The sequence below is a fragment of the Chanodichthys erythropterus genome, chromosome 11 (assembly GCF_024489055.1).
Source record: "Chanodichthys erythropterus isolate Z2021 chromosome 11, ASM2448905v1, whole genome shotgun sequence".
NCBI classification, from domain to species: domain Eukaryota; kingdom Metazoa; phylum Chordata; class Actinopteri; order Cypriniformes; family Xenocyprididae; genus Chanodichthys; species Chanodichthys erythropterus.
The window spans coordinates 55,152,911-55,224,999 of NC_090231.1; the positions used below are offsets into that span (position 1 = coordinate 55,152,911).

Consider the following 72,089-nt stretch of genomic DNA (forward strand, 5'->3'; position numbering starts at 1 on the left):
ATTAGATCATGCAGGGATCATGTTTGTGACCGATCTTATTACTAATATCACTGACACAGCACAGAAATGCCATAGTGCCAGAAATGGAAGTAATCACTACATTAACTACATTAACATATTTGGTAACTGGAAAAATGTAACTATGCAGCAGTGATGATATGGGTCTGTCACAACCTTCCATAGGCCACAGTTCTTCTGGATTTAGTTTATGCTCTATTTTCTTTGTGAAACCGGCCACAGGTGTTTCTGTTTCATTGTCCAACCCCTGTATGTCTAATAATAACACACTGTCCTAATAACTATATGCCAAATAAGATTTAAACTCTAAGTGCACAAGTTCTATTCCATTTCTAGGAAATGTTAGAATTTCCAAATGGTGAGAAACAACGAAAAGCTTATATCACAAATGGTTATATCATTCTATTTATCAACAGTCCAATTCAATGCACCCAAAGGGCCACTGAGTATTAACATGTAAAAGGTTTATATGTCACTATCAGTGACAGCTTGATGCTACTGGATCTGACAGTATGCAAACTTATCTTGCACTATGACCAAGCCAAAAAAACATGATTTTGTTTTTGTCTACAAGTGATGCTATATTTAAACTTCTAATCCTGTTCTCACAGTAAATGACAAACATTTGTGGTCTGAATCTCTGCTGCATGATGCAGAATTAGATAAAGCCGGGAAGCTGACGATGTTTTAGGGAAAAAAAACTTTCCATTGGGAATTCAGCAGCAACAGGGTCGCTAAGCTCCACCACCATTTCCCGTTTGTCAGAAACTTTGTCCTGACCTTTGACCCCAGGCCCTCCGTGGTTGTGCTGACCTACCCTTGACAATCTAACCCCATGTTTATTTCCGCCCTTTACAACACAGTCTTGAACATTTGGCTTTGCATATTTGTGCCCAGAATAACTGGACAACTAAATATATCTTTTATATTTATATTTAACCAAAATGTAAATTTTGAGGGATGCTTGCCCATTCAAAACTTGCACAATGCTAGGGTGTTCTAGGTGATTGCTTACTGTCCCGACTCAAATCTCTAATGTTCTATAGTCTCTGGAACACATTCTAATGTATTTTTGCATAAATCATGAGTCTGATTCACCAGAACAGCAATAGCCTAAACCAAAATCTTTATCTATTTTAAACTCCTCAGGTCACTTACCTGTTGTTCATTTTCATGCTTTTTAACAGGACAGGAGACTCCCGAGCTTCTAAAAATCTACTGAAAGTTTTATGTTCACCATAAAAGAACTGAAGCCCTCAGAGGCACTCTTTACAGTCAAGATCAGTTATGTATGAAAAGAGAGAAACTGAGTGATACAGGAGACATGAAAGTACAAATACGTAGGAGATTGGCTTCCCAAATGAGCGGTTATGATTTCGAATTTTATATCACGGCTCTCAGGAATAGTACTTGATTCTGATTGGTCAATATCACGATCTAGCGGTCAGATTAGGCTTGTTCGACTTGGAGCAGCGCTGCACAGAATCGGTGTAATTTTAAAAGCATACTAAGCTGTCCGCTCACGGATCATTGGTCTGCGCAGCGCCGATGCATCTCAAACTATTCCGTATATGGCATTAAAATACCGCGAGAGCCATTGGAAAGCATATACGACTCCTTGCGCTTTTGAATTGCTCTCACGGTACTTTGATGTCACACACCGATCGGTCTGTGCAGTATTGCTTCAAGTCAAACAACCCTAATTATAATAGTCACCTGACAATGATGTCATGAAGAATTGGGTCTGCTCTTAGTGTTGACAAGTCTGTGGTTTTTGGGCTACTTAAACACTGTTGCCACGGCTTGTTTTTCATGTCCACAGGTTGAAGGGGCCCACAAATAACATGATATTTAGCCCCTGGAATTCAAATTTTACCGGGTGGGGGCCCCACCAAAAAGCGGATTTTACCCCCTCCGGAACACGATTTTTACTTGGAGACCCCTCTGAAATGCAATTGGGCTAATTTTGGGCTAGTTTTTGAGTAGCAATTGAGTGGGTTTTGTTGTGAAACCTGCAAATCAAATCCACAAAGGCCCAGTCACACCAAACTGACATCAAAGAACTAGCAGTGATAAAGGATGACTGTTGTATCGCCAAAATGTTACACTTAAACACACGGCAAAGATCATCCAATGGCCAACGTGTATGTTCTATGTCTGTTTATAGCTGTTAAAATTGTTAACTGTGAAAATAACCTCAGGGGGCTTAAAGCGGAACTCGGTAAGATTTGCGAAGCTCCCCCTACAGGTTCCTTCAGTGAATCACACTGTCGTAAATACTCCAAGCGCAGCTCTGGACTACAACGACTACAACGCTCACCAGCGCAGTAGTTTTGCAAATACAGTACAAGAACCCATCTCGATGGAGGTGGGTAATTTTCGAAATTGTCTTATAAAGTCATAATATGGGGCCAGTTGTTCAAAAAGTTTAATCTGGATCAGAATGATCTGGATTTGGAAATCCCATGTTTTGCTATCCAGGATCAGGTAATCCATCTTACTTTTGTACTGGTTTTTCAAAGGAAAAATTTGAAAAATTGGATCCAGATACATGTAGTATTAGGTTCTATACGGTAACATAATATTGCATTAACCAGGTGTGGAACTGATATTGAGTGTGTTACGGTATTGTGGGAAGTTGAATAAAGAAGTGATCAGAAGTTATGGCTGGCTGTCGCATCGTCCTCCATTAAAAGGTTGTCGTTGTACCTATTAAACAACAAAACAATACACACTTTTCCAGATTACCAAATCTGGATTTCCAGTGCTCTACGGAGCCCCTAAAGGGACATGATGATAGAGAGAATATGGGTTTTGAATTAAATATAATATTTTTGTTGGATATTTACAGCTGTTTGGGGATGGTTTTATGGCACCAAAATCTTTTTAACTATACAGTAGCTTACCGAAAGGCTAAATATGTAGGTTAATGTCTACTTCTAATTTATTTACCAGTTAAACTAATCAAGAGCAAAAAAAAAAAAAAAAAAGTATGTATATTACATGATATAAATGTTGTATTTTTGACCAGTTTTAAAGTTACTACATTTTCCTCCTGGAATCCACCTTGAAATCCTACCCCCTGTTGGGTTCAGGATTATCCTGTTTTTTTTTTTTTTTTCTACTGACAAGTTTTGAACAACACAAACTGAAGGTTTGATCCAGATTAAAACTAGGATTCCGTGATCTAATCTGATTTCAGAATCCCTTTTTCCTTTTGAACAACCCATTTTCAAGACATGATCCAATCCAATGGCCGAAATCCGATCAGATTGCTTTTGAACAACTGGCCCATATAGATTGGCTGCGTCCGAAAACCTAGCTGTCTTGCTGCCACGCTATCTTATAAGAGAATGACTTGTACGGCAGCATTTGTGCATGAAGGTACCTCACGAAATTGATTTCGAACAGACTTCTGAGGCAGTGTAACAGTTTAATGATCTACAGCAATATAGCGCGAGCTTTGGTAAGAACTAAACAAATATTTAATTACTACAGTAGTAATTTCTCGATAGAAATGATATTAAAATTGAAATATGTTGATCAAAATCGTACATTTATACATAAACTGAGCAGCAAACGCAACCTTCGGATGCCATCTTTATTTTTCTAGCTCAACTGTCACAAAATGGAAAGCACAGGATTGTGGGATATCAAAGGCAGCTAAGGATACATCTATGCTTCCTTCAAAAATCGATCTGAGGAAGGTATCTCATGAGAGAGGAAGTGAAGCTAACATTGGATTCGGACGTGCCTTGATGCCTTCTTACCTTGAAATGTGTCCTCGGAAGGCAGCATTTTTCAGTTTTCGGACGCAGCCTTTGTTTTTGAATTACCGTAAAGCATTTTGTCACTCTCGCGTGAACGTGAACATGAGGCGAGATTGTGTCGGGTCGACGCAGCTCAACTTGCAAGTGCTGTATTCTGGCATAGACGTACCTGAGGGGGTTAGTGCTCGCATCAAACACACCACTACCAGTCAATTAACCATTGTAAGGACATAAAAACTATTTATGAAGGTAAAAAAATTTACTTAGTTCTGCTTTAATGTAGAGGCCAAAAGTGATGTCCGTATCACAGCAAGTGGTTTATTAGGCTGTTGTGACTTTAAGAGCTGCCGCTGCAGGACATGACGCGTAATTCTGTGTGTTTATCGTTTGTTCAAGCGCGAAAGAGAACTCTGCTGGCGTGCGTCTTTCTGTGAATATGAGTTGTGCGCGTGCACCGGCACCAGCTCAGGTGGAAGATTGGTCTCAATGTGCATTCTATCCATACTAAATAGTATGTGACATTAGTAATATTCAATACTATTTAGAGCGGATAGGGTGTACATTGGAATACAGCTGGTAAGCTAACAGAAACTACATTCACAGAAAGCGTATTCACGTTAGTCTTGTGGCGCTTGAATGGTTTAAAAGATCATATAATGTAACACTAGCTAAAAACGGATGCTGCTTTAATTTCGCTAAATATATTTTTTAGTTGTTACATTAAACTGAAAAATAAAATAATTAATTGCATGCGTTAACGCATTAATTTTGGCAGCTCTAATTACTATACATATAAGATCAGATACCGTGTTTGCTGAGAATGAGATCTCAGTTGACCACCAATTAATTATGGACTATAAACATTGTGATTCACTCTCCATGGGAAATATGTCCATTCCTCTCCTCACCCCACTCTGAAACAGTTCCTTTAACAAGTTCCCATACACTGACCACTTCCTCTTATCCCATATTTCCTGTCACAATTTTCAGCCTAAATTGAAACAGGCTGGTGGATCAGCTTGCAATCCATCCCAAACAGTCAAAGTAAAAAGCTTGTCACGCAGCCTAGTTGTTCTTAGCATGGTCTGAATATTTTCTCACAGGCTCAGTCAAGTCAAGTAAACTGAGGGTCATTTGGAGACTGCAGATCATTTGAAGATGAAGGGTCTATACCAAGAACAAAGGGAAACATCCTTTCCATTAACTGTCCAGAACTTCCCCTCCCATAAATCTCAGGGACTGTGAAGGCCAGCAGCATCGTTTCTAACTTGTTTTGGCTCGAGGCAGTGTGTGCGTGTGTGTGATGGTAACAGTTATGGTTATGATAATGCTGAGGACTGGCCGTCGTGGGACTGCTAAGTTTGGAATTTTGGAGGGAGAGCTTGTACATCCTGTGTGTGCTGGGGAGGATGTTTTTCTCTTAGTGGGGTCACAGAAAAAAAATCTCCAATAATGGGCATCATTGATCTTACTGCCCTCTTAGTCAATAAATCTTTTCTTTTTATGTTCTAATCTTGTATCATAGATTTATTTATTTTTCACAGCCCATAAATAATAATTGAAAAATGTAAAAAATAAAATGGCTGACATTTGTTAATTGTTTTCTGAAATTAAAAGGGGTCATGTGATGCTTGTGCAGATAAGATCTGCAAAGTAGCAAAGCTCAGAGTCTTCCACTAAGGGATTTATTCTGTCAGAAGGCCTGTTCACACCAAGGATGATAACTATTAAAATAACAAAGATATAGTACTAAAAATCGTTCTAAATGCAAAAGTATAGCACAGTCCACACCACAACTATAACGATACAGAGGAACAATATCATTGGGATTACTTTCAGAACGATTTTATCCAGCTAATTAATGATAAAAGTTTTTTTCCAGAAAAGTTTTGAGCTATTATAGGTGTGTCTCTGAGGCTCTGCCTTCTTTGACAGAGAAATCTTCTCCGGTCCTTTTTTTCATGTTTAAAGGTGCCGTAGAACGTCTTTTCAAAAGATGTAATATAAGTCTAAGATGTCCCCTGAATGCGTCTGTGAAGTTTCAGCTCAAAATACCCCATAGATTTTTTTTAACGTTGATTAATTTTTTTAACTGCCTATTTTGGGGCATCATTAACTATGCACCGATTCAGGCTGCGCGGCCCCTTTAAATCTCTCGCTCCTTGTTATACAGTGCATAAACAAAGTTCACAAAGCTAATATAACCCTCAAATTGATCTTTACAAGATGTTCGTCATGCATACTGCATGCATGCATCAATTCCTGTGAGTATGGTATTTATTTGGATGTTTACATTTGATTCTGAATGAGTTTGATAGTGCTCCGTGGCTGATGGGCTAATGCTACACTGTTGGAGAGATTTATAAAGAATGAAGATGTGTTTATGAATTATACAGACTGCAAGTGTTTAAAAATGAAAATAGCGACGGCTCTTGTCTCCGTGAATACAGTAAGAAACGATGGTAACTTTAACAGCATTTAACAGTACATTAGCAACATGCTAACAAAACATTTAGAAAGACAATTTACAAATATCACTAAAAGTATCATGTGATCATGGATCATGTCAGTTATTATTGCTCCATCTGCCATTTTTCGCTGTTGTTCTTGCTTGCTTACCTAGTCTGATGATTCAGCTGTGCACAGATCCAGACGTTAATACTGGCTGCCCTTGTGTAATGCCTTGAACATGGGCTGGCATATGCAAATATTGGGGGCGTACATATTAATGATCCCGACTGTTACGTAACAGTCTGTGTTATGTTGAGATTCGCCTGTTCTTCGGAGGTCTTTTAAACAAATGAGATTTATATAAGAAGGAGGAAGCAATGGAGTTTGAGACTCAATGTATGTCATTTCCATGTACTGAACTCTTGTTATTCAACTATGCTGAGGTAAATTTCAATTTGTGATTCTAGGGCACCTTTAAAACTGTAAAGCTGCTGCATTAAACAATCTATTGAATAAAGCCATCCTAGGTATCCTATCTTCTTTCAGACTAACACAATAAGATATATATTTAAAGAGGATATTATATGTATGGATATTCTTATAAAATAATATCCATACAGCTCCAGGCAGAGGTGTAAAGAGTAGGACCATACTTAAATAAAAGTACAGATACCTTACATCGAAAATTACTCCATTACAAGTTACAAGTCACCAATTCCAATTCGACTTGATTTTAACAGTACTTAAGTATCTTACTCATGCTGAATGGAGGCTCAAAGATGCACTAGTCCTCGACACAGAGAGACATGCCAGTGAAAATAAGAAACAGTTGATTTATAAGATGAGAAATCAAGTTTATTTTCTAAAATCAAAATAAAACAGAACACCTCAATATTGCATTAAATCAAGGTCGACAATCTCAGTTAAGCTCAAGTGCTCAAAAAGGTCATAAATAAACCAATATCCATCAAAAAGATCTTGTCAATATAGTGGATAAATAAAATAATGTTAAGTAAAATTAAGTCTACTTGCACTGGATGTGCTGGTTTGAGTCTCATCACCGGCATGACCTCATCTAATAAATCAAACACCTGCGATTCTCAACTATCTACTAATGCACTCACATTCACGTAAAGTAGCCTTGTTGACAAGTGGGTGAAACACACAAGACATAGTACTTTAAACGACCTTAGATGCCGACATCACTTCTTAATAGCAGAAATAAACTGCTGCAGAAAAAGTTAGGTGCCATGCAAAATATAATGTGTAATTGCATTATTCATCACAAATGTAGTGGAGTAAAAAGTACATTTACTTGCTCAAAAATGTAGTCGAGTAAAAGTTGCCAATATCTTTGATACTCAGTACAACTGCAAAGTAGCCAAAAAGATACTTAAGTACAGTAACTACTGTAAATACTTTACACCTCTGGCTCCAGGGGGTTAATAAAGGCCTTTTGAAGCTCAGCGATGCAGTTAAGAAAAATATCCATATTTAAAACTTTAAAACTTAAAATAACTAGCTTCCAGCAGACGACCGTACGCATATTGTGCAAGTCGACTTGCGCCACAAGAGTAACCTTGAGATGTATTATGCAGGATGTAGGAGTCCTCTCGCGGTTCAAACAAATAGGGCTGCGCAACAAACTCAAGCTCCTCTTCACTTATATTGATATCCTCCGACATTTCTCTTTAAAAATTCTCATTTTAGACGATTTTAAAATCAAGTGTAATTTTGCAGTCATCTGCTGTTTCTCCGAGCACCCGTGTTTCATCCCTAAATGAATCAGTGTTTTTGATTAAATTGTTTGGATGAATGTCAATGAAAAAGTGCAAACAATGTGATTTCCAGAAAGAGTCTGACATATCCCCAGCACTAAGCCTAAAGTATGCGGTTTTTACGTGTACTCTACTTGCATCAAAACGGAAGTATAAGTGGGCTTAATGTACAGACAGTCTTCCTGGAACACGAACAACTGGAGTGATAAAAACAGTGAAAGGTCTCATGTTGCACTGTAATAAGTCTATAAAATAAAAATCAATATCAATAAAACATATTAGGAATTTTTTAAATCATATTAGCAAGTTACCACCTTCTTTAATAATTATAACTAAATTATGTTGTGAAATTGTCTTTGTCAAGCTTAACGACTCAACCCTGTTACATCAATTAAAGATAGAAAACTATTACTTGTGAAAATTATCTTTGTTATTTCAACATTATTCATGATTTCTTAATATCATGCATGCCATGTGCTCTTAATTTATTCACTAGATTTAGAGCAGTGGCCAATTTGGGCCAAAAAATCACAATCCCGTCACACCTACATTTTCATTATTATTATTTTTTTGTTGTTAAGTTTATGAAAAAGTAATTTAAAGTTAGTTGAACTCTGTCTGAAATGTTCAGAGCAATCATAAGAATACTGATTTTAGTTCAAATTCTGAAGTTAAGCCTTTGATCAAAAATGATGAGGTTGCTGTCACAAAATGTGCCCATTTCAGGCTTTAGTATAGCAAAAGTGTGAGATTTTATGTAACTTTTATATTTGCAATTACTGAATTAATAGGAAAATGTTGATTTTATCACAAATACTTTTTATAATAATATTCAGAGAGCTTCCATAGTGTCCATAACTTAAAATAATGACCAATAATAATAGGGATTTGATGCCTGAGATGGGAAAATATGTTTTTCTGTAAGTTAAATATGACATTAATGTTGTGGGGTGTTCAGAAAAGTGATACATTTTGGTAAAAAATCTAAAAATGTGTAAGTCTAAATCATATTGGTTTCGTGGAATGACTCATGAATGGTGTATTTCAATGTAATCACTTTCAGGTTTGGGAGTCAAAAAAGTAGGTGCAGACATCTGACATTTACAGGTCACTACAGTGTCTGCACTAAACCCATATTTTACATGATTGCCATATAACTAGACTAGAATAAGGACATTACAAATAAAAAAACATGAGATATATAATTGCATTTGGCAAGGCGATGCTCACTGAGAAACAGCAGGTACAAGTTGTGGGAAGGCTGGGTTCTTTTCAGCAGTATCATCTTTCTTTTGTGTGGTAATCTAGCGGTTAGACACACCTATCCAGGCCTCTACTTTAAGCTGAGTGCATTGGCTAATTCTTCAACCTATCTGCTAATGAATCTAATCTAGTGGGCCGGGCTGGGCTGGTTTTGTTCAGAAAGGAGCTGAAAGTTTATTATATGAGAAAGCTGGTCCTGTTGAGGTGAGGAAGACTTTGTAATGATGACATAAGGTGAATTATGCCAAAGTGGAAAGCTTCTGTCTCACTTTCTGTAATGTAAGTGAGAACTGGCTCTCACAAATAAACACATGCAATCTGGTAACTGTTACAGATCCCTTGTTTCCCTGGACTCCATTTCCCAGAATCCTCCTGTTCTCCTCACCTGCACACACTTCCCTCGTCAGCTCCTCATCGTCACTCATCACCTGCACCTGGACTCTATTGTCAGCACTCCCCATATATTGCACTCACTCCCTTCACTCCTCGTCCGTTCTCTGTTTATGTTACCGTATGTTGGATGTACTCTGCCTTTGTGTTCATTAAAGTATTGTTTGATTGTGGAAATCCGTATCAGCCTCATCTCTACACCAGCATCCGTAACAGAAGAACGGACCAAAACTTGGGATTTCCACAGAGAAAAAAAATGGAGACTTTCCCCAGCTCCCTGGATCCAGCTCCTCCATCGCCTCTCACCCTAACAGCCAGTGAACGCATTATCGGGCTCCTGCAGGTAGGACGTTCGCTGGAGAGGTATGTGGAGGAGTTCGTTGAGCTTGCTTACTTGTCTAACTGGCCCGACGCTCAGTTGATCTCCCTGTTTTTGGATGGATTGGATGACGACACTATCCGTTTTGATGAACCTGTTTTTTGTTTCTCCTTAAGCGATACTATCAATTTAATTTTGTGGTTGAATGGCTCCAAATTCTTGGTAGAAGAGGTTCAGGATCAGTGTTGTCGTCCGGTCCATCCAGAAACACGGTTGGCCGGGCCAGTTAGTCAACCTCCGGCTTCCTCCGCACACCTTTCCAGCGAACTCCCTGCCTGCCCCACACGGGACCCACAATCCTCAACTGGGTCCCGTAAGCGGAGGAGGAGGAAGCAAGCCGCTTCAGTGTCTCCAGAGCCCATTCCAGTATCTCCAGAGCCCGCTCCAGTATCTCCAGAGCCCGCTCCAGTATCTCCAGAGCCCGCTCCAGTGTCTCCAGAGCCCGCTCCAGTGTCTCCAGAGCCCGCTCCAGTGTCTCCAGAGCCCGCTCCAGTGTCTCCAGAGCCCGCTCCAGTATCTCCAGAGCCAGCTCCAGTATCTCCAGAGCCGGCTCCAGTCCCCACAGAGCCAGCTCCAGTGCCTGTGGGGATTTTAATTGTATTTGAGGGGATGAAATGGCCCTCAACCCCAGTCTCCGCCGAGCCAAGTTCTCCAGTCTCCGCCGAGCCAAGTTCTCCAGTCTCCGCCGAGCCAAGTTCTCCAGTCTCCGCCGAGCCAAGTTCTCCAGTCTCCGCCGAGCCAAGTTCTCCAGTCTCCGCCGAGCCAAGTTCTCCAGTCTCCGCCGAGCCAAGTTCTCCAGTCTCCGCCGAGCCAAGTTCTCCAGTCTCCGCCGAGCCAAGTTCTCCAGTCTCCGCCGAGCCAAGTTCTCCAGTCTCCGCCGAGCCAAGTTCTCCAGTCTCCGCCGAGCCAAGTTCTCCAGTCTCCGCCGAGCCAAGTTCTCCAGTCTCCGCCGAGCCAAGTTCTCCAGTCTCCGCCGAGCCAAGTTCTCCAGTCTCCGCCGAGCCAAGTTCTCCAGTCTCCGCCGAGCCAAGTTCTCCAGTCTCCGCCGAGCCAAGTTCTCCAGTCTCCGCCGAGCCAAGTTCTCCAGTCTCCGCCGAGCCAAGTTCTCCAGTCTCCGCCGAGCCAAGTTCTCCAGTCTCCGCCGAGCCAAGTTCTCCAGTCTCCGCCGAGCCAAGTTCTCCAGTCTCCGCCGAGCCAAGTTCTCCAGTCTCCGCCGAGCCAAGTTCTCCAGTCTCCGCCGAGCCAAGTTCTCCAGTCTCCGCCGAGCCAAGTTCTCCAGTCTCCGCCGAGCCAAGTTCTCCAGTCTCCGCCGAGCCAAGTTCTCCAGTCTCCGCCGAGCCAAGTTCTCCAGTCTCCGCCGAGCCAAGTTCTCCAGTCTCCGCCGAGCCAAGTTCTCCAGTCTCCGCCGAGCCAAGTTCTCCAGTCTCCGCCGAGCCAAGTTCTCCAGTCTCCGCCGAGCCAAGTTCTCCAGTCTCCGCCGAGCCAAGTTCTCCAGTCTCCGCCGAGCCAAGTTCTCCAGTCTCCGCCGAGCCAAGTTCTCCAGTCTCCGCCGAGCCAAGTTCTCCAGTCTCCGCCGAGCCAAGTTCTCCAGTCTCCGCCGAGCCAAGTTCTCCAGTCTCCGCCGAGCCAAGTTCTCCAGTCTCCGCCGAGCCAAGTTCTCCAGTCTCCGCCGAGCCAAGTTCTCCAGTCTCCGCCGAGCCAAGTTCTCCAGTCTCCGCCGAGCCAAGTTCTCCAGTCTCCGCCGAGCCAAGTTCTCCAGTCTCCGCCGAGCCAAGTTCTCCAGTCTCCGCCGAGCCAAGTTCTCCAGTCTCCGCCGAGCCAAGTTCTCCAGTCTCCGCCGAGCCAAGTTCTCCAGTCTCCGCCGAGCCAAGTTCTCCAGTCTCCGCCGAGCCAAGTTCTCCAGTCTCCGCCGAGCCAAGTTCTCCAGTCTCCGCCGAGCCAAGTTCTCCAGTCTCCGCCGAGCCAAGTTCTCCAGTCTCCGCCGAGCCAAGTTCTCCAGTCTCCGCCGAGCCAAGTTCTCCAGTCTCCGCCGAGCCAAGTTCTCCAGTCTCCGCCGAGCCAAGTTCTCCAGTCTCCGCCGAGCCAAGTTCTCCAGTCTCCGCCGAGCCAAGTTCTCCAGTCTCCGCCGAGCCAAGTTCTCCAGTCTCCGCCGAGCCAAGTTCTCCAGTCTCCGCCGAGCCAAGTTCTCCAGTCTCCGCCGAGCCAAGTTCTCCAGTCTCCGCCGAGCCAAGTTCTCCAGTCTCCGCCGAGCCAAGTTCTCCAGTCTCCGCCGAGCCAAGTTCTCCAGTCTCCGCCGAGCCAAGTTCTCCAGTCTCCGCCGAGCCAAGTTCTCCAGTCTCCGCCGAGCCAAGTTCTCCAGTCTCCGCCGAGCCAAGTTCTCCAGTCTCCGCCGAGCCAAGTTCTCCAGTCTCCGCCGAGCCAAGTTCTCCAGTCTCCGCCGAGCCAAGTTCTCCAGTCTCCGCCGAGCCAAGTTCTCCAGTCTCCGCCGAGCCAAGTTCTCCAGTCTCCGCCGAGCCAAGTTCTCCAGTCTCCGCCGAGCCAAGTTCTCCAGTCTCCGCCGAGCCAAGTTCTCCAGTCTCCGCCGAGCCAAGTTCTCCAGTCTCCGCCGAGCCAAGTTCTCCAGTCTCCGCCGAGCCAAGTTCTCCAGTCTCCGCCGAGCCAAGTTCTCCAGTCTCCGCCGAGCCAAGTTCTCCAGTCTCCGCCGAGCCAAGTTCTCCAGTCTCCGCCGAGCCAAGTTCTCCAGTCTCCGCCGAGCCAAGTTCTCCAGTCTCCGCCGAGCCAAGTTCTCCAGTCTCCGCCGAGCCAAGTTCTCCAGTCTCCGCCGAGCCAAGTTCTCCAGTCTCCGCCGAGCCAAGTTCTCCAGTCTCCGCCGAGCCAAGTTCTCCAGTCTCCGCCGAGCCAAGTTCTCCAGTCTCCGCCGAGCCAAGTTCTCCAGTCTCCGCCGAGCCAAGTTCTCCAGTCTCCGCCGAGCCAAGTTCTCCAGTCTCCGCCGAGCCAAGTTCTCCAGTCTCCGCCGAGCCAAGTTCTCCAGTCTCCGCCGAGCCAAGTTCTCCAGTCTCCGCCGAGCCAAGTTCTCCAGTCTCCGCCGAGCCAAGTTCTCCAGTCTCCGCCGAGCCAAGTTCTCCAGTCTCCGCCGAGCCAAGTTCTCCAGTCTCCGCCGAGCCAAGTTCTCCAGTCTCCGCCGAGCCAAGTTCTCCAGTCTCCGCCGAGCCAAGTTCTCCAGTCTCCGCCGAGCCAAGTTCTCCAGTCTCCGCCGAGCCAAGTTCTCCAGTCTCCGCCGAGCCAAGTTCTCCAGTCTCCGCCGAGCCAAGTTCTCCAGTCTCCGCCGAGCCAAGTTCTCCAGTCTCCGCCGAGCCAAGTTCTCCAGTCTCCGCCGAGCCAAGTTCTCCAGTCTCCGCCGAGCCAAGTTCTCCAGTCTCCGCCGAGCCAAGTTCTCCAGTCTCCGCCGAGCCAAGTTCTCCAGTCTCCGCCGAGCCAAGTTCTCCAGTCTCCGCCGAGCCAAGTTCTCCAGTCTCCGCCGAGCCAAGTTCTCCAGTCTCCGCCGAGCCAAGTTCTCCAGTCTCCGCCGAGCCAAGTTCTCCAGTCTCCGCCGAGCCAAGTTCTCCAGTCTCCGCCGAGCCAAGTTCTCCAGTCTCCGCCGAGCCAAGTTCTCCCAAGTTCTCCCAAGTTCTCCAGTCTCCGCCGAGCCAAGTTCTCCCAAGTTCTCCCAAGTTCTCCAGTCTCCGCCGAGCCAAGTTCTCCCAAGTTCTCCCAAGTTCTCCAGTCTCCGCCGAGCCAAGTTCTCCCAAGTTCTCCCAAGTTCTCCAGTCTCCGCCGAGCCAAGTTCTCCCAAGTTCTCCCAAGTTCTCCAGTCTCCGCCGAGCCAAGTTCTCCCAAGTTCTCCAGTCTCCGCCGAGCCAAGTTCTCCCAAGTTCTCCAGTCTCCGCCGAGCCAAGTTCTCCCAAGTTCTCCAGTCTCCGCCGAGCCAAGTTCTCCCAAGTTCTCCAGTCTCCGCCGAGCCAAGTTCTCCCAAGTTCTCCAGTCTCCGCCGAGCCAAGTTCTCCCAAGTTCTCCAGTCTCCGCCGAGCCAAGTTCTCCCAAGTTCTCCAGTCTCCGCCGAGCCAAGTTCTCCCAAGTTCTCCAGTCTCCGCCGAGCCAAGTTCTCCCAAGTTCTCCAGTCTCCGCCGAGCCAAGTTCTCCCAAGTTCTCCAGTCTCCGCCGAGCCAAGTTCTCCCAAGTTCTCCAGTCTCCGCCGAGCCAAGTTCTCCCAAGTTCTCCAGTCTCCGCCGAGCCAAGTTCTCTCAAGTTCTCCAGTCTCCGCCGAGCCAAGTTCTCTCAAGTTCTCCAGTCTCCGCCGAGCCAAGTTCTCCCAAGTTCTCCCAAGTTCTCCAGTCTCCGCCGAGCCAAGTTCTCCCAAGTTCTCCCAAGTTCTCCAGTCTCCGCCGAGCCAAGTTCTCCCAAGTTCTCCAGTCTCCGCCGAGCCAAGTTCTCCCAAGTTCTCCAGTCTCCGCCGAGCCAAGTTCTCTCAAGTTCTCCAGTCTCCGCCGAGCCAAGTTCTCTCAAGTTCTCCAGTCTCCGCCGAGCCAAGTTCTCTCAAGTTCTCCAGTCTCCGCCGAGCCAAGTTCTCTCGTCTCCGCCGAGCCAAGTTCTCTCAAGTTCTCCAGTCTCCGCCGAGCCAAGTTCTCTCAAGTTCTCCAGTCTCCGCCGAGCCAAGTTCTCTCAAGTTCTCCAGTCTCCGCCGAGCCAAGTTCTCCCAAGTTCTCCAGTCTCCGCCGAGCCAAGTTCTCCCAAGTTCTCCAGTCTCCGCCGAGCCAAGTTCTCCCAAGTTCTCCAGTCTCCGCCGAGCCAAGTTCTCCCAAGTTCTCCAGTCTCCGCCGAGCCAAGTTCTCCCAAGTTCTCCAGTCTCCGCCGAGCCAAGTTCTCCCAAGTTCTCCAGTCTCCGCCGAGCCAAGTTCTCCCAAGTTCTCCAGTCTCCGCCGAGCCAAGTTCTCCCAAGTTCTCCAGTCTCCGCCGAGCCAAGTTCTCCCAAGTTCTCCAGTCTCCGCCGAGCCAAGTTCTCCCAAGTTCTCCAGTCTCCGCCGAGCCAAGTTCTCCCAAGTTCTCCAGTCTCCGCCGAGCCAAGTTCTCTCAAGTTCTCCAGTCTCCGCCGAGCCAAGTTCTCTCAAGTTCTCCAGTCTCCGCCGAGCCAAGTTCTCCCAAGTTCTCCCAAGTTCTCCAGTCTCCGCCGAGCCAAGTTCTCCCAAGTTCTCCCAAGTTCTCCAGTCTCCGCCGAGCCAAGTTCTCCCAAGTTCTCCAGTCTCCGCCGAGCCAAGTTCTCCCAAGTTCTCCAGTCTCCGCCGAGCCAAGTTCTCTCAAGTTCTCCAGTCTCCGCCGAGCCAAGTTCTCTCAAGTTCTCCAGTCTCCGCCGAGCCAAGTTCTCTCAAGTTCTCCAGTCTCCGCCGAGCCAAGTTCTCTCGTCTCCGCCGAGCCAAGTTCTCTCAAGTTCTCCAGTCTCCGCCGAGCCAAGTTCTCTCAAGTTCTCCAGTCTCCGCCGAGCCAAGTTCTCTCAAGTTCTCCAGTCTCCGCCGAGCCAAGTTCTCCCAAGTTCTCCAGTCTCCGCCGAGCCAAGTTCTCCCAAGTTCTCCAGTCTCCGCCGAGCCAAGTTCTCTCAAGTTCTCCAGTCTCCGCCGAGCCAAGTTCTCTCAAGTTCTCCAGTCTCCGCCGAGCCAAGTTCTCTCAAGTTCTCCAGTCTCCGCCGAGCCAAGTTCTCCCAAGTTCTCCAGTCTCCGCCGAGCCAAGTTCTCCCAAGTTCTCCAGTCTCCGCCGAGCCAAGTTCTCCCAAGTTCTCCAGTCTCCGCCGAGCCAAGTTCTCCCAAGTTCTCCAGTCTCCGCCGAGCCAAGTTCTCCCAAGTTCTCCAGTCTCCGCCGAGCCAAGTTCTCCCAAGTTCTCCAGTCTCCGCCGAGCCAAGTTCTCCCAAGTTCTCCAGTCTCCGCCGAGCCAAGTTCTCCCAAGTTCTCCAGTCTCCGCCGAGCCAAGTTCTCTCAAGTTCTCCAGTCTCCGCCGAGCCAAGTTCTCTCAAGTTCTCCAGTCTCCGCCGAGCCAAGTTCTCTCAAGTTCTCCAGTCTCCGCCGAGCCAAGTTCTCCCAAGTTCTCCCAAGTTCTCCAGTCTCCGCCGAGCCAAGTTCTCCCAAGTTCTCCAGTCTCCGCCGAGCCAAGTTCTCCCAAGTTCTCCAGTCTCCGCCGAGCCAAGTTCTCCCAAGTTCTCCAGTCTCCGCCGAGCCAAGTTCTCTCAAGTTCTCCAGTCTCCGCCGAGCCAAGTTCTCTCAAGTTCTCCAGTCTCCGCCGAGCCAAGTTCTCTCAAGTTCTCCAGTCTCCGCCGAGCCAAGTTCTCTCGTCTCCGCCGAGCCAAGTTCTCTCAAGTTCTCCAGTCTCCGCCGAGCCAAGTTCTCTCAAGTTCTCCAGTCTCCGCCGAGCCAAGTTCTCTCAAGTTCTCCAGTCTCCGCCGAGCCAAGTTCTCCCAAGTTCTCCAGTCTCCGCCGAGCCAAGTTCTCCCAAGTTCTCCAGTCTCCGCCGAGCCAAGTTCTCTCAAGTTCTCCAGTCTCCGCCGAGCCAAGTTCTCTCAAGTTCTCCAGTCTCCGCCGAGCCAAGTTCTCTCAAGTTCTCCAGTCTCCGCCGAGCCAAGTTCTCTCAAGTTCTCCAGTCTCCGCCGAGCCAAGTTCTCTCAAGTTCTCCAGTCTCCGCCGAGCCAAGTTCTCTCAAGTTCTCCAGTCTCCGCCGAGCCAAGTTCTCTCAAGTTCTCCAGTCTCCGCCGAGCCAAGTTCTCTCAAGTTCTCCAGTCTCCGCCGAGCCAAGTTCTCTCAAGTTCTCCAGTCTCCGCCGAGCCAAGTTCTCTCAAGTTCTCCAGTCTCCGCCGAGCCAAGTTCTCTCAAGTTCTCCAGTCTCCGCCGAGCCAAGTTCTCCCAAGTTCTCCAGTCTCCGCCGAGCCAAGTTCTCTCAAGTTCTCCAGTCTCCGCCGAGCCAAGTTCTCTCAAGTTCTCCAGTCTCCGCCGAGCCAAGTTCTCCAGTCTCCGCCGAGCCAAGTTCTCTCAAGTTCTCCAGTCTCCGCCGAGCCAAGTTCTCTCAAGTTCTCCAGTCTCCGCCGAGCCAAGTTCTCCCAAGTTCTCCAGTCTCCGCCGAGCCAAGTTCTCTCAAGTTCTCCAGTCTCCGCCGAGCCAAGTTCTCTCAAGTTCTCCAGTCTCCGCCGAGCCAAGTTCTCTCAAGTTCTCCAGTCTCCGCCGAGCCAAGTTCTCTCAAGTTCTCCAGTCTCCGCCGAGCCAAGTTCTCTCAAGTTCTCCAGTCTCCGCCGAGCCAAGTTCTCTCAAGTTCTCCAGTCTCCGCCGAGCCAAGTTCTCTCAAGTTCTCCAGTCTCCGCCGAGCCAAGTTCTCTCAAGTTCTCCAGTCTCCGCCGAGCCAAGTTCTCTCAAGTTCTCCAGTCTCCGCCGAGCCAAGTTCTCTCAAGTTCTCCAGTCTCCGCCGAGCCAAGTTCTCCAGTCTCCGCCGAGCCAAGTTCTCCCAAGTTCTCCAGTCTCCGCCGAGCCAAGTTCTCCCAAGTTCTCCAGTCTCCGCCGAGCCAAGTTCTCTCAAGTTCTCCAGTCTCCGCCGAGCCAAGTTCTCTCAAGTTCTCCAGTCTCCGCCGAGCCAAGTTCTCTCAAGTTCTCCAGTCTCCGCCGAGCCAAGTTCTCTCAAGTTCTCCAGTCTCCGCCGAGCCAAGTTCTCTCAAGTTCTCCAGTCTCCGCCGAGCCAAGTTCTCTCAAGTTCTCCAGTCTCCGCCGAGCCAAGTTCTCTCAAGTTCTCCAGTCTCCGCCGAGCCAAGTTCTCTCAAGTTCTCCAGTCTCCGCCGAGCCAAGTTCTCCAGTCTCCGCCGAGCCAAGTTCTCTCAAGTTCTCCAGTCTCCGCCGAGCCAAGTTCTCTCAAGTTCTCCAGTCTCCGCCGAGCCAAGTTCTCTCAAGTTCTCCAGTCTCCGCCGAGCCAAGTTCTCTCAAGTTCTCCAGTCTCCGCCGAGCCAAGTTCTCTCAAGTTCTCCAGTCTCCGCCGAGCCAAGTTCTCTCAAGTTCTCCAGTCTCCGCCGAGCCAAGTTCTCTCAAGTTCTCCAGTCTCCGCCGAGCCAAGTTCTCTCAAGTTCTCCAGTCTCCGCCGAGCCAAGTTCTCTCAAGTTCTCCAGTCTCCGCCGAGCCAAGTTCTCTCAAGTTCTCCAGTCTCCGCCGAGCCAAGTTCTCTCAAGTTCTCCAGTCTCCGCCGAGCCAAGTTCTCTCAAGTTCTCCAGTCTCCGCCGAGCCAAGTTCTCTCAAGTTCTCCAGTCTCCGCCGAGCCAAGTTCTCTCAAGTTCTCCAGTCTCCGCCGAGCCAAGTTCTCTCAAGTTCTCCAGTCTCCGCCGAGCCAAGTTCTCTCAAGTTCTCCAGTCTCCGCCGAGCCAAGTTCTCTCAAGTTCTCCAGTCTCCGCCGAGCCAAGTTCTCTCAAGTTCTCCAGTCTCCGCCGAGCCAAGTTCTCTCAAGTTCTCCAGTCTCCGCCGAGCCAAGTTCTCTCAAGTTCTCCAGTCTCCGCCGAGCCAAGTTCTCTCAAGTTCTCCAGTCTCCGCCGAGCCAAGTTCTCTCAAGTTCTCCAGTCTCCGCCGAGCCAAGTTCTCTCAAGTTCTCCAGTCCCCGCCGAGCCAAGTTCTCTCAAGTTCTCCAGTCCCCGCCGAGCCAAGTTCTCTCAAGTTCTCCAGTCTCCGCCGCCTGCCAGCCGCTCCAGCCGCCGAACCAACTGCTCCTATGAACTGTGTTTTTGAAACCTCCAGCCCAAAGACTGTTTCCCCTCCCTGCCTCCCTCTCCCGCCTCCGTCCATATGTCTCAGCACTGAACCTTCACCTCAAGCCCCCTCGCCCAGATCTCCACCTCGGACCTCTGGGCGATTACCTTCACCCCGGCTCCAACCTCCCTCTGCTCCACCGTTGTCCAGCAGTCCACCAGTGTCACCAGTCTCCATCCTGCCCCCGTTCACACCTTGTTCCTTCGTCGGCCTGCCCTCACTTCTGGACTGCACTCCTCCGTCTTCGCTCCGTCCCTCCATCCCTCGTTTCCAGTTGGCTTCCTCACTCCCCCTGGTGTTCACTTTGTTGTCTGTCGTCTGTGTTCAACTGCGGCCTTCTGGAGCACCGGCTGCGCTTCGGTCGGCGGAGCCGCTGGTTCCGCCATCTCCCGCCGGTCCTTCAGCGCCGCCTGGGCACTACGGCATGAAGCCTTCGGTCCCTGACCCGCCATGGCGGCCTGCTGCACCTGACCCGCCATGGCGGCCTGCTGCACCTGACCCGCCATGTCTGCCCGCTGCACCTGACCCGCCATGTCTGCCCGCTGCACCTGACCCGCCATGTCTTCCCGCTGCATGTCTGCCCGCTGCACCTGACCCGCCATGGCTGCCCGCTGCACCTGACCCGCCATGGCTGCCTTCAGCCCCTGACCCGCCATGGCTGCCCACGGCTCCTGACCCGCCATGGCTGCCCACGGCTCCTGACCCCCCATGGCCGCCTTCGGCTCCTGATCCACCATGGCTGCCTACGGCTCCTGACCCGCCATGGTTTTTGGACCTGCCCTGGAGACCTCCACTCCAGTCTACTCCTCCCCCTGCTCCGGTTTGAGGTCTCCAGGGCGCCCGCCCCCCTCCCGGTTGTTACATCTACGGCGCGAGGACGCGCCTACCGGGAGGGGGAGGTACTGTTACAGATCCCTTGTTTCCCTGGACTCCATTTCCCAGAATCCTCCTGTTCTCCTCACCTGCACACACTTCCCTCGTCAGCTCCTCATCGTCACTCATCACCTGCACCTGGACTCTATTGTCAGCACTCCCCATATATTGCACTCACTCCCTTCACTCCTCGTCCGTTCTCTGTTTATGTTACCGTATGTTGGATGTACTCTGCCTTTGTTCATTAAAGTATTGTTTGATTGTGGAAATCCGTATCAGCCTCATCTCTACACCAGCATCCGTAACAGTAACAATACATGTGTATATTTTTGTAATTGTCCATACATGATCTACAAAACTACCCCTTGCTCAGATTGCTAAATGGCATATTTTAGTAGCTAATCTGGGCCCGGTTTTTCAAAAGGTTTAATCCGGATAAAATTGATCCGGATTTAGTAACCCTTTTTTGCGATCAGTGATCACGTAATCCAGCTTACTTTTGGAGCCAGTTTTTTAAAGCAACATCGGATTGGATCAATCTGATCCGGATAGGAACTTTTCAGGATCACCAAATCTGGATTTCCAGTGCTCTACGGAGGCCCTAAAGGGACATGTTGATAGAAAGAATATGGGTTTTGAATTAAATATATTTTTGTTGGATATTTACAGCTGTTTAGGGATTGTTTTATGGCACCAAAATTTATTTTTACTTTAGAGTAGGTTACCGAAAGGCTAAATAATGTCTGCATTAAATGTATTACTTTAACAGTTAAACTAATCAACAGCAAGATAAAAATGTGTAAGTATATTACATGATAAAAATGTTGTATTTTTTGACTAGTTTTAAAGTTTTACTACATTTTCCTCCTGGAATACACCTTGAAATCCTACCCCCTGTTCGGATCAGGATAATCCTGTTTTTTTGGATCAAAGTGATCCAAATCCTACAAAAAAGTTCTGAAAAACCCAAACTAAAGGTTTGATCCGGATCAAAACCAAGACTGGATTACGTGATCTAATCCGATTATGTAATCCGTTTTTTTCTTTTGAAAATCACATTTTCAAGATTTGATCTAATCCGTTAACCAAAATCCTAGTGGATTACTTTTGAAAAACCGGGCCCTGGTGCTAATGCTCGCCGTAACCCTGGTTCCCAGTCTGATAGCGCCATCTTGTGGTGAACACTATACGTTACAGTCTAGACTCTAATGGCAGACTCATATTAAATACAATTGCTGTGTATTAGCAGAGGTATTTAGAAGAGTATTATAATATAGAATTTATTTGCAGGCCTAATATTTACCTATAAAGATGAATCTCAGACTAAATATAAATAAATAAATAAATAAATAAATACTCACTTCTTGTGTTAACCTATGCTTAAAAAAAACGTTTTCCTATTAATCAGATGTCCCTCACACTAATTCAGTAATTGCAAATATAAAAGTTACATAAAATCTAAAAAAAAAATAAAAATAAAAATACAAATAATAATAATAATAATAATAATAATGTACAGGGTTGTGTTTTTTTTTTTGTTTTTTTTTGGCCCAAATTGGCCACTGCTCTAAATCTAGTGAATAAATCTAGAGCACATGGCATGCATGATAGAAATCATGAATAATGTTGAAATAACAAAGATAATTTTCACAAGTAATAGTTTTCTATCTTTAATTGATGTAACAGGTTTGAGTCGTTAAGCTTGACAAACACAATTTCACAACATAATTTAGTTATAATTATTAAAGAAGGTGGTAACTTGCCTGTGTCTGCTCACAATGTTGTTCAGAAGACTTATATGATGTCACTTCCTATTAATGATGTCACAGAAGTATCAGTTCATTATGGGGTTGAGGGGTTACTGAGGTACGGAACTACATAATGTGATTTTAATGAATAATCATGAATTTACTAAGAAAAAAAACAAAACAACAACAACAAAAAAAAAAAAAAAAACACTGCAGCAAAAAAGCACAGATGGATATGTATGGGAATGGTATGGACTTTTTTCTCATTTTATTATTCATATCCCAAGTGCACTTTCACAGAAGGCCTTGAAGGACATGACAAAATAGGCGGTGTCAACTAAAAAAAATAATTTCTAATATGAAGATAAAATGTATGTCATGTTTTTAAACATTATTAAAGGAGACATTTCAATTAATACAAAAAGCTTTTAAAAATATAGGCTATTTTGTTGACCCAATAGATAAAATAGATAAAATACACCGAAAAAGGTCAGAGGGACTCAAATTGTACCGGTTTCGTGGAATGACTCATGAGTATATTGTTTTATAATTTATCTTTGTAATTGTATTATCTTTATTTTGATTTTGTTCTGTGCACTGGAAGCTTCACCAGGACAATCAAATAAATTACACTAGGCCTTTTTATTTTCGGTGGGCTTGTTCTTTACTATGTTCTAAATACAACATACAAAATGACAAATTATTGTTTCTTTGCCAGCTTGGTGTGTAACAATTAATATAACGGGAAGATGAATGTTTGTGGTTTATTTTTTTGGCACAGCGAATCAGCTCTTATTAGCGCAGCGCGCGCCTGACGCATACATTTCCGCATTACTTTTTTAAAGCGACTTTATGGATTGGTGGAACACTTCTTAAAACCAGTCGACTACTTTTTAACTTTTATATCATGTTTTATCATTCTAATGGTGCTCCTGGAGAAGATATATAACCACAAGCGTCGATAACTGGACTATATTATGTAGTGTTTGGTTGGAAACTGTGAATTTAGCGGATTCAGATATTGTTAGGCTGGTCCGGCTAGTTAGCAAAGCTATCACTTGAGCCGGGCGGTGTTTGCGCTGAATAAAGCCATGGCAGATGCCAACAATGGAGAGAGGACAGACGAAAACGAGTTGAAGGGGGCAACAGGTGGTGAAGGTAAGATGAGGTACAACTTTTAAACGAATTAGACTGACTTCTGTGAATTAGCCATCCATTTCCAGTCTTTACACTCGACGTGACGTCACACGGTGACTTAAGACTCTTCCTTCTGAAAATCTTCATGCTAAACTGAACGAATATTGTTGATTTATATATATGATGATTTTCAGTTAAATGGGTTCATTGTATTTCGTGTTTAGCGTTTTGTTTAAATTTATTATGGAACTTTCTTTTTATTTATTTATTTTTATTACCAGTCAGATTATGATCAATAAGCATAATGAGCAAGAAACTGACAATTATTGCTTGTATATCAAAATAAAAAATTTTTTTTAAGGGACCTCCTCTGATGTCATACCGAATTGTGTGACGTATACGTGCGGGGCGTGTTTGGGTTTTTCTGCCCTGTCAAAAATAGTGGTGACTCGAATGTTTTCAGTCTAGTCACTTCTGAATTTGTTCAGTGACCCTCCTTTTTTACACCAACAAGTAAGTAGATGGCAACAAACATACAATCTCATTTTGTGTTTTGAATCAATCTTTGGGGGTTGTCTATACAAACACATTCCCCTTAACACTGCATGTTTTCCCAGGTCTTCTAACACACCTGATTCAGATCATCATCTCATTAGTCGAGACTCCAAGACCTGAAATGAGTGTGTCGGGCAAATGTGCAGTGCTGGGGAGGCTCCAGCCAGGAATGTGTTTGGGAACCCCTGGTCTATACTACCAATAGTGAAAGAATCAGAATTGACTGTTAATTAATTAACTTTTTACAAAAAAAAATATATTTTTATGCTTTTATTTATTTTTTGGTTCTCGACCAGCAAACATCCAAGATGCTTTATACAAATACAAGACAAAACAAGCATTAAATTAAGCTAACACTACTCAAAATCATGATATTTCTCATTTTAATCCACCTCCAAACAAATGTGACCCTGGAGCACAAAACCAGTCATATGGGTCAATGTTTTGAAATTGAGATTTATACAGGTGCTGGTCATATAATAAGAATATCGTGAAAAAGTTAATTTTTTTTTGGAAATTATTAAAAAAAAAAATGAAACTTTCATTTAAACTAGATTCCTTACATGTAAAGTAAAACATTTCAAAAGTTTTTTTTTTTTATTTTTTTTAAATTTGTTGATTAGAGCGTACAGCTAATAAAAGTCCAAAATCCAGTATCTCAAAATATTAGAATATTTACATTTGAGTTTCATTAAATGACCATCCCTACAGTATAAATTAATATTAAATCTCTTGTTCTTTGAAACCACACTAATGGGGAAGACTGCTGACTTGGCAATGGTCCAGGAGACAATCACTGACACCCTCCACAAAGAACGTAAGTCACAGATGGTCATTACTGAATGTGGTGGCTGTTTACAGAGTGATGTATTAAAGCATATTAAATGCAAAGTTGACTAGAAGGAAGAAATTGGGTAGGCAAAGGTACACAAGCAACAGGGATGACCGCAAGCTTGAGAATACTGTCAAGTAAAGCCGATTCAAACACTTGGGAGAGCTTCACAATGAGTCGAATGAAGCCGGAGTCAGCGCATCAAGAGTCACCACACTCAGACATCTTCAGGAAAAGGACTACCAAGCCACTTCTGAAACAGAAACAACATCAGAAGCATCTTACCTGGGCTAAAGAGAAAAAGAACTGGACAGTGAACAGTGGTCGAAAGTCCTCTTTTCAGATAAAAGTAAATTTTGCATTTCATGTTGAAATCATGGTCCCAGAGTCTGAAGGAAGACTGGAGAGGCACAGAATCCAAGCTGCTTGAAGTCTAGTGGGAAGTTTCTGAAGTTAGTAATGATTTGGGGGGCCGTGACATCTGCTGGTGTTGGACCATTGTGTTTTATCAAGTGCAAAGTCAATGCAGCCATCTTCCAGGAGATTTTGGAGCACTTTTGCTGACAAGCTTTATGGAGATGCTGATTTCCTTTTCCAGCAGGACTTTAGCACCTGCCCACAGTGCAAAAACAACTTCCAAGTAGTTTGTTGACCATGATATTACTGTATTTTATTGGCCAGCCAACATGCCTGACCCCTGAATCTAGGGGGTATTTTCAAGAGAAGGATGAGAAACAGTCGATCCAAAAATATACAGATGATCTGAAGGCTCAATAGTGCCACAGGCTAATCACTTCCATGCCACACTTCACTGGTGCTGTAATTTGTGCTAGGAGCAAGTCATTTGCTGTAATATGTGCTGCTGACCAAGTATTGAGTGTACAAATGAACATACTTTAAAGAACTTGAACTTTTCTGTTTTGAAAATCCATTTTTTGATTGATCTTAGGAAATATTCTAATATTTTGAGATACTGGATTTTGGACTTTCATGAGCTGTACACTCTAATCATCAAAATAAAAAATAAAAAAAACTTTTGAAATGGTTTACTTTATATGTAGGAAATCTAGAATATATGAAAGTTTAATTTTTAACAAAAATTTACAATTAAAAAATGAACTTTTTCACGATGTTCTAATTATATGACCAGCACCTGTATATCATCTGCAAGCTGGATAAATAGTGTATGGTTTGTTAGGACAAGATAGTTGGAGATGCAACTATTTGAACATCAGGAATCTGAGGGTGCAAAAAAAAATCAAAATATTGAGAAAATCACCTTTTAAAGTTGTCTAAAGGAAGTCCTTAGCAATGCATATCCACTCACAAAAATGCATTTTTGATATATTTACGGTTGAAAATATTTTGTAAATTTCCTTGGAACATGATCTTTACTTAATATCCTAATGATTTTTGGCATTTAAAATCAATCATACAATGCTTTGTTGGCTATTGCTACAAAGATACCTGTGCGACTTATGGTCACAAATGTTTTTTTTTTTTTTTTTTCTCTATAAAAAACAAAACAAAACAAAAAACAGGATTTCCACTATCTAAAAAAAGTCTGAAAATAAAATCTTATAACTCCATTGGTCAGTTTTATTTAACAGAATTCTAGATATGTTAAGCTTTAAAATATTTTATCTCATAGAAAGTTGTTGGCCGTAATCCTTATCCAGTAAATCATGAATGACTGGAAACGTCACGAACATCACCTTCGAATATTGTTGCGGACTTTTTGGAGTCAAAAAGTTTGAGAACCACTGGTCCGATATGGTCTTGTCGTATTGGTTGTGAATTACATAAATCATGTAAATGATAGCCTATATTTTCAATTAAGAATCTGCCGTTTTGCATCACTGGATTTTTCTGCCAGTTGTTTAACATTTCTGTTGTAAAATATTAAATGTTTTTAATGTTTTAATGTTTTAAATATTAAAAATGTTATTAAATATTAAATGTTTACTTATATCTTGCCTCACACTCTTTCACTGTTAAAATTGAAGCATTGTGTTGGGCAAGACCACTCCAAACGCCTCAAAGTGCGTGTTAGAAATCAGTAATCGTGAGAGAACATTGTGCTTGGTACATTTTTCGTCTTCAAACCAAACTTGTGTCTTGAGCAGGCAAAGTTTAAATCCCGTCTGGCCAGCGCGCTTCCCATAATGTTCACGCATTAGGTCAGTACAGTAGGTCAGTCTTTTGCAACTGGAAGTGGTCGAAAGTGAACGTTTTAGACTCCGTTTAACATCATCCACTTGTGATCCGATTGACCAAAGGGTGTAAACGGAGCCTAAGAAATTCTAGAAAGACTGTTGAGGCATCATAAGCATTCTACCCACAAAGCAGATCTTATCAAATATTCATGAAAAGGTTTCATTCCTTCACTTGATCCAACCAATCATATGCTCCTTCACATCTCATACTCGAATGCTATAGAACGCATACTTGGAACACTTTTAGACCAGGCCGTAGTCTCAACATTAAAGGTGAATGATGCAACATAATGCCAGCAGGGGTCACTCATACTTTATATTTATATATAAATAATAAACAGTTTTGCTGAAATACACAATTCATGGAAGTGTAGTGGCGCAGCTGTACTGATGTAACGAGGTCACGTGTTTGTGTGTAGAGTGATTTACAACAGCTTCGAACACTATATCAGAATCAAGGACCTGAACTATCTGATTTATGATGGGTCTTTAGACATGAAACTATAAAAATACATCTAACAATACAGTAATATAGTAGAAACTATAGTGCAGTATTATAGTAAATTGGTGGGTCATATTATAGAGTCTGTAGCATCTAAGATTGAAAACACCTGTTTTAAACTACTAATCATTCAATTTCTTTGCAAACAAAATACCCACTACGACAAATTCACATTCAGACCCTAATGACATCAAGAAAAAGGGCCAATATGCCCTTAAAACAAGGCTATTATTTGAAATGAAAATGTTAACTTTAAAGCTATTTGAGATGAGATTAAACCAAACTTTACCCAAGGAGTTGACTAGAAGACAGGAAAACAGAAATGAGAATAAATATGTTGGAACTTTGGCTACACCACAAACCTGTGGCATGACCTGATAAACCAGCTAATATCAAAACAGGAAGTTGGGAGGTCATTGTTCACCACATTTATAATACCCTCTCACCCCATTATCACGCCCAGTTATACAAAGATTGCTTCCTGTACTTTGACCTTGTTTCCTATTTAAAATGCTCCAGTGTTAACTCGCATAAACTCAATTTAATATTTTTCTCCCCCTTATTTGCAGATGTCATGGATGATGTAATCCTTGAGCAGGGTGCTGTTCTGCTAAGAGGGTAAACTCATGTAATCCTCAAGTTTATATAGGCCATCTGCTGTACATGTTATATTTTATGAATTTGTGTGAATTAATGCATCTCTCTTTCATGAAGGTATATTATCGAACGAGTTACTGTAGAGGATCCATCCATGCATGTGAGCCATGAAGATCTGGGAGGAAGTCCTCAGGATGGAGATGATCCTCAAATCAAAGAGGTTGTAGGTCAGCTTTTGAAGATAGCCGATGACCTTAACAAGAATGCTGAGCTTCAACAGTATGTTTTTAATTTTGTTTCAGCTCATTTGTCTCTTTTTTTTTTTTTTTTTTTTTTTGAATATAAGTGTTTTGTGATGGGAGACAAGTACACAACTTCAGTGTCTAATCCAGTGGTTTTGACTCGAAGGCCCCCTCTTTTCCACCAAAATATTCAAAAGCCTATAATATAAGCTATAACAGGATCTTAATTCCAGTCCTGGCTTAATATAACCAAATTATCTTTATTGTCATTGAACATTGCAGCAGACATTTATTATGCGGTTTATCTTCCGACCTGTAATTATGACAAATCTGTTTTTAAGCTTCTTTTTATTAACAGAAACTGGCTTCAATATATGAAATTAAACACGGTTATATTTTTGATTCCAGAGTTTACAAGAACTGTTCTTTACTAAAACAACAGTTGTTGATATTTCTTTTAAAGGGATAGTTCACACTAAAATGAAAAATGAAGTCATAAATTACTTACTCTGGTGGTGTTCTAATGGCGCCTTCTTTCTTTTATGAACCACAAAAGAAGAATAAAAAAAAAAAAAAATGAATGAAATTTAACATTTAACGAAAATTCTGACCTTGGCATTGGTCTTCAGTGCATGGCTACATGATGTGCGCATTCGTAAGACTCTCTTTTAGCACCGCAGTTCACTCCGTCTCACCCAGAAAAAGCACACAAGTTGTAAGAAATCAAGATTAACAAAAGCGCAACATGAAATACAATGTCTAGAAATCCCAAAAAAGTATCCGTGTACTTTCTTTACTGAGTTAAATGTCTCCCGACCGGAACTCCATTTGTCTGATGAGTCAGAATGACAGAATGAGGATAGTCAGTAACGGTGTTCAGCCTTACATTGTTCAAACCGGAGTTTGCATGTGCCGTCATGTTGTGCAAATCCAGCGTTGAATTGACCCTCGTTTGTGAAGCAGTCCGGCGTAAAATGACGGCATGGCAACAACACTCTACTACAACAACTCATCCTCTTCTCTAAAGCAGCCCAACATGGCCACGCCCCCTTTGTTGCATGATCTCGGGGGTGGAGTTTATGTAAAATTTAGGGTTTGTGATGTCACTAACCTCGAAAAAAGCTTGTTGTAGTCCCTACCAGCCATTTGTTGTCGTCCTTTAAAAAGCAATTTCTGTAAAAGAAAATATCTCCCTTTGTATTGATCTTTGAGTATTGTAGCTTTGCAGATGTTTATGCTCAAACAGCAACATTACACACTAACTAAAGTTAAAAAAGTGAAATCATAATCAACCACCCATTTAAACTGTAAACAATCATTGAAAGGCTCACTCTATGAACACAATACTAAGTTTTTTTTGTTTTTTTTTTAAACTTGGTACAATAAGATGACATTATTTTCCTTTAACCATCAAACATTAAAAGGACATTTAAAGTTTAAAAGCATCAACAAGGTACATTAAACAGACCATGAATAATCCAAAAGTGTGATTTTTTTTTTTTTTTTTTTTTTTTTTTCCACAGCAATAATGGATGGGTTAAATATCACTTTAGTAATGTATATCTGTATTATGTAACATACGCAGGGTTCCCACGCACCTTGAAAGTACTTGGATTTCAGACACATGAATTCAAGGCCTGAAAAGTACTTGAAAACAAATATTGGTCCTTGAAAGTGCTTGAATTAAATTTTGAAATAAATTTTGTGAAAATTTATTTTAAGATGCCCCTCTTAGTCCTAGTATATATGTTTTGGAATATTGTTTTACAATCAGTTACTGAGTGTTTTCCATTGCGGTACTTTCCCTTGCTTGTTATTAGGCAGGGTTTGGACATTTGAGCTGTGACACTTGCTGTGTCTAAAATGAACATTCTGATAGGTGTGTGCAATTTTGATCGTGGACGATTAAAGGGTCTCCACGATCTGCTTTTGAAGAAATATTGTTTTCTGTCAGTTGCAGTCTTGGCGCCGTCTCACCATACTGTGTAGTACAAAGCTACATACATTCACATCACATGTTAACACAACGGTAGAGTTATACTCGCGGACCACTGCAGTTATTCACGATCACAAAAGTTTATTATTTGAATGCTTTTTAAAACCTTGCCGTTTTTATCTGCGTGCTGATCTGACACATGCTTTTCTGAGTGGATACACCTGGCGCACACACACTCTAAAACCCTGTCAAACACTGCATTTACTGGACAGAGTTATCATTCGCATCTTACTCTGCTAATACTGTCAGTACACACAAGGTTTACACCATCGGTTAAATGTAAAGTTAAAGTAAACAGTTGAGAGAAAATCGGATGTGTATCAATATATTAAATGCACGCAAGAGCCTTAAAGGGACAGACAACACATGCTGCGACATATCCTTAAAGGGATAGTTCAACCAAAAATGAAAATTTTGTCATTCTAAAGTTCATCCAAATCTGTATTAATTTGTCTTGTGCTGAACACAAAAGAACATATTTTGAAGAACGTGTAACCAAACATTTTCTAGTACCCACTGACATCCATAGTATTTTCTTTCCTACTATGAAACTCACTGGGGACCAGCTGTTTGGTTACCCACATTCTTCAAAAAAACTTTTATGTTCAACAGAAGAAATGTATTCGGGTTTTAAACAACTTCTACGGTGAGTAAATAATGACAGAATTTCCTTTTTTTTTTTTTTTTCAATTTCTTTAATACAATAGCTTTAACAAGAAACTCATAAGAATTGTGATATATAAATTGCAATTCTGATTTTTTTTTTTTTTTCTCGGATGTGTTCATTTATATCTCTCAATTCTGACTTTCTTTTCTCAGAATTGCAAGCTTATATAAGATGTTTTATTAACAAAGTTCGGGAGGAGCAAGTTCAGATAATTAACCTAATTAGCACAGGTGGAGAGCATTCAGTTAATCAACTCAACCAAATAACAAGAGGTATAAATACAGCAGTACTCTGGGTTTGAGCCAAAATTTCAAGCTCGGAGCCCTCTCCCCGGACAGCACGCCAAATACGCATAACTTTACTGTATTTAATTGTGTATATTCTGACTTTAAGCCACAATTACGATGCATATAATCCTTTTTTTCAATTGCAAAATGTATTTTTATAATATTCTTTATATTAAGTTTTTACTCAAGTAATGATTCATAAAAAATTGAAAACCAAAATTGGCATGGAATAATTGTTAACATTAGGGATAAGAAAGCTGCAAACAGTTTTAATATATTTCCAAAATTAATGTACAAATGTACTGTTCCTCTTCCGGGTTAAAATGGATGCAAATGCAATAGGATGATTAAAATGTTAAGTACTGTAAGAAGTCTTTCATGACGCTCCATATGTGATGTAAATTTGATAGGTGCTTGATATAAAATAAATGGTGCTTGAAAAAGTCCTTTAATCTGGTGTTCGTGAAAGAGTGGGAACCCTGCATACGTTGCCTTAATCAAAAATGTTCATTAACTTTACGTTAACTGCGTGATGGAGGAGAAAAACAAGAGATTCTTCGTGCATTCCAGTGAATTTTTTATGGGATGTCATAAATTAAATCGGGAAAACAGACAACAAATGTGCAGTGTCTTTTTTCATACTATTACAGTAGAATGCAAAGGGAAAAAAGAAAGTAATCATGAGGAAAAGATTGCAGCAACTGAAAAGAGCTCTTACCATAGATATTCTTGTTATAACATGTCACATTAAATTACTAAGCATTAAGTCATTTTCCTGATGTCTGAAAATATACATGAAGGAAAATGGACAGCTCATTCAGTCAAACTGACGGATAAGATTTATTTGTTATGCAACCTCATGATTTGTTTCAGTCTTTCTGAATGGAAGTTCCACAAACTGGAAGTGCCACCCATAACTCAAAACACAGTAGGCTCGTCAGGAATAAGGAATAATAACACTTGTCCCAAGGGATCATTCTGTGATACTTTTGCATGATGAGCACAAGCAGGACATTTAAAAAAAAATCTTCTCTTGTGGTCCATAAAAGAAACAAGGGCATACGGCATTAGAACAACACCGGGGTGAATAAATGATGACTTAATTTTCATTTTAGGGTGAACTATCCCTTTAAAAATACTTATATACTAATTATGACTACCTATAATATTATTAGTAATTTTACACATGGCATTTTCTCTTAAAAGAGATCATTCTGTTTGTTCCACCATTTACATTGAAAAACAGGTACTTGTCCATACAGATGCTATTTTATTCAAAAAGTTGTGATTGTAGAGTTTGGGAACCCTATAACATAAGTACACTTTTTTTTTTTTTTTTCTCCCTCTCACAGTCTCATCAGCACTGTTCAAGCAAACTGCGCTCAGGACGTCTTCATGACGGTGGCCAGGAGCATCTTTGAGGATGGCATCAACTGGGGACGCGTGGTGGCACTGTTTCACCTCGCGTATAGGCTCATTTACCAGGTAAAACTGTCATTTCGCCTTTTATTTCAAAACAGCATTGTGGTATTCATGATTAAATCAGTGATTAAACTTTCAATCATTTTAAATGTGAATTCTCCAATCAAAGGGTCTATGGCATTGCATTAAGAAAATAAAATAATAAAAAAAAAACCCACTCCATTACTGCAAAGTCTTCATAATTGTTAATGAAAATCAGATTTATTGAAGAGTTAGTTCACCCAAAAATGAAACCCGTAAGACGTTATTTTTTTAATAAAATCTGAGAGATTTCTGTTCCTCAATTCCTCTTCACCCAAAACTCTGAGAGTTCAAAATGTTCATAAAGAGATCGTAAAATAAATCCGTTTGAATTGAATGGTTTAATCCAAAGTCTTATAAAGAGACACAGTCACTTTATATGAACAGATTTAATTTAGGCTTTTATTCACATATAAACATTGATCAGTGAATGTACACAGAGCCCTCAAATAGGGTAAACAGAAGCTCAACTGTTTGACGCGCAAGAACCAATGAGGTTCATTCTTGTGCGTCATGGCAGCAAATTCGAGGTTCCCCAAGAACCAATGAGGTTCATTCTCACGCATCATGGCAGCAAATTTGAGGTTCCCCAAAAACCAATGAGGTTCATTCTTGTGCGTCATGGCAGCAAATTTGAGGTTCCCCAAGAACCAATGAGGTTCATTCTCGTGTTACGCAGCACGTTTGAGCTTCTGCAAGAACCAATGAGGTTCATTCTTGTGCATCATGGCAGCAAATTTTAGGTTCCTCAAAAACCAATGAGGTTCATTCTCACGCATCATGGCAGCAAATTTGAGCTTCCGCAAGAACCAATGAGGTTCATTCTTGTGTGTCATGGCAGCAAATTTGAGCTTCCGCAAGAACCAATGAGGTTCATTCTTGCGTGTCACGGCAGCAAATTTGAGCTTCCGCAAGAACCAATGAGGTTCATTCTTGCGTGTCACGGCAGCAAATTTGAGCTTCCGCAAGAACCAATGAGGTTCATTCTCGTACGTCACGGCAGCAAATTTGAGCTTCCCCAAAAACCAATGAGGTTCATTCTCGTGTTATGCAGCACGTTTGAGCTTCTGCAAGAACCAATGAGGTTCATTCTTGCGTGTCACGGCAGCAAATTTGAGGTTCCCCAAAAACCAATGAGGTTTGTTTTTGCGCATCAAGCAAGCATTTTGAGCTTCCGTTTACCATATTTGAGTGCTCTATGTATGTTCATTGATCAGTGTTTATATAATAAAATTATCTTTTATATAAATAATATAAGATAATTAAATCTGTTCATCATTGTGGCGGGCAGGACAGGGCTGAGAACCGTGAGAGCAGAGTGAGGCCGGTGGCACGAATGTTAATAAGCAGTGCCTGCATGGCGTACCGGTATCAAATTACTCACGGAGAAGTTCGGAAGGATGAAAAGAGAAGCGAGGACAGTGAAGGACGAGAGAGGACCAGTGTTGAACTTTACCAATGTTATGAGGTATGTTGATATGGGAAGAAGGTCATTAACACTCGTTCCACCGTCCTCGCTCCGCTCTCACGGCTCTCGGCCCCGTCCTGCCCACCTCAGTCATATAAAGTGATCATATGGATTTATTTTACAATTATCAGCATTTTGGGTGAATAAACTTTCAATGGAGGGACAGAAATCTTTCAGATTTCCTTAAAAATATCTTTGAGTTTCAAAAATGAACAAAAGTCTTATGGGTGTTGAATGACATGAGAGTGAGTAATTGATGAAAGAATTTAAATTTTTTTGGCAAACTAACCCTTTAAAGATGTGTATTCTTTTGGATAATACAGATGTATAAAAACATGATTACTTTTCATTCCTCTAGGCTCTGACTCAGAACCACTTTGAAATTATCAAGAGGATCATTAGCTGGGTTTTACAGTTTATCAAGGAAAACATTTCTGCCTGGATCAGACAGCAAGGAGGATGGGTAAGTTGCTGTTTTTGTGTGTTGTCTGGCCACCCATGTGGAGCCACACAGGTCGAGCCAGACATGGGCCACCACACACAGAGACACTCACCCACTCGAGCCAGGAAGTACATGAGCACAAACCCAGACACATCCTGTCTAGGAATACCCAGACACAGAAACCCACTGACCCAGAATGGCACACAGCTAGGTAGCAGTGATCTGATTCTTACACCTCTTTATCTGGAAAATTTATATCAAGAATCTAATTTTGCATCTCGTCTCTTGATGTTATCATACATCAGTAAGATGCGGTTTGCATGTGCGCTACAGAGCCTCCACTGGGCTGGCTGCATTTCCTGGGGCCACTCAAGTTTAATAGCACACATATGATCATAAAGGCAGCAGAATGTGGGGTGCTGGGTTTAGACTTCAAACACTTGGGCGTCATGGAGCACACTATGGCCCCGAGAACTGCCATACACTGAACATGTGACAGTATTTACAGTGCACTAAGCAGCATGAGCCTGAAGAATGCAAACCCAGGGAGGGAGGAGATATGACGCTTGTATGCTTGACCCTCATTTTCGGGGATTTAAGGAGGATCAGGCACCTGCTGTTTATAGTATTTTAGAGATTGAAGCACAGGGGAATGTGCCACCAATCTTACAATTCAATCAGTGTAGTAACATGTCTACTTAATAACTTGACATTATTTTTTTGACTGTATAGCCAGTGGAGAACCGCCCCCCTGGTTTCTCCCAAGGTTTTTTTTCCCCCATTATCCAAGTTTTTCATTCCTTGTCACAATTGCTTTTGGCTTGCACACTAGGGAATTTACCCATGGCAGTGATACACATTACCAAATATAAATTAGGCTTGTCACTACACCAAATTGCTATAAATTGAACCAAGCCTTATAGATTTTATAATCCTCAATATAACAATTTTTTTGATCGTACGATTTCTTTTAAATCTGTGCACGATTCAAAAACTGCTGATAGTGACACGCTAAAATATATAGATTTAAATGTGTACATGTATTTAAATGGAATGAAATATAATGGACTGCATGGACAAAAAAATTGTTTATTGGGACAGAATAGATAAAGGTGAAGTATGTTAAAATACATTATCTTAACCCAGTTTATTGTTCATTGACTACTATTAGTATGCCATTCGTGGGGTTTTCTCCCCCAAAAGTGTAAAAATGGAGTCTCCCAGGCACCATCAACACCACACAGATCTGTCAATCACTTTTCAGCTTAACCAATAGCAAGAGTTTGGGGCGTGGCTACTGTAGCAGGCGGAGCCAGAGGGTGTTTGACCTGTTGCATGGGACAAAACATTCAGTGCAAGCCAAAATGTGCTGCATTTAGACCATCAAAGACTGAACATGTCATGAACGCATCAAAGCAATCGGTGCATTGCAATGCTACACGCTATAATGGACACAATACCATCATGCACCCATTCAGAAAGACAAATGTTCCAGTTTATAATGTTTACTTGTCTCCAGTGTCAACAGACTCAAACAGTTGTGGCGTGTCATGTTAAAAATATGCCGTTGCAGATACTTCGAATGGATTTATTATAAGCGAGACTGTCACATTCGTTCTAGACAATGTTCTTCAACTCAATTGCTTACTCATGACCATAGACTGTAAAAAAAAAATATGGACGAAGCACTTCCACTCACTTTCATTGTAGAAAAGTGAAGCCGCCAATGTCCCCATATGTCCTGATTCAGGACCCGATTCTGCGCAGCAGTGAGCATGAAGTGGAGCCGCGTGCTATCAAGGCCCCCGCACACACTCCCGAAAAATCGTTTAGTACAGTTAACTGGAGAGTAACTCATTCTGTTGGAGTAAAATAAACATGGAAATGTAGAAATTAAAGCTCCAATTTCATCCTGAAAATCCAGAAAAGTCAATTGTTGCCTCAGTGACTACTTCGCTCAGAGAAGCTGTCAATTGTGACGTACCACCCACGTTTTTCTAGCATCAAATAACTAACTAAAACCAAGCTAATTTTAAAAGATGAACACTTGATCTTGAATCAGCATGATAAAAATGACCTAAATTGACAATTTTTGGAAAAAAATTATTTGAAGTGTAATTTAATTGTTTAATTTGTCTCACGTCCCATTAAATTACATGGAGAGGGTGGGGTTTATGACCTATACTGGAACCAACCACCTGGGGGCGATCAAGATGCTTTGGCTTCACTTTTCAGGACTTGTGTGGCACGCTTGCTCATGCATAGCAACGCGGCTAAAAGTATTCCTAATTAGGGCTGGAGTGAACGATTATTTGTTCAGTCCTTTAGTCTATAGATTATTTTTCGAAAAAATCGAAAGCTGCTTAAATATATTCTGATCACAACAACATTCTAACTAAGGATAGCAATTGCGTCAACCAAAGTGACGGTATCAAACATGTCGGTGTCCATAAAACCGTGAAGTTTTACCACAGTTGACAGCACGTAATTAAATAAAGTCCAATCGAGGCATGAGGTCATCCATTAAATATTTAAATAACCAACAACAAAGTGAAATGCTTTGTAACCGTTTGCAGAGAGTACGTTTTGAGCCGTGCACTGCGCACCCGTGGCAGCTCGTAAAAACCAGAATGCTGTATGAACTCAGCTGTATTAAGCACAAAATATGAGACTGACAACCGTATTCTAGTGCTGTGTAAAACTTCACTGTAATAATCCAAGTACTTGCACTGCCGTCTTGTTGTTTTTAGCCCTAGGATGTTTCTTTTTCAGATGCTCCTGGATAGAAGTGCTGCTGCATGCCATTTTAGTTTTACAGAGCGTGCAGAGCACCATTTTATTCGGTCTCTGCTTGAAAAATTTCCACACTTTAGATTGGGCTCGATATTTTTGTAATAACGGCTGACTTTTATCATTCGCGGGAGAATGTAAACAGCATGACTAATTTGTGTAATCGGAGAAATCGATTATATTGAAGTGGCATTCCAGTCCTGATCCTAATATGTTGGACCTTTTATTGAAAGTAGCACACTTTTACCTGGTGAGACATGCCTTCACAAGCACCCGTAAGAGCTGTGTTTGTGATGTTTCAGTTGAGGGAGGCGCGATGCGCGACAGTGGCGTTTGCAAAATATGTCGTATTTTTGTAATTCTGCTAAGTGCCACTAGTGTCGCAGAAACTACATACTTCACCTTTAAACTCCTTTCAATTCTCATCCCTTAAGTCATTATTCACTGAAAATCACGTCACTCTCTGATCTGATTAGCACTACGATATCCATGCAAAAAATATCCTTCATTTGATGGATGTCATTAAAGGATTAGTTCACTTTAAAATGAAAATTACCCCAAGCTTTACTCACCCTCAAGCCATCCTAGGTGTATATGACTTTCTTCTTTCTGATGAACACAGAGTTATATTAATAAATATCCTGATGCATCGGAGCTTTATAATGGCAGTGAACTGGATCAACGAGTATGAGCTGAAGAAAGTGTCTCCATTTATTTCACACGGCTCCGGAGGATTAATAAAGTCCTTCTGAAGCGAAGTGATGCGTTTGTGTTAGAAAAATATCCATAATTAGGATATAGTTATAAAGTAAAATATCTAGCCATACCACTTTCATATTCAAATTACAAAAAAAGCGCAAGTTTTTCGTAAGTTGAATTTTGAAGGTTTAGGACATAGTGTAAACGTTTTGAACTGTGAGAGGCATTACTCTTTCTTCGTACGTTGAATACGGAAGACGATCTTACAGAAGCTAGATATTTTACTTCATAACTTGTTAAATAAGGATATTTTTCTTACACAAAATGCATCGCTTGAATTTAGAAAGCCTTTATTATCCCCCTCCATGTGAAATACATTTATGATGGATGGATGCAGTTTCTTCAGCTTCATACTCGTTGGTCCCGCTCATAAAGCTTGGATGCATCAGGATATGAATGAATGAACTAATCCTTTAAAGGTCCTGTGTTCATATGCAGTGTGTATCTAATGCTTTCACTGCCCTGTGTTGCAGGAGGGCATTTTCCGCAGCGTGTCAAGATGGCGCACCGTGTCTTGCATCGCTGCGGTGGCGTTCATTGTAGCTGCTGTTTACTGGAGAAGAACTCGCTAAGATAAAAGTGAAAATCACGTGCCAGATGCTTGATTCCCACAGATGTGGAAACTCTTATCAAAATCAATATAATATCTATGTGGTGCAATCAAGTGGACCAATCACGGCTCATACAGACCAATCATGTTTCATGTAGCCTTGCTACAGGTAAAGACTTAAATGGAAACAGCCACTGCAAAAGACACTGTAACCTTTTATTTTGATTTTTTTTTTTTTTTTTTTTATTCCCAGTCTGCTGTTGTTCTGTCTATTGTTTCTATTTCAAATGAATCAAGGAATATCTTTCACCTTGATTTATTTATTCAAAGGGATGTGTTGCTATGTTCAAAGGTTTTTCACTGCACTTTTTCTCCACCAGTGCCTTTTACTCTTTGTAATAGTTTTTCTGGCTCAGGTATCAACTTTTTAACGTGCCACAAAGCATACCAGCCCTACCTCAAATCAGCTACATATGAGACCAACTGTTTACTTAGTTTTTTTGTAATTATATCATTAGGAAAAATGGGGACAGGGCTGTAAAACAGGTATATAGATTAGGTGTTTTACGCTAAACCTTAACAAAAGTTTAAAATGCATTTTAAGTGATATAAATGACTAAAAGGTTTAGCATTTTATTGTTGAAATGCAGTGAATGTGGAAAATTCTAGCACACCTTGAAATAAATATGACGATGAATTACTGAGATATGTCTATGTATATTTTTTTCATATAAATTAATGTGTGTATTCCTGGTTGGAAATGCAATTTGTATTGTTTCTCTTAACCGAACCATTTGTTTTTTGAACACCTATAACAAAATCTATATAAAATAGCTACATTTATTTCATACTAAGTATACTTCAAATTTATTGCACAATGCACGTCTTAATATTATGCCTAAAAGGTGTTTTAATATTGTATGATGTGTGTATAATATCAGTCTTTAAATGCAAGATATTTTTTATATCTTGGACCTCAGCACTATGGTGGACGAAACCTGCAAAAAAAAAAAATAAATACATCCACAAAATTATACATAAATAAATAAATGTTCAGATAAATACATGGATATATAAATCCACATATTAATTATTATAAATAAATATATAAATAATTAAATGTGCAAGGAGATAAATAATTAAATAAAACGAATGTAAATAAAAAATGTTAAATGAAATTAAAAAAAAAAAAATGGTAAAGGAAATATAAAGTTAGTTTTTGTTTTGATATTCGCTGCATATTCGCCTAGGCTGCTAAAGGGACCGTCTGCAAATTCCACCCACAGTTGAAAAATATAAACATCTAATCGTTCATTCAAATGAACGAATGACATTTACAAGTTCCAGTGGTTGTAGTACATTCCTAGTGGCAAGACTGACATACTACAGGTGAGTTTTTGCATTATTCACCTGTAGTAAGCCAGTCTGGTCACTAGGAATGTATTGCAAGCTTTGGAACACAAAAAAAAAAAAAAGTTGTCTTACAGTAATTTCTTTCTAAAAATAATTGTGTACTGAATGATTGGACGTTTATATTTTATTTTTTATTATTTCTCCGAACATTTGTTTTATTTAGTTACTTAAATAATCTCCTTGCACATTTAATTATTTATTTATGCAGGAATATGTGGATGTATACATTTATTTATGTATTTATTTGCACATTTATATATTACAATTTTGTGGATTTATTTATGAATTTATTTATTTGCGTATTAATTTATTTATTGTTTGTGCAGGTTTTGTCCTTCATACAGTACTAATTCCACACAATTAAAGTGCATTAAGTACAAAATTAGTATTTTAAGTATAACTTTAAGTATACCAGTTTACTATACCAGTAAAATACAACTGCAGGGTATTTTTTATTTAGCACATAAATATGTATTTGCAGTATACTTAGCACAAAATAAATGTTTTTCAAATACATTTTAGTATATATTTTTCACTAGGGAATTCTGTGGCATTCTTTGAAATGTATTCAGTACCATGTTATCTATCATGTTTATAAGGTACCATCACTTAAAATGACAAAAGCACAGAAAAATTAAAAATTTACATAAAACAAAATATAAAAATAAAAGCTGATTCAAAATATTAATAAAAATAAAATAACACTGCAGTGTATCAGTTGTTTCACAGTACTCTTATATGACCACAAAAGTTTTGCTGTGGTCAGTCTTTGGCTGCGTCCGAAATCGCATACTCCCTTAAGTAAGTAATTACTTCATGACTGCTAAAACAGTATGTTCTATATAGTACGAATGTAATCTGGATGTACTACATTCGCCATGTTGTCATTATCATGTGACCTACCAGCGTTAGTTCCGTCGCTTCGTGTCATTCACAAATCCTCTCCCATGGCCTCATGCACACTTCAGAATCTTCAGTACTTTTTGCCTAGTACTGTGAATGCAGACATTCTTTTGTTACATACTGTTTTTCACCTACTATATAGTAGGGAAGTATGTGATTTTAGATGCAGCCAATGTCTTGTTTGGCCCTGTCACAATGTTCCCAACAGCACAGCTCACTAAATGAGAGAGTGTATGAGTGAGTAACAGTCGGTGCTAGGCAGAGGGTCCTTATTGCCTCATTATTTCCTGATGTAATTGGAAGCATGCATTTTCATCCTGAATCTCTACGATGGGATCCACAGGTCTGTTGTATCTCAAACCACAAGAAAGAGGATCCATATGTCAGACTGAGGGAAGCAGTTAACCATTTCCTCCAGATTCACTCATAACCTAAAGCTTATGGGAGACATGGACAACGCTTTACAGTGGAGAGATTTTGAGATATATATATATATATATACACACACACACACAGTGGGGTACGGAAAGTATTCAGACCCCCTTAGATTTTTCAAACGTCAACTTTTTCATTCTGTCTCTGAGTTCTTCAGGCAGTTCCTTTGACCTCATGATTCTCATTTGCTCTGACATGCACTGTGAGCTGTAAGGTCTTATATAGACAGGTGTGTGGCTTTCCTAATCAAGTCCAATCAGTATAATCAAACACAGCTGGACTCAAATGAAGGTGTAGAACCATCTCAAGGATGATCAGAAGAAATGGACAGCACCTGAGTTAAATATATGAGTGTCACAGCAAAGGGTCTGAATACTTAGGACCATGTGATATTTCAGTTTTTCTTTTTTAATAAATCTGCAAAAATGTCAACAATTGTGTGTTTTTCTGAGGAAAAAAAATAAACTTAAATGATTTTAACAAATGGCTGCAATATAGCAAAGAATGAATGTTTGCCCAACCTGCTGGTCAGTTTTATTTAACCCAACTATTTAAAAATTAGTATAAGGCTGGCCTAAAATTAACCCAAAATATGTTGGAAATTAAAAATCAGACACATAATTACTAGAGGCAACAACAATATTCAAAAGGTGAACATTTATTAATAAGCTATTTAATTAATGTTTATTGTTTAATTATTATTAATTAAAATTATTAATAAATGTTCATTTATTAAACATTTAACAAAAAAAAAATGTTCATTTCCAACATATTTTGGGTTCATAGGCAAGCAATACAGGATTTTTTAAACAATAGTTTGGTTAAATAAAACTACCGAGCACGTTGGGCAAACATTTAACCCAACCGCTGGGTTAAAACAACCCGTTCACTGGGTTTTCCATTTTCAACCCAACTTGGGTTGTTTTTAACCAAACATTTTTTAGAGTGCAGAGGAATTCTCTTTATTATACAGTTTATCATGCTGCTTATTGTTCATCATTGCGCTGCTAGTATTCGTCCCTTTGCTTTTTACAAAGGACGTCAATGCTTCCTAGAATCCACCATAGTGGCTTTGAACCCAATGACGCCAGGCATTTCAAGGGTGCCAGCAGCAGCTGGCCTGTGTCTGTGTTAGCTCAGCTGTTAGAATACTGCTGCATCTCCAGCAGGACAATGACCAAAGTTTTCAGAACTCACATTTCACATGTCGTTATGAACCTTTGCCAGCTATAAACCTTGTATGATCAGCTGAAGGGTTACAGAAGCTAGACGCAGTAAACAACTGGGGAGAAAGAGTGCCCTTTGTTTTTGATCTGATGGTGCAAGTACAGGACAAAAATACCACATGTCACATGCTGGTTGCATATTTAATTATAGAGATGTTCATAATTCAGTATGCAATGCTTACTGAGGCAAGAGGGGACGTTTAGGGAGGAAAAATAAACTGCATCTGTAAATTAGATAAAAAATCTTAATCTGACTTGCTTGTTGTTCACTTAAAATCTGTCCTCATTTGGCAAACACATTGTTTTTATATTGAGCCATCTCTCTGCTGACATAACAGGTCACGGTTGAACAGTCTTTTGGAGAGGTCAGTGTAATACTCACGTGTGATGAGTTTACTGATGTGGCTTCTAATCTAATATGGACGATCACAGACGAACACAGGTCACTGGCCTGTCTCCAGCACACACAGCTGTACAAATGAGGCCTGCACCTGAGCTCTTGCTTCAGATGAATGAACAGGTGGCTCCTATCATGCGGCAACACATATCTGGAAATATTGTGTATCCAATTATGCAATGTGTCTGTGTGTGTCATGGCACGTGCTGAATTAGAGTAGTCCCTCTTGAGCGAATCCACCTGGTTGATCGTGACATTCGTGAATAGTATACTTTATGCAGATTTTGTTTTCTGTGACATGTCTGCATTCAGAATGCTGGAAGCTTCTTAGGTGAACGTGATTTCACCAAGTACAAACTGGTAGGGGTTGCACAGACTGGTCACCGTGATTTCGCCAAGTAAATTTTCAGACATATTTTGTTGATCCTGGAACAACATTCTTGTCTGAAAATGTTGTCCTAACTCTATTCCTACCCCTAAACCTATCCCTACCCATAATTTATCCCTAAAATCAGAGGGAAATGATAGGTGAATAAGACTGACGTATAAGCACCTAACCCTGGTTGTAAGCCTAAACTTGACATAAACTCTAAAGTTTTCAATACGCAATCGCCCTCTCACTAATGCATTCATATGAATGTTATCTTTACTGTGCTACTTTAACTGTATCTGATTTAGAATGAGCAGATTTGTATGAGAAATATGATGACCCTAAGACAAAAGAACTGATAAACATAAGCTTTTATGTACAATAGCCTTGTGGCAGCGCTGTGTCATATGCCATAGCTGTGAACAAGGTGACCAGCGTTCGAGTATCATCTTGAGGTTCAGGTTTATTTGTTCATTAATGACGTCATCAATAGTCGAATAGTCATCGTCGACTCGACTTTAATCACATAAATGCCGACTTCACAAGTCAAATTTGAGGGATAGGAATGTCAACTTTAGGCTTAAATCAAGGGTTAGGAGTTTCTACAAAATTCTTATTCACATACCATTTCCCTCTGATTTCAGGGATACGTTATGGGTAGGGTTAGGTTTAGGGGTATGGGACTATGTTTTTGGACATGAATGTTGTTCAAGGATCAACAAAAGATTTTTTACTTGGCAAAATCATGGCATAATTATGCTGAAATGAATGATGACTTTCATACAGTGGGTACGGAAAGTATTCAGACCCCCTTAAATTTGTCACTCTTTGTTATATTGCAACTAAAATCATTTAAGTTCATTTTTTTTCCTCATTAATGTACACACAGCACCCCATATGGACAGAAAAACACAGAATTGTTGACATATTTGCAGATTTATTAAAAAAGAAAAACTGAAATATCACATGGGCCTAAGTATTCAGACCCTTTTCTGTGTCACTCATATATTTAACTCAGGTGCTGTCCATTTCTTCTGATCATCCTTAAGATGGTTCTGCACCTTCATTTGAGTCCAGCTGTGTTTGATTATACTGATTGGACTTGGATTAGGAAAGCCACACACCTGTCTATATAAGACCTTACAGCTCACAGTGCATGTCAGAGCAAATGAGAATCATGAGGTCAAAGGAACTGCCTGAAGAGCTCAGAGACAGAATTGTGGCAAGGCACAGATCTGGCCAAGGTCTGCTGCACTTAAGGTTCCTAAGAGCACAGTGGCCTCCATAATCCTTAAATGGAAGACGTTTGGGACGACCAGAACCCTTCCTAGAGCTGGCCGTCTGGCCAAACTGAGTTATCGAGGGAGAAGAGCCTTGGTGAGAGAGGTAAAGAAGAACCCAAAGATCACTGTGACTGAGCTCCAGAGGTGCAATATTCTGTCAGGTCTGAATACTTTCTGTACCCACTGTATTTTCCTTTTTTTAGTTGGAGAAATATTTACACAAAGAATTACAAACATTTTGCGATACAATACAATGTCAATATACACAAAATAAGAAAAAGAGACAAAAAAAGAATTTTGGACAGTATTTGGTTGATTTAAGCTTTTTGATTCAAGATCCATAGGGTTATAAAGAAACTTATTAAACCTTTTTTCTAAGAGTACATGTTGCTACAGTATATTGTGTATAAACTTAATGGTGTAGTACAAAGATACACATGAGGGGCCTATGGGAGCAAGTAAATAATCATATTCAAAAAAAGTATTTAACAAAAAGAAGAACTAGACAGATGATGACAAGTGTTTTCCCAAAGAGGACAAGAGTGTAGCCCAAAAAAAGGAGCTCCGCCTAATAGTCCAAGCTTGCATGTCGCTGCCATGATGATGGGGTGTTGTAGGTGGTTCCCAGGGCAGTGTATATCATTGCAAAGATTTCTCAGTGGTTTTTACTGGGTTTCTATGTGGTTGCGGGTGTTCTGGGTGGTTGCTTACTACTCCTCCCTAAGTCCCTCCTTTATGATATTCTGATCTCTATATATGGCTTCTTCAGTTTAAAGCAGGGGTGTCCAAACCTGCTCCTGGAGGACAACTGTCCTGCAGAGATTAGCCCCAACTTTAATTAAACACACCTGAACCAGCTAATCAAGGTCTTTAGGTTTACTAGAAACTTCCAGACAAGTGTGTTTGGTCAGGTTGGTGCTATGACGGATGTTGAGCCTCTGGAGCAGGACTGGACATCCCTGGTCTAAAACTGTGGTCACATTAGTAAGATTTTGTGGGGAGAGTAGTCAGTAGTCTAGCGACACAGCTCACACAGAAGTCACTTTCAAACCAAGCAGATTTCTGTTGGTCAATGCAGCAAATCCACATGGTGAACTTGAATCTGCATGGGGAAACCTTTCACCCTCACAAATATTTCCTGATTGCATGGATTCCTATTGAAATGACTGGATATCGCCCTGGAAATTTGTTGAATAATAACGTGACCAGACCACACCTTAATTCTAACATTGAAATAATTGTTACTTTATTTCTCACAATTGCTCTTATTTCTTGATTTCATGCGGTCAGGTGCCAGTCATTTTTTCCCTTAAAAAAAAACAAAAAAACAAAAACAAAACAAAAGTTATTTATTTTTTTATTTTTTTATTTCTCTTAGGGCATGAAAAACAAGATTTGAAATACATTTTTTACACATTTTTTTTTTTTTTTCCCCAGATTTTCAGATGTCCACTTGAGTGGACAGTATGGTTTTAATTGAAGAGATACTATATTAAACATAATACAGTAATAACAGCAATATTGTGTGTTTTAAACAAACCAATAAAAACAATTATATGAATTCATGTGAAAACTATAAAATACATACAAAAAATATAAAGGGCAAAATATTGCAAATGCAACTGAACTTCATACAAGTTGAACTTCGTGTGTCTTTGATATCAGAACATTAGGACTTGATTCCATCAGAGATCTCTACAACCTGTCGACCAGATTTTTTTTTTTTTTGATGTTATGAGTAAAGTAATGCATTACAAGTAAAGTGCATTACATAATCAGATTACTTTTCCGGTGTTACAAGTAATGCATTACAAGTAACATGCATTATGTAATCAGATTACTTTTTTAAAGTAATGCATTATAAGTTATGTGCATTACATAATCAGATTACTTTTTTGATGTAACAAGTAAAGTAATGCATTACTTGTAATGTATATTATGTATATACTCACATTACATTTTTGATGTTAATGCAAATTACATTCAAATAACACAAATTCATTTATTTACAGTCAAAAAAGTCACAGTAATAGTATGAATTGTAACAGAAATATAGCTAGTGATGCATGATGTCAATTTTGTGGACAGAAGATTAATTAGAATTTCATCCCAATCTAAAAACAATACTTTAAAAAATGTAACTGTGATATGACTCATTCGATAATGCTTTATGCTACATCTTTTTTTTTTAACCTGCAAGAGTCTCCTAGGATGGAAGGAATGGATGGATATTCCAGAGAAACTTTGGAGGGGAAAAAATTGACATACAACGGCTTGCCCACTTGGTGACAATGCATAGGACAATGCGCTAGTGTCCACTGTAGAGGTTGATGTGCCATCAAAACCCATGCATTCGCAAGAAAATGCTTTTTGAATAGCTCTCCACTGTAGTGACCTCTCTGCGTGAAAGGGTTAAACACTGTCCCACAATTATCTTCTTTGGTCTTGGGGTGTGGTCACATTAGTGAAATGTCATGGGCAAAAAGGTCCATCGTTTGTTGTTTGTAGTCTAGCGATGCATGAAGCACAGCTCACATAGAAGTCACTTTCAATCCAAGCAGATTTCTGTTGGTCAACACGGCAAATTTGAGTAATGAACCATTTAATAAAGAATCATATTTGAATGTATTCAGTATCAGAGTCAAATATACACACCCCTTATCAGCATTTACTGTATAACACTTATGGAGATATTATTCAGTCCATAAGCACACAAACAGACATTACTTACTGTACTGTAGGCTGTTTAAATAAGCCAACAAGCTCCTTCGTTTCTTGAAATCCGCCATGAGCACAGTCAGTAGTCTTACATTCAGACAGGCCTCATGAAGAAGAGTTATTTCCTTGAGGAAACTGTCATGGTTTGTTATGGTCAAGTCTCAGTGGAGGGAACTACTTTAAGCAGTAACCTTTCTATTGTTTGGGTGAAACTCTAGTCGTTGGTCAAAGGTTATACTTAGCAATGACTCAGTGTAAGGCCCCCGTCGAGAGCGACCTCTGTAGTTGTCACTGTCCTTATGGAGCTGGACCCCCACGGACCAGCATGCCGCCATCTCTGACGCAATGGAGAGCCTACTGGGAAACACGAATGGGAGACTGTGGAACCCCAGCTGTGGATCTCCACGGTGTAGAGAACCCATCTAGACAAACCACATGGCCTGGCCGTAGCAGGTTCTGAAAGAATGGGGTGTGCGTCTTTCTCACCACCCACACAGAGTTGTGAAGGTACACATTGCTGATGGGGGTCGACCTCATTTGTAGCGCTACAGAGGGCCCGCTGTGCAATGCATCATCTTTTACACTTATTTAGCAACAGGTCAGCTCTGTTCAAGTTAACCTGGCTGCTATTGTGGATTATTTCAAATCCAACAATAAACAAATGAGTCAGTGCTAATGAGTAGAACAACTTCAAAATGGTTTACGACAACTTTTATTGAAACTGCACTAAGTAACTTTTTGTGTTTATTTCACTGGCGGATATGACAGTGACCTTGGACTTTATACTGACACCTATTGGCCCGGAAGCAGCAACAAGCAAAAAGTTCTGGTAACCATTGCTATTGTACATATTTTGGGTTCTTTTTAAGCCCGCAATACTGGAATTTTTAAGCAATAGTTGAGTTAAATAAAAACTACCCAGCAAGTTGGGCAAACATTTAACCCAATCGCTGGGTTAAAACAACCTGATTGCTGTGTTTGTCCATTTTCAACCCAACTTGGGTTTTTTTAACCCAGCATTTTTTAGAGTGTAGAAATACCTAATATAAGAGGGGTTGCTGAGATGAAGTGAGTAATCATGTGATCTCAACATAGTCTCATTCATAGATGGCATGTCCATATTGCAAACAAAAATGGCAAGCCTGATGACAAGCTCTAATCTGATTGGCTTGTTTTATACATATTATACCAGACCACCTAAAAACAAAGTTGTGCACAAGATTTACTTCTCAGGAAAAACTAATCGTAGGATTTTCTGTTTGCGGCATTAAAAAGATACTCACCCAAAAATGAAAAATACTCTCATGCTGTCTTAGATGTATAAGACAGCATGAGACAAATTTGAACACAATGAACACAAATTTATAGAAAAATAATCAATCAATCAAAAAATAATCAATCTTTGAGAGTCCATACTGTATAATACAATTGTACGGGTTCTCCAAAGTTGACGCTTCAAAAACCACACAAAGTGAACTTGACAGTAATCGATACAACTCCAGTTGATGAATCAATGTCTTCTGAAGCGAAACGAAAAGTGTGTGTGTAAGAACAATACTAATATTTTCAACTTTTTAAAATATAAACCATCACTTCTGGCTAACTATCACATGTGGGCTCAAGAGTTTACGCTTCACGTAAATGTCAGCACATTGTGAAGTTTAAAATATTAGTATTTTTCTAACACACATCTAGTGTTTTGCATCAGAAGATACTGATTCATCAACTGGGGTCGTGTAGAGTACCGTTGTGTTCACTTTGTGTGGTTTTTGAAGCATCAAATTTGGAGGTCCCAAACACTTATATGAGGGGCTTTCACAGCGAATAGTTTTAGGAACTCAGTTATAGGAACTAGCCACTATGATAGTTCCCAGAGAACTAATTTCCCCACCGGGCCATGTTCCTGGTTGCATTTGCACCGGAAATAGGAACTCTGAATCAGCCAACAGCGGCGTCCTTGAACACTAAAACACTAAAAAGCGGTGGATGGAGGATGCCGTGATCAGAGCCGTGTTTGTTGTGTGTTGTGGGTTTCGTGATAATGGAGATGGAATGGAAACGCATAATTTATGTGACTGAAAGAGCAAAAAGTGGGACTAAGAGATGAAATCTCCTTTGACAACTTTCAGTATTACATATCATAGAGGCAGAGAAAAGAACACAACCCTGCAGACAACAGGTAAATGCCGTTATCGCTGTTTTCCGTGTTCGTGAAGTAAATATGTTTACTTGGCTTTTTAAAAATGCAGAGTGTCGGTGTTCGACATGTGTTTGACCAATCAACGTACACTTACGTCACTGATAGTTCCTATAGTGCTGGTTCCCAGAACTAAAATTGTTCCTAGTTCCTGCGTTGCGAACATGGCAAAATCCGAGTACTTCAGCCAATCGTTCTGGGAACTATGAAAAGGTTCCTCCGGTGCAAAAGCCCCTATGGACTCACAGAGATTTATTATTTTTCAAAAAATCTTAATTAAAAAAGATAAACTTACTCTAACAAAAACTGTTCTGTTAATAACCCTCTGCTGATCCAGCTGTCCATGGGCGGGGATGCAAAAAAGAGGAAGTATAATCTGTCGTTTTTCACAAAAGCCTCCAGGTTGCTGACAAATAAACATGAATTTTTCAAAGTAACAGAGAACAAGTAAATATTCATTTTTATTATACTCATTACATTTGGACAGGCAGATAGTCTATGTACAGACATTTCCACCAATTTTTCCAGTGTTTTCTGTATAGCAGATTATGGACTGTTGCACTATATGAGCTTTTTCCATGAATGTCTATTATCAACTTTTTTTCCAGATACATCTGCCCCTAAATGACATTTAAAAACCCAAATAACAGGTTGGTCGCTTTACATGTTGTTTGAACATCTCTTCCTGAACAATTCCTTCCTGGCTAAGCTTCAAAGTGCACCAGACTAAGTTAAAATTTCAGGATGGCAGCCACTTTATCTAAAATAATGCTTTATTTAGAATACCGATATGTTTCTATTCATTTCTTTAGGGTAAAAACATCTTTAAGTGGAAGAAAATACTGTTAATTCATCTCTCTATAAAAATACATTTGTGTGGAGATTATATGCTTATATATTCACATTATAACTTTTGAATCCTCCACATGTGGAAGTGCATCAACACAGGTGTAGGTTACGCAGGGCAGAGACCAATGTACAACCCTCGAGTGCTGACCTCAGCACAGGGTCATGTGTGAACTTCAGTGGAGGAGCGCTGTAGTTTTATGACATCAGAATGACCTGAAAAACCAGCACGCGGTCTGAAAACAAACAGGGAAAAACTGAAGTGACCCTTTGGCAACAACATCTAATGTCACACAGGGTGACAAAGGGAGACATTCTCTTATATAAGACTGTTATATTTAATTCACTTGAGTTCATACGTTACGCTAAAGGAGCCGTTACGCACTTAACAATTGGAGTGACGTCATTGCTGACAGCCGAGCGCTGCTGAAAACCCCTCTGGATACATTTTGCCACGAAACAGCAGACAGATGCCTATTAAGTCAGCATGATGTGATTTACCCAAGCAGAACAGTTGGAACTACTTTCTTATCAAACTATCCTAAATGGATTTGAAGCGATATTTGTAATATTAGAGTAATATGCAAGTTAAACATTGAGCTCACATTCAGTTTGCATTGCAATTGATTTAATGGAAATGTTATGCTGCTGACAGTTCATCACAAGCAAAAAATGTACTGTCGCCAATGATTTCTTCTACGGCTTCTTGTGCCTCACTGAAGACTTGTTAGCTGCTGTTGGCCACAGATTTTACTGACAATCTCTGTCTAACTTTCAAACTTTTCATTCAAACCCCAATTATCTTTCATATTCAGTGAAAAACAAGAAAACAGAATCAAAATGATGTATGTTGACTGGAATTGGGTTTCTTAGAACAACCCCAGCCTTCTCAGGTATCAAAAGAGTATCATGGAATCAATCAAAATATAACTTTTCCAAATAATAACTCAAATTAACCATAACATTTGAAGTTCAGAGTATGTGCACTAATATTATACATGTTACAATCATGTAATATAAATCTTCATATAAACAATATAACACTACTGAGTCTATTTAAAGTCTGTCTAAATAGCTTTACATCAAATGATCAACTCTCAGTTCCTCCAAATGAAAGCTGTGAACCACTAGATGTCACCATCTGCCAAAGCTCTTAGGGAAATGATCACTGGACAACCTGTTAGTGGTGAAACAACTGGGTTCAGAGATCAGACACTTTCCTCAAGATCGGACCAAAGAGTTAAGCATAACGTGTGCAAGCAGAGATTTAAAACCTGTGAAGTTTGTAATGCCATTCATTAGATCATAAACTCATCTTTACTCAACACTTTAACCATTATTGTAAAAAATGAGAATATATTTTAACATCAAGGCTACTTGACAAATTAGTGATGAATACTTGGACATTGTCAGTGGTAATGAAGGACATGAACTCAAATACACATACTTATATTTATTATATTAAACTCTACTCTTTTATATTAAACTCTTTTACACTCTAAAAAATGCTGGGTTAAAAACAACCCAAGTTGGGTTGAAAATGGGCAAACCCAGCGATTGGGTTGTTTTAACCTAGCGGTTTGGTTAAATGTTAGTTTTATTTAACTCAACTATTGTTTAAAAATTACTGTATTGCTTGCTTAAAATGAACCAAAAATATGTTGGAAATGAACATTTATTAATAAGTTTAATAAATAATAATAATTAAACAATAAACATTTATTAAATTGCTTATTAATAAATGTTCACCTTTTGATTATTATTGTTTCCTCTAGTAATTATGTGTCTGATTTTTAATTTCCAACCTATTTTGGGTTTATTTTAAGTAATTTTTAAACAATAGTTGGGTTAAATAAAACTGCCCAGCGCACAAACATTTAACCCAACTGCTGGGTTAAAACAACTCAATTGTTGGGTTTGTCCATTTTCAACCCAAGCATTTTTTTAGAGTATAAGATTTAAATATAAATTACACTAGGTTAAAAACAACCCAAGTTTGGTTGAAAATGTACAAACCCAGATGTTGGGTTAAACGTACTGGGCAGTTTTATTTAACACAGCTATTGTTTAAAAATTACTATATGGCTGGCTTAAAATGAACCCAAAATACGTTGGAAAATAAAAACTAACCCAAAATTTAACCCAACTGCTGGGTTTGTCCATTTTCAACCCAACTTGGGTTGTTTTTAAGCCAACATTTATTAGAGTGCAGTTATTTATCAGTGCAACAATCTATGGCAGATGGTAATGAAAACTTTATGATTTACAATGCCAACAATATTTAAAATCATTATTACCTTGCAGCTTTAGCTCATGTGATTTTATCTGACAACTGTTTGAATTTCTCTGGAAAATAAGTGTATAAACAGATGAAACAGAATATGAGAGAGACATTCACGGAATGGACGACTGTTCTGTGGTCACTCCAAATTCCATTCTGACAGCAAGAGCTCTTTAAGAACTCTGAAGTGCTCATTCAGCATAGACCTACAGCAATGTGGGTTTGGGCAAAAGGTTTTCTTTTGCTTTCTTTTTCTCTTTTTAAAGGCAAGCGGTTCACAGCAGTTATTCTAGACAAATTATCGACACTGAGAAACCCTTCAACTCAGATGTCCTCTGAAGGGGAACTTTTAACCCTTTGTGAGTCCTCTGCCACCCTCTACCCCTGTCCCACCCTTAATAAATGTCCAAAGTGAGATATCCCATCATATATTTTGGAGTACAAACAGGTACAGGTGCAGAGACGGCTCCAACATAGCAGCAAAATTAATGGTGTGTTGCATTGCTTGGCTTGCTAACGTTTGGTGTGGTTTGATTCAAAGTGAATGATCTTGTGTGACCCGTTATCCTGTGCTCTCCATGTCTGTCTCTCTCTCTCTGCCCTGAATGGGTCTTGGGAGGTGGGCTGAGTGATTGGGGGAGTTGCTGTAGGCTCACTGAATCTGCTTTTCAGCCACTGTCTCTCTGCCTCTACCCAGCTGTGCGAGTTAGTGTTCAGGGATTTGGGATATTTTTTCCCCACTGTGGCCAGGCCTCCCTCCTGGTGGCAGAGCGCTAACTCCCAGACTAAAAGAGAATATGACCCCCTGCCTCCCACCAATAGTCCCCCAGCCGACTGCTGGGAGGCGATATGCTGCATGGTGGTCTTGCCCAACAGACCCTCCACTGCTTTCTCAGGTAATACCAACAAAAGGTCCTTAAATTGAGTTCAGACACTCTTTCTCAAATAGAAGCAATGCTTATGCTCTGTAGGGGAGCAACAATGTTTCTTATATTTTCAGATGGGAAGACTAAGAACGTTAACAATAGCAATATCATTTGACACTGGGAAATGCATTTTATCTTTGAATAAATGATGAAGAACAACTTAATAAAATTGATTCCATTCATAATTCACAGCTGGAGGTTGTTTGTCGTCTTCTCGACCTTATAATGACAGTCTCTGTATGCTTTTCACTTGACAGGCACAAACACAGGGATACACTCTTAATTCCGCTGAGTAAACATTTTTACAGCACTAAGCAAATCTGGATTTTCCCATTGTTTTGACAAAAGGCCACTCACCTCATCCCCTCGTCCTTGTTGCTTTTTGTCCCAGAAAATCCCAAATCAAATGACAAAGCCTGTTCTAAACAAAGAGATTATCACACACCTAATCCCGACTGCAGACCCAGGAGACATACACTTGGGCCGAGAGCAGCAGATTAGAATCTCCAGTGGGTGATTATGAAGTTTCCCGACTCCCGTCGAAGGCTAAAACTATGGTGTCGGCTCTGCTGCTTTGGATTTACTTCACTGTTATTTTTTAAGATTCAAGTTTAGCATTAAATTAAAGGGTTAGTTCACCCAAAAATGGAAATTCTGTGATCATTTAAGACTTTTGTTCATCTTTGGAACATAAATGAAGATATTTTTAATCAAATCTGAGCGATTTCTCCCTCCGTTGACAGTCTACGCAAAATTTCTGAAGAGACACGAGTGCTTTTATATGATGAACAGATTTAATTTAGGCTTTTATTCACATATAAACATTGATCAGAAAACATAAACAAAAGCTCAGCCGTACTTGCTCGATGCGGGAGAACAAACCCCTTCCGGAAGCTCAAACATGCTGCGTAACACAAGAATGAACCATTGGTTCTCGTACGTCCAACAAACCTGCTTCCATTTACCTGTGATATGATCATTACTTAATGAAACATTATTGCTATTGCTCATTTGAACCTTAAGTATTAAAGTTTGCTGTGTAACACATCCCACAAAGACATGAATGATACCTTAAATTGTGGATAAAAAAAGTGCAAATAAACCAACCCGATCTCACGAGAATGTGAAATGTACAATTTTTAGGAAAAAAGTAAGCACGAAGCTCCATCCCTAACCCCACCCCTAAACCATATCAGGACATCAGTCAAAAAAAGTCAAAAATAGTGGCGTGTAGTCTGAATTTTTGTTCGTACACTGACTCGTTTGGAACTGACTGCACTAAATGAGAGATCCACTAGTTCAAGGGAGTCCAATCCTGCTACTAGAGGGACAGCATCCTGCAGAGTTCATCCCAACACGCCTGCATGGAAGTTTCTAGTACTCCTGGAAACCATGATTAGCTTGTTCAGGTGTGTTTAGTTGGGGTTGGAGCTTAATTCTGCAGGACAGTGATCCTCCAGGAGCAGGACTGGACAATGGACACCCCTTCACTATGGCTGCGTCCAAAAACTTCGACTTGTTGCCTCGCTGCCTTATCAGGCAATGACTCTGTAGGCAGCATTTGCGCACAAAGGCACCTCATGAAACTGATTCAGACAGACTTCTAAGGCAGCATAACGGTTTAATGATCTACAGCAAAATAAAGCATGCTTTGGTGATAATTAAGCAAAAATGTAATAGTAATTTCTTGCTAGAAATGACATCAGAAGTGGAAAAAATTGGGGCAAAAATATATATTTACACACAAATTGACCACCAACTGGAACTTTCAGATGCCGTCTTTCTTTTTTTGCTCAATTGTCAGGATTGTGGAATATCAAATACAGCGAAGGAGAAGGTATCTCAGGGGACAGGAAGTGAAGCTAACATTGGATTCGGACGTGCCTTGATGCCTTCCTACCTTGGAATGCGTCCACCGAAGGCAGCATTTTTAAGCTTTCAGACGCAGCCTATGTTATAACACTCGCAGTTGGGATGCTGCTTTTAAGAACTACTCAAATGAGAAGATGAAAAATACCAATAAAAACAACACAAGACAAAGGTGGAAACAGGTCAGGAGGAGGTCAGAAGGTCCTCGCATTTGCACGGCTCAGTTTGAAAGAGTATAAAGATGATACAACTCTGTGCTGTCCTCTGCAGATCAGGTGGAGTATCACAATTTAGTTATGTGCAGGTGTTGTACACATCCATACTAGTTCATGATCAGTGGAGTATACTCAAAATGGCTAAAAACTCAGCATACCTCAGAGTTTATCCATTTAGCAATGCCCTAGCAACCACCATAGCCAAACTTAAGTGGCATTTTTTTCTGTACACCTGGCTCATTTCTTCTTAAGAGTCCAGCCTTTCAATCTTGCCACTGCAAGCTAAGGATAAGATCCCCAAGGGTATAACAAGTATTTTTAGACCTGCCATCATCCATACACAAACACCATGCCCTTCTGACAGGGCCTACGAAGCCTCCGACAAATATTTTTAGCAGTAAGGGGCCTGCATGCTCACAGTCGGTCTCACGCACAGCAGACGGATTTGCAAGATTAGGATGAATCTTAAAGCAGCAGATAGGCCATCTAGTCACAAGCATACAAGAGTCACAGTCTCTAGATGAAGGGAAACTGTAGAAGCTGCCCACTGTAAAATATTCAATAATCAAGAGCATAAAAATCAATCAGGGAATTTCACAAGTACTGTAGCGCTGATATTATATTCCCTCGCTCATTGAAGTGTTAGTCGTAATAGCAGTCAGAGATTTCAACACTGGGCCGCATCAGTGGAATATTTACAACGTTTATATTTAGAGACTGAAGTTCAATAGGAAAAACAGCACAGCTGGCCTCTTGCTCTAGCTAACAATGTATCATCATGTCTGAGTGGCTGCCGGTTGCCCTCTGATCATTGTAATCTGATGTGGTCATCTGAGACACCTTTTATCAATAGTGACTTGATTTGAGCACTAATGTGGATGGGGTAAAGCTCCCAAGAATTAGTTCATGGCAGATACCTTCCATGCACATACAATCTGTGAGTGACACCGATGCATGGTGCTCTGATATAATACGAGCTGTGGTGAAGGATTGGATTGTGTTCATGAGATACGTTTATCTCAAAGCGACGGCCTCCCTAACGCGCCGGCACGGATAAAGGTGCCACCATTCGCTCTGCATCCGCCGTCGCATACTGGCAGGTCGTGACCTTGACAAGATCCAATGAGAGATCCAGAACGGCAATCGCAACCAGTTTCCTGGCCAGAGATGGCTCCTTCTCCCCTTCCCCCATCAATCTCCACTTCCAACAGAACCTCAACAAAGACGACACAATTGGGAAACAAGAATGCCGAGGGTCAAAAAGAGAAGGAGAAAGAGGTGGAGGCTGGGGAGGGGGGGTCGAGACAAATCACATTTGATCCAAAGATAGTCAATGGCTCTTTAACTGGGAGCATGCTTTGGGAAGTATATGGACTGTGACTTTCAGGGCCTGTTTGCACAAAAGTGATGCGCCTTTGAAAGGGTCCCTGAATTGACAGCTTTTTCTTGCTCTGTGTGGTGCGGGCCAGGGCCCCAAGACACTCATATCACTGGGCCGTGACGGCAAGGAGAGGAGTTACACTTTGAAAACACACGGGGTTCCATCGGTCCTAGCTTTTGTTCCCCGGCTCGCAGGCCACTGTTCCTGCTCGTCGCAAGAAGACAATGAGAGGGCAGCCACTGGATTGGTCGCTCCCGAATCGAATAGCAAATGGCTGCCGATGCAGAACTAATCTGTGAAGAGGTCTTTCCTGTGCGATAACCACCCCCTACCCTTCGGCTGCCCTCCACCACCTCCTCAAACCAGCAGCGCAATCTTTGATGAGAGATCACACAAAAAAGTCCAACCAGCTTTAAGGAAGGCTCTGCTTTTTTTCCCCGGCAGTTGCGAGGCTCCCATTCGTTCTTGTTCCTACTTATTTGATGTGGCAGCAATTAGTGAAAGACTTTTGTGCCTGGAGAAGATGGAGCAGACCACTTCAATGATCACGTTTATGCTCTGAATAGAAAACAAAAAAGCCAAGGGGACAGATAACATGTTCACATCAAACGGCCACACCGGTTGCACTTGTTACTGTTATGGCTCGCTCTCCTCTTTTATGGCGAGCCGAGCGAAGTGTTACTTTTCCCATGAGAAAGCTCGCTGGGGGCTGAGTGACATCATAGGGTGCCCCTTTTGCACCCACCTCTGCAGGCGCTGAGCGCGCTTCCATTGATGTGAGCACCTTGCATTCCGCCGGCGCCCGACCCCTTTGATTGCTCCTGCTTTAATGGCCCCATTGAAAGATAATAACAATTAGAGAGTCCTTTCTGAGATGGCCTGTTTATTCTTAATGACAACATTTTTTAATCAGAAGAGGCAGGAGTTGGCCACCTCTGCTCCAGCCCACAGACGCCCCCACATAGATTTGTTGCTCTCCCCCCTAAATAAAGGCCGACTGGGATTAGATTAGTCTGTGAAGCCTCTATTAAGGGTTTGCTTATTCCAGGGCATTGCAACTGAAAATCTGCCTCTTCTTTTCAAGTCGTTCCCATAAATATTTCGCTGTCATGGTGATGACTGTTCTCTAACCGTAATTATGATTCGCCATGATCGTGCTCCCTGCAACAATGCAATGCGCATAGTTGAAAAGCAACTCATATCGCTGCGTCTGACACGGCCCGCTCATAAAATGTCTGCTTACAATTAGGAAAATGCCGTTAAAGCAACATAATTTCATTTACAAGAAACCAGATTAATGATGGGGGGATTCGTCTCGTATAGAGGCAAATGCTTTACCAGAAATTCATACCGAGGTCGTCACAAGCACAGCTTGTGCCCTTATGTTCTTATATACGGACGCAAATCTACAACGTTAAAATTGTGACCTTGTTAAACCTGCTTAAATCACTCTGACTCCAATCAGGCCTCCAGAATGAAAGAGACAACTCAATTGGAGAGGGATCAAGGCAGGCCCCTTAATCACATAATGAAAGATTCAAGTGCCTTTGGTGAGCTCACAATACACAAAACACATAGCTCTGGCTTTGTTTTAGCTGTTAAATGTGTGTATTCCTTAACCACGCTGTGTTGCGCTAATTGCAAGGCTGACTTGTTTATTGTGCGTGCACAATGCAATTGCCGTTGATTGAGCATTTGAGGGGACGGCTGGAGTAATGTGATAATAACACGGTTTGGGCATCATAAAGCATTTTTATGATTAAGTGGGATAAAGCTCAAACGTCTGTGGTTTCCATTCAAAAAAGAGAACGGTATTTTACATGCTTTGGGGGTCACTTTATAGTAGTTTGCCAGGTCATATGAGCTAAAATCAAAGGTTTGGCTTGTTCCGCTATTTGTTTCTAATGCTATTCTCCTTACATTGAGACATTTTAAATGCAATGATTCAATGATCATCGAAGATAGCATGAAAAAAGATCAACCGTTTTTGATAGGGTGTGAATGATTTAATGACCTCACATCCTCTTTATAGAACCAATGTGAGGAATTTGGTGCTCAGTCTGCAGAGTTGACAGTGTTGTCCACACATCTGTCCCATAAAAAGAGGGCAACAATTCTTCAAATGCTGCAAGGAAATGACAAGTCAGTGAAAAGTCTTCCAGGGTGATCAATAAAAATTGTTCAGCATTGTTGCTGACTCTGGACAGGAGGAGACGTATGGGGAACCTTCCCGGGTCAGGCCCTCAGGGGCTTCTCCTTTCTTTGATTGACTGACTAAAGGCTTCAGTAGGGTCTCTCTCGTCGGGGTTTAACGCAGCAATTTGCCACCTCATTACCAGCTGGATCCACATTGCCACTGCTGGACCTGTATACTGTCTGGCACCGCAGGCCTGCCTCATCCTCTCTCTGTCTCTGTCTTTCTCCTTCTCTTTCTGGGTGATTGGCAGGGGGAGATGGGCAGCATGCATGACAAAAGACCCCAGGCTTATTCCTGCTGTTTCTGCAGTAAATACATTTAAAGCTGCTATGGACTGACATGAGAAAGTTTAAGGCAAATTTTGCTCAGCAGAATCCAAACCTTGGCCTACCAGACCAGACCATGAAGATAGGTCATTTTAAGGAAACGTATAATATGTTCTGATTTTAAAAAGTGTGCTTTATTATAAGGCACACTGAAACAGACTTTACTCAGTTGTCTATTCAAATTCAAATTGTACTGTAACAGGGTTATTTTGAGTTGTATTTTAGGGATAAGGCTAATAATGATAAGTATTGGTCAACTGACCAACTAACATTTAGAATTCAGATTCAGCCATTGAAAAACATTTTTGTTGACAACCATGCTGTATATTATGTGGACTGTGTGTCCCTCAATGTAGATTTACTCAAAATGTACATTATACAGTGATGTTTTTTCTCTCCAGATTACATGACACATAAATCATGCCCTCTATTTATAAGCCAATTATGCCATAGATGTTTATACTCTGTATATTCTATTCCCTAACCCTAAAAATACCCATCACAGAAAACTTTCTGCATTTTTAGATTTTCAAGAAACATCACTTTATAAGCTGATTTCCTCATGGAGACCAAAAAATGTCCCCAAAAGGACAAGGAATTGCAATATTTGTGGGGACATTTTGTCCCCATAATGTAGGTTTTACCTGAATCACACACACAAGTGGTTGTCTGTTGTACTTTGGCGGCAGCAGTCAAGTTCAGATTAAAAGGAGGTGAAAAAGATGACTGAGCTTTGAAGAGCAGGTGTTATAGAGGCCATCTGATGTGCCACCTGAGCTCTTATTTACTACAGTATGACACCACACAGCTGCACAACACACACACACACACACACACACACACACACACACACACACACACACACACACACACACACACACACACACACACACACACACAGAGAAATGTTCTTTTCAAATGACTTCTATTATTGATATTTTTCAGCATATTTAAAGATTTTTGCACTTTAATTAAGATGATGTTTTGTGATGTTTTCATCTTGGGGAGCATTGGAAGATCACCCAATGTAGAATATTTCAGGTTTTACTATCCTTGTGTGGACATCCCAAAAAAGAAACCAAAACCTACTAAAGGTGTCAAAAGTACCGACTTTAGTACCAAGTCGGTACTGAATTTCAAAAAGACGTCACACCAGTTCGCTCTTTGATTTCGCTTGAAGTATATCGGGGCCTTTATAGCACTAAACTTGGGAGTTTGTTTGGTGTTAGGTTTGGGAGTTTGAAACTCTCTGGCTGATAAACACCTTAGTACTACCATTGGTCCATGGCGATTACACAGTAGGTAGGTGTGACTCTGAGGCTCTGCCTTTTTTGACATAAAAATCTCCAGTTTATTTCTTCTGTTCAGTCCGTCGAGGTCAGATGTCCATGAGAAAAAACATGAACACACCGTAGAGCTGCTTTATAGCAGAAATTGAAGTTGTAATTCTATTTGAACTGCATGATTTTTATATAATGCGGTATTTAAATAAATGTGGCGTGACGTGACTTGACTGGAGTGCCGAATTGCAGAGTTTGTGCAAACATATCCACATTTTTATGCTCAGATGCTTTCTTAACTGCTGTTTTCTCGCCTCTGTTATTTTTGTTGTGTGTTTATTTTGTTATTGAGAAGAAAGTGCGCAGCACTTATTTACAGCAGTGTGGACGATGTCGGGATGTTTGCTGACTGCTGCTCATGTGTATTGAATGTGTGTATTCTTTTTACCCCTAAGAAAAGAATGAAAAAGAATTTAGCCGTGAGTATAATGTATTTTTTTTTAAATCATATTTTTAATAAATTTTTGCTTTGATGTTTAAATTTGTGTGCACTCATTATCATAACACATAATTCAGCTTAGTATTATAGTAATTATAGTAATTAGTAAATAGTGTAGTAATAATGACCACATCCACATTGGCAAACATCGAAGCTCAATCAATCTGCTCCTTGTTTGCTGCTTTAACACACAGGACAGGAAGAAGACTCGGCTGATATTGCTGTGGTTAAAGGGTGAGTGCTGAACAAAGTACCAGCATGCAATTGTTGTGAAAACATCAGGTTTTTATTAATTACCACCTATTGTGTGTGTAAAACACCCTGAAAGAGTTTCCGGAAAAGAGAAGCTCTCAATCCAAAGATCCATGCGTAAACTTCCTAAAACAATATACTGATGCACCAGTGAGGAACAAGTGCACTCAGAATGAAACGGCCCACTTCACACGTGCAGCGGGTGAACTGGTGGCCGCTGCCATCAAAGGGCACACCATATACATTATCAGCTGTCTGATCAGCTGCTACATCACTCGCTCATTCTTCCTCTCTTCCTCTATCGCTTTCTTTTGTTTCATTGCTTCTCTTAACCCTCATGTTGTTTTTGGGGCCTAAAAGACCACATACTCATTTTAATAGCTAAAAAGATATATTTAACATTGAAGAAGCAGGTTGATAATACACTGTTAAAAAATCTGGTTAAAAAACAACCCAATTTGGGTTGAAAATGGACAAACCCTTGCAGCGATTGGGTTGTTTTAACTCAGCGGTTGGGTTAAATGTTTACTCAGTGTGCTGGGCAGTTTTATTTAACTCAACTATTGTTTAAAAATTACTTTATGGCTGGCTTAAAATGAACCCAAAATAGGTTGGAAATTAAAAATCAGACACATAATTACTAAAGGCAACAATAATAATCAAAAAGTGAACTTTTATTAATATGCAATTTAATAAATGTTTATTGTTTAATGATTATTCGTTAAACTTAATTAATAAATGTTCACTTATTAAACATATTAATAAAAGTTAATTTCCAAGCAATACGGTGATGTTCTAACTGCTGGGTTGTCCCTATTATGGATTTTTTTTTTTTAAGTTACCCTTTCATGTAGTGTGTGTGTAACAAACTATAGCTCTAAGTGAATGAAAACATCCTGCAAAGTTTTAAATCTGAAAGTGCACCCTATATAAAGTTAAAGTAAGAGTTGACTCTGAGTCAATTAAACGAGTCGTTTGTAAAACAAATCCCAAGGCGTTTCGTTGTGACATCACAACGGAGCATTAGCATATTGCCCGCCCACTTACTGCGCATGTAGACGCCAGGGAAAATTAATTTTTTCAACAATACCACAGCAGTAGAATCTTTTGTTGTGTTTCCGCCATTATACTGACGACTGCTTCTCAAAACGCTTGGTCTTAAAGGTGCTAAAGAGGATGTTTTGTATTATACATTTTTGCAATATTACTTGAAACTGTCTTTACTAACTGATAAAAGACTATTTATTAGGTGCACTGAAAGGAATAATATTAATATACATCATCTGTGCACGAGGTAGGGCCTTAAAAACATCAGCCAATCGCGTAAACGATTGGCCCTCTGGCTTGTCAATCACTGCCGTGACGTTCCTTGTGAGAGACAAGCACGGCTGCGCGCTCCAGTAACTTTCCACACTCCACAGGCGCTGCATGCAATGTTTTTGTCCGGAGACAGGAGTAACAACTGCAGATTATGAGTTACCTGCGGTTAGTCCGACATAATGAATCAACTAACACGACACAGCGAATGCCGGTGGTAAGCACTCGTGTTCCAATACGAGTGTTTACGAGTTTTGGGAGGCGTTCCTTCGAAGGAGGGGGGGTTGTTCTTATGCATGTGCTCATTTCAAAAACTCAGTATCAGTCTTTGGTTTCTCAGTCGACAAAAAGATCCTCTTAAGCACCTTTAAAATAAGGATCAATTAAACAAATTTTTTTCTGTGCATTTTTATTATTACAGTAGAATGGAGATCTATCTGTATTGTAATAGGATGTTAAGAAGCTAGTCCACGCTAACTAGTTGAAGTATTCTCTCTGTAAACAGTAAACACCCATTGTAATGTCAAACAATGATATAGGCATTTTTACTTTGTTAATAGTTATGACGAAAAAGTCTGTACACATCTGGCCTAAATGTTTATCTTATGTTAGAGGTTTTCAGCTTCACTTGGCATTCTGATACAGTTCCCACAGGTGCACCTATATAAAGTGTGGAACATAAACAGTGAAGCTGCTATCACGTCTTATAAATAAAGCAAACTAAGGTGACACTTACCATAGAGAAACATCGTAATCCAGTCATGATTACGAATCAGTTTCTGATTGATTGACTATGTTTCACAGAAAAAGAGAAACGGTGAAATCGATGCCATCTTTTCTGTCCATACATTGTAAACAATGTCTTGTGAACTGATAGCTGTCATTCAGTTAAGGCAATGGCCATTTCATTTCTGGGCGTGAGGTGTGCGCAGTAGACCAATCACAAAGGACTGGGCCATCTGACCAATCAGAGCAGTGTAGGCTCACGGAAAGGAGGGGTTTAGAGAGACTGATTCTTCAAACTGCTTCTAACAAATCATTTACGAATCATTGAGAACTGAGGTGAAATTAAATGTATATTACGAGAAAAAGTGCTTTTTGACCTTGCATGCATGTAAACCTGTTGTAGGAGACTCTCAAAACAATATTAGGAACCTTAAAAAAAGCATAAGGGCACTTTAAAACAACCCAGTCGCTGGGTTTGTCCATTTTCAACCCAACTTGGTTTGTTTTTAAACTAGTAAACAACATTTCTTTTTTTATTATAAAAAAATGGCCACTAGCTTTATAAATAAAAATATTTAAATTGTATGTTATATTAAAACATTAAACATATATTTTTTTGCATGCTAAGATTTTCTGATTGGCCTTCACACTGTATATATAAATATACATTTTTGCTATTTTCGATAGTATGTGCTTGTTGCGGTAAAACTGACCAAACACAGTGTTAAACAGGTTCAATTTAGAGTTGAAGCCTCAGTAATGTTTATCAATTGGGGTTCGATTAGAACAGGGGAAGACTTTAGGGACCCACTTTATATTAAGTGGCCTTAACTACTATGTACTTACATTTAAATTAATCATTTGATACAATGCACTTATTGTGTACATACATGTTTTCACATTGTACTTATATTTTAAAAACACCTGCATGTAATTACATCTGTAATTAATTTCTGTAATTACATTTATAGTTACACTGTTGACCCATCCCTTACACCTTACACCTACCCATACCACCAAACCTGTCCCTAACCTTACCCGTACCCCACCTCAATAGCAGCAAAAGTGTTTTGCAATTCAATATGAACCCAATAAGTACACTGTACTTAGTTTTTGATGTAAGTACATAGTAGTTAAGGCCACTTAATATAAAGTGGGACCGACTTTAGTAAAATAATAGATTAATTTCAAAATTACTAATATTATTTTTACATGTCTAGCCTCGGGGTCACTCTCAACAGAACATGAGGGTTACATTTGAACCAGCTGTACGATACAAAATGTTGGACCAACATATTGACATTTTAACTCATTCAGTACAGTCAGTAAAGCATTTGTGTTTAGAACACTGAATAAAAGCCTATTGGGAACAGTCTCACAATTTTTGAAAACCTCAAAAACAAACAAAACCCAGCAAATTGTATTATTATGTATTCTTTTATTTCTCTTTGTTCTATTTAAACTTGCAATGTCATTGGAAATATATGTATAATTAAGTAAATCTTGTCTCAGTGAGATGAAACAGTCACACACGTTTATGTAGCCTCACGTCCACAGATCTTTGTTCCGGAAACAAACGTTTACATTCATCATGTTCAACATAGACAACTTCTGAAATTTAATTTAATATCCAATTGTTTCAGCTGCTTTTAAGACCCTTTCACCGCTTCAAAGAGCGTCTGGGACTGACGGCTTTCTAAAGGGCATGTTGGTCTTTTCTTTTTGCCCCCAGCCAATGAGAAATTTGAAAAAAATGGCATTGGGTTGCAAGGTGGTCACATTTGAACTCCTTTGATGAATGGAAGGTATAGGGCTACCTTTGAATGCAGATAAAAGGTTGGGGGAGCCAAGAGATATCTGGCAAGGTGCCAGAGGAGGGGGACACACTTGATTCTCCACTGGCAGCAGTGCATGAAAATGGGAAGCTATGTGAAGAATCCCCCACTTTGTTGTCTTCCTCTCTCTTCCATTGGCGGAATGAGAGAGGGAGCGAGGGCTTTCTTTCCACAGCCTGACATAGTCACTCTCCCATGCCATTGCCGGGTGTGAGGCATCTTGTAGGACAAGACTGATGACACAGGGAGGGGCGGCAGGGGTGAGGGGTTGGGAGGTGGGGCAGCACCGTGTCCATTCACTTCAGAGCCCTTGTTAATGCGATCTGCTGATCGATTAGTGGAACAAGAGGAGGAACACACTGGCTCCGCTGGCAAAGGCCATTCAGCCAACCACCCACTCACTCTCTTTCTCTCTCGCACACACGCTCGCAAAGATACACCGATGCGCACACACACCTCACCCACATGAGGTCAACCCTCTCAAATCATGAACACCAGATCTAAAGCTGGACTCAATTACCAGAGCAGGTTTCCTGCTTTATAAAGCTCGACTCGGATGAAAACGGGCAATTACTGCTTGAGGGGGCAGCGGCTGTTGCTCACATTGTACGCAATGGAATGCGTGAGATATTGGTGGCATTGTGAGTTAACTGGGTTGTAAGACAATGTGTGCAATATTCAGACCCAGATATGTTAAAAGACCACCAACATTTTAAGAAGTCCCCGTGTTACCCTTAAACCCTTTGGAGCAGAGCTCATACCATCTGCACTTAATGTGATCAGATATTAACTTCAAATGCTTTGATGAAGAGAAACCGTAGCTCATATTTTCCACTTTCCCTTCACGTTTAGGGTTCTGTACAGATTGAGACTATTTTTAGAGTAGCATACTACTCTCATACTACTGAACAGAGCATACTGCACTTCTACCGTATCCAACAATGCATTGCTCTCAAATTGCCTTTTCCAATTCCAGTGTGATTAATGAATGATATACAGCTTATTTACAGCACAATCCAAGTTGGGTTGAAAATGAACAAACCCAGCAATTGGGTTGTTTTGCCCAACCTGCTATTTTTATTTAACTCAACTATTGTTTAATATTACTGTATTGCTTGCTTAAAATTAACCCAAAGTGTGTTGGAAATGAACATTTATTAATATGTTTAATAAATGAACATTTATTAATACGTTTAATGAATAAATGCTTATTAATAAATGTTCACTTTTTGATTATTATTATTGTTGTCTCTAGTAATTATGTGTCTGATTTTTAATTTCCAATCTATTTTGGGTTCATTTTAATCTAGCCATATAATCATTTTTAAACAATAGTTGGGTTAAATAAAACTGCCTAGCACGTTGGGCAAACATTTAACCCAACCGCTGGGTTAAAATAACCCAGTCACTGGGTTTGTCCATTTTCAACTCAACTTGGGTTGTTTTTAACCCTGCATTTTTTACAGTGTAACATTCTTGGCTTATTATAATCATAAATCATGATGAGGCCATTTGACAACAATGCTACTACTATTTTTGTACTACATAATACCTACTGTTTCACTAGCTATTTAAAAAAGTAGATACTATAAAGTGTTAGCAAGTATAAGCTACTATTCCTTTCTGAACCTCAGTTCTAACTGCATGCTCTCAAGTTTAGCTGGGTAGCATTGCTCTGTGCTCGCTCATGGCTAAAACTGTAACTCTGTGACATCGAACACAAGCTGCAACACGATATAGTGCAGCAGCCCTACAAATGGCCTCCCGCTGCAGAGAGAGGTGCTCCAGACCCAATCCCATGTCTGTGCAGTATGTACTATATGGACTGCCTCCTATTTATTTCAAGAGAAGCCAGTGTTAAACAGTGTGGTTATTATTATGTTGCATTAATCCAGCAAATGTATCGTATATGGAAAGAAATAAGGTTATTTCACATTTTAACTAATTTTGTGTAAGAAGGCTGTATTAAGATTGCTTAATGTTCTCTCTTGAAATGGACAGTCTGTGTTCTCACTGTACACTGTAAAAAATGACAGTGATTTTAACAGTAAAAGACTGTAAAAATGCTGCTGTGAAAAACTGTCAATTGGTTTACAGAAAGTTTCCGTACTATATATGGTGAATAACTGTAATAGATCTAATGGTACATTTAATGTAATTTTACGGTAAAATACCGTTAAATTCACAGTTTTTGGAAGTGAAAAATAACAATTCATTGTAAAATTTACAGTGAAAAAACGTAAATTGACATTCCCACAATTCACTGCGTGACACTTCACATTTGATATATTTTCATTGAAATAACTCTGTTTCTTCTTAGTTTTTCTCATTTTTTTTCTAATCATTTATGTACATTAGGGTTTTATGTTACAGCTAATGTTGTTAAATTAATGTTTATTGCATCTTTAAAATTTCATGCATGTTACCATGATGGTGTTTAGTGTGTGTGTGAATGACAATGTGTGCACCTTCTATATGTTAGTGTTGTTCTTCTCAGCTTGTGGAAAATCTGCTTGTGATGAACTTTGAATCATGTGACTCTTATCAGTGTTTGGTGACTGTTAGTGTATTATAAAGGTACAAAACAGATATTAGTACTTCATTAGGTTGGTAAATTAACATTATATCAGTTAATGAAATACGTTATTTTACTGTAAATTTAACATATTTTTTTTACGTCGCTACTGTATTTTTTACGGTAAAGTTCTGGCAACCACAGCTGCCGTTTTTTTTACTGTAAATTTTACTGGGATTTTTTTTTTTACAGTGTAGATGCATCCCATTTTCTACAGCATTTTGTAGTATAATTAGTGAAAGTAATGTGTTTACTAGGTGTTGTGCAATACCAGTAGCCAGATGATGTACTTTTTCATGTTCTATGTAGTGGATGAGGAGGGGATAAACATGCTAGAGCTAACGACACACATCAGGTGTTTTACACGAACACGGTTCGTAGATGTGGGAAGAAGGAGGCAGGAACCGGCGAACATTTAACAAACTTTAATATATAAATAAACCAAAAGAAAAAATAATGCCACACAAACATAATAAAACATAACATAATGTCCAGGCCTGGTCCTCTCTCGTCCTTCTCTGTCCTCCTCCTTTTATGCTTCCAGAGCTCCTCCGTGAGAGACTCAAGGCCGGTGCGCTTCCCAGGTGAAGCTCATTAACTCTCGTGCCACCGGCCTCACGCCGTTCCCTCACGACTCTCACCTGCCCTGGTCGCCATATACCCCCATCGCCCCTCGCAGGCTGGAGGTACTCCCGCGACTGCGCTTACTCCCCTCCCCGGGGGACTGTCTCGGCGGCCGCAGCACCTGGGGGTAAGGACAGATGAGATGAGAGAAAGGAGATGGAAGCAAGGGGAGCGAAGAAAAAGAAAGAAAAAAAAAATCTGGGTCCGGTTCCCAGACACACTGCCGCTCGGCCCTCAGCCTGCCAAGAGGCTCTTCCTCGCGGTGCCATGCGATGGCACTGGACGCTCGTTAGACGGCCCAATCCTCGACCGCCTCCTGGCGGCCGGCGATGGATCCTCCGGTTGAGGGCAGCCGGCAGTGAGTCCGCCGTCCCCTGCTCCTCCCCTTCATGGCGGACGGTAGCAGGCTCCGGCCCATGGCAGACACTTCTCCGCTCCCTCCAGGACGGCAGCCAGTCCCAGGAGCACAGCATCCGGGTCTCCATCCCACCTTTCACAAGGCTCCAGTACCACCGTCTCGGGCAGCCTCTTGCGGTCTTCACTACGCTGCCCGAACTCCACAGCACTGCGATCCCCCTCAGCAGCGAGGGCTCTCCGACAGCATGTCCCTCCTTCCTCCCGGGTTTTGGCACCAATGTAACATGGTTCATAGATGTGGGAAGAAGGAGGCGGGAACCGGCGAACATTTAACAAACTTTAATATATAAATAAACCAAAAACCAAAGGAAAGTAATGCCAGCAGACCCTCACGGACGTATGCGCATCCCAGGTGGAGCTCATTAACTCTCGTGCCACCGGCCTCGCGCCGTTCCCTCACGGCTCTCGCCCGCCCTGGTCACCACAAACATGATTTCCTTCAAATGGAAAATGATACATTTGAGTGTTCCATTTGAGATTACACTACCTTTTTAAAATCCATACACTCATGACAGAGTAGATAGTGTATAGTTTAATGGTGTAAGCACACCAAAAGCGAATTTAATTATTTGCACGAGAAGATTACTTTCAAAGTCAATGCAACAACGCGAACAGATGCGAATTCGTGGCAGGCGACGCGAATGATGCAAATTGGGCGACCTGATTGCCACAATCACTCGATATTTGCCTCAATGACGTCTTCCGGCAAGTTGAACATTTTCAACTCGATCGGGAAATTCGCATGATTTGTTGTCAAACAAGCCAATCAGCGAAGAGCTTATTCACATGTCCAGTTCTTTCTTCTGTTGAACACAATAGAAGATATTTTAAAAACATGTTGGTAATCAAACAGTTGACGGTGGCCATTGATTTCCATAGTAGGTAAGTAAGCCAACGGCTACCGTCAACTGTCTGATTACCAACATTCTTTAAAATATCAACAGAAGAAAGAAGCTCTTATGGGTATGGAACAACTTGAGGGTGAGTAAATTATGACAGAATTTTCATTTTTGGGTCAACTATCCTTTTAAGTGTACAGTGTATAGTACAGGGGCCTCCAGTCCATGTTCCTGGAGGTCCAGATTTTAGCTCCAACATACTCCAACACATCTGCCTGGATGTTTCTAGCAGTCCAGGGACCAGTTGTTCAAAAAGTTTAATCTGGATCAGAATTGGTTTGGAAATCCCATGTTTTGCTGTCCAGGATCAGGTAATCCATCTTAGTTTTGTGCAGGTTTTCAAAGGATTGGATCACCCTGATCCAGATGCACACTTTTTCAGTGCTCCAAATGGGGTTCCATTTCACAATTGTAGGCTGTTAGCTATGTTAAGAACAACAGAAGAGTCAATGTGGGGCCACTTTAAGTGTTTTTATTGGAAGAGAAAAAACAAAAAAACAACATAAACAAGTATCCCCATTTCATTTTCAGTTTCCTTTAAATAATCAGAAAGTTTTGCGTTCCCCCAAGAAACTGTGTTCATTTGCAAAGAACTCAAATGTTGAGAGAGAATGCAAAGTTTCTTGGAAGAACGCAAAACATTTGTGAAAGAATGCAAAAGCATTAAAATAAAATTTTCACTGTGTCCCCTTTAGAGTTTACGTAGTAGTGACCCACATCAAAAACAAACAAATATGCATTCAATAAGGGATACAATTGCTAAGACAACTTTCGACTGGTTTATCTCTGATTATTGTGACAATGTAGTTTATATATTAAAAAAAAATTAAAATTAAATATATAATTTTTTATACATATTGACAGCTGTTTGGGGGATTATTTTATGGTGCCAAAATCTCTCTTTTCAACTTTATTGTACTGAAAGTCTTAATAGGTAGCCTACTTCTGTTTGCACTTCTACTGTATTACTTCAACGGTTAAACCAATCAAGAGCTAAATAAAATATATATAAATGTGTGCATATATTACATGATACAAATGTTGTATTTTTTGACCAGTTTTAAAGTTTTATTACATTTTTGTTCCTGAAATCCTCCCATCTGCTGGAATAAGGATTATCCAGAGTTTTTGGATCAAAGCTATCTCAATCTTACTAGAAGTTTTGAACTACACAAACTTAAGATTTGATCCAGACCACTCTAAAAAATCTGTAAAAATAGGGCACTATTTTTTACTGGATTAATTTAAAGAAATTTTCCGTATTTTTTTTTTTTACAGGTGTTTTACCAGTATGTTGACTTTTACACTGCATTGTGTTGTGTTTGAGAGATCATGGAAATATTCCATAAAATGAATGGATAATGTTCCGGTAATGAGTTGCCAGTACTTTTTCTGTTATTTTACTTTTACTTTTACTTTTTTTTTTTTTTTTTTTGCAGTGCAAGATTGGATTTTGTGATCTAATCCAATTTCAAAATCCTTTTTTTTCTTTTTTTCTTTTGAACAACCAATTTTCGAGATTTGATCCAATTCGATAGCCGAAATCTGATCAGATTACTTTTGTACAACTAGACCCAGAAGACCTTGAGCTGGTTCATGTGCTTAAATAGAGTTGGAGGTAAACTCTGGAGGACTGTGGACCTCATTGGAGACTTTTTATATAGTACATCATTTGGGACACAACTCGTGTCTATGGATGTATACCATACATTTTGGCAAATGTAACAAGTCATCCAGGTATTCCATACTCCAAAAATGTATGGGTAGCATGGTTATGTGATTCCCAACATACCATTTGTCTCTCTTTTTACTGTATGTATAGCAGTGCTGCTGGCTGCTGTTTGTGAGAAAACATGTTTTGCAAATCATAGCCCAGCCCACTGGTCTAACAGATGTCAATGGTTTAGCCATCAGACTTGTTTGCATGCAACATTTCAAGCAGGATTTGTGTAGATAACCAGTTCCCCGCAAAATTACACCCTCCGATGGGACATATTGACAACAAGAATGTGTGCCTATGGCCTGCATAAACATACACATCGCATACACGGGAAAACTGACTAAGCAATAATTGCACTCTGAGTAAGAGAACCTCGTAACTGTCCTCCCATTCAGTGGCTGTTATATTTGGGACTTTTTCCCTTGGTTTAATTGCATGTGAAAGTGCCAGGCAAATTTCTAGATTGCGGTGAGTGGCCAAAAGAACTTGGATGTTTTCAAATTGTCGAGTAGTTTCTCTGGTTTTGGCAGAGTACCAGCTCAAATGTGGCGTAGCACAGATCTAAGAAGCCAGCACTAAATCCACTTGCCTCTGGCAGCATAGTACATTGTTTTCAGAGTATTGAGAGAGAAAATGCAAAAGATGACAAGGAATCAAATAAGCTCAGAAAATACTTTACAAATCGTAGTTGGGCTGCATTGCCCAGAGGAGCATTGTATTGCTCAAAGATTTCACTTGTATTGTACAAGAGACTTAAAGGGAGTTCCTAGCAACTCACCAACGTTGTTTGTCCTAAAATACCTAAAAAGAAACAAAAAAACACAAATAAGACAATCGCTGACATTAGCTAAGGGTATAGAGCTCTAAAATGAATGTGCATAGCGTAGCTCGGGTAAGCAATTTGATGACTGAATATTTCAGTTCATATTGAACGTTTTTGATTGCAGATTTTGGTTCTTGAG

The 72,089-nt window shown here is 40.7% G+C and overlaps 1 protein-coding gene across 2 annotated transcripts; it reads left to right on the forward strand.

Moving 5' to 3' along the window:
* Window positions 1-22,269: 22,269 nt before the first annotated feature.
* Window positions 22,270-38,704, forward strand: zgc:153993 (uncharacterized protein LOC767645 homolog). 2 transcript variants are annotated; one of them, XM_067400101.1, is made up of 6 exons: window positions 22,270-22,625; window positions 27,269-27,317; window positions 27,414-27,575; window positions 31,841-31,973; window positions 33,818-33,922; window positions 37,924-38,704. In XM_067400101.1, exons 2-6 carry the CDS (start codon window positions 27,274-27,276, stop codon window positions 38,020-38,022), a joined length of 543 nt encoding a protein of 180 aa, XP_067256202.1. In that variant the 5' UTR covers window positions 22,270-22,625; window positions 27,269-27,273; the 3' UTR covers window positions 38,023-38,704. The 2 variants fall into 2 exon arrangements, with proteins under 2 accessions (XP_067256202.1, XP_067256201.1); XM_067400100.1 differs by having other exon boundaries at window positions 22,270-22,615.
* The last annotated feature ends 33,385 nt before the right edge of the window (window positions 38,705-72,089 follow it).

What these genes read in the sequence shown, in the direction of transcription:
- zgc:153993 (XM_067400100.1), top strand. Translation starts at nt 22,549, where the DNA reads ATGGCAGATGCCAACAATGGAGAGAGGACAGACGAAAACGAGTTGAAG. An exon ending in GGTGCTGTTCTGCTAAGAGG is followed by an intron (nt 27,318 to 27,413) that starts GTAAACTCATGT and finishes TCTTTCATGAAG; the next exon opens with GTATATTATCGAACGAGTTA. An exon ending in CGTATAGGCTCATTTACCAG is followed by an intron (nt 31,974 to 33,817) that starts GTAAAACTGTCA and finishes TCATTCCTCTAG; the next exon opens with GCTCTGACTCAGAACCACTT.